At 44.2% G+C, this 72089-nt stretch overlaps 1 protein-coding gene across 1 annotated transcript; it reads right to left on the reverse strand.

Moving 5' to 3' along the window:
- Positions 1-21516: 21516 nt before the first annotated feature.
- LOC138294170 (tumor necrosis factor ligand superfamily member 6-like) lies at positions 21517-46971 on the reverse strand. Its single transcript, XM_069233347.1, has 4 exons — positions 46222-46971; positions 40406-40451; positions 29057-29113; positions 21517-22395 (listed from the first exon to the last, which is right to left on the reverse strand). Exons 1-4 carry the CDS (start codon positions 46555-46557, stop codon positions 22001-22003), a joined length of 834 nt encoding a protein of 277 aa, XP_069089448.1. The 5' UTR covers positions 46558-46971; the 3' UTR covers positions 21517-22000.
- Positions 46972-72089: the final 25118 nt, after the last annotated feature.

A 72089-nucleotide genomic window follows, 5' to 3' on the forward strand; every position in this document is an offset into this window, starting at 1 on the left:
ACCCACTGCTACCTTGTCTGGCTCCCCTGGGGAGTTTGGAGGGTGGATGTACAACAGGGTGCCTGGTGTTAGGAGCTATACTAAGGTGCGGGCTGGGTTAACAAGGCCCTTTTCTTCCAAGCTCACCTAGTTTGGTGAGCCCTTACAAATTAAGTGGCTACAGCAGTAATAGCAGAGACTTCAGAAGCCTCCATATCTTTTTTGGTGAAGGATTGTACAGAGGTCGAGGTGGCAGCAGCACAAAGGTAGAAGTAAGCCCATGAGTACTTTGTTCGGGCCATTTTTGGACTGCACTTTAATTGCCTTTTTGTATTACTTAGTGTTCTATAAAGCCGGGATGTCCTTATTATTCCATCACCATTTTGAAGTGCTCCTGACTATTCCCTGCTATCTTCCTGGTATACAGGATTAATCTTTCCCTATCTTTTACATAGTACTGCCTAGGCACCAACATTCCGGAGTGCGAAGACATGACTGCACAGAAGCTTTGCTCAGCCAGTCTGATTCAATTAAGACCCTGTGAGAAAACTAAATCAAGTCCTCTTCAGAGTAAAGCTGCACAGAAAAATCTAATGAAGAGTTTAAATACTATCTTTATCTTATTTCAAAAGGAGGTTGCACATACTGATGATGTTCGGGCAGGGGACTCTTCTGGGAACCCGGATGCAAGAGGCATTTCCATCCCCAATTCACCCACCCCCTAGTTCACCCCTCATGAGTTCTGCTCCTTTGAACTTAGCAGTAGAGGAAGCTTTAGGGGAGGCCTCTATCAGACTGGTTGAAGATCATATCCACTGCATCGAGAACTTCACGCTGCCAGATATTGAGGTTGGAGTGGTAATCTCCTCTCTCAAAGTGGAAAATTCTTCTCTCTCTGAACTGACAGCGCTCCAGATTCCAGGGTTAAGGTTATACCGTAGCACCCCTTCCAAATCTCCTTCAGTGGGCCTGGAAACCTCAAATCCACCTTACTTGGAAGCTTTTGTGAATTCTTCTTGAAATCAACCAGACCAATATGTGCAAATTTCAGAATCTCTCAAATGTTTGGAAAGAATAGTACCCTCCATCTTAGCTCTCCTTGAAAAATCACTAAACAATTCTGACCACATTCATGACACTTCAACTTTCATATTGAAAACAATGCTGGGTTATAAAAGTTATGTTGCACTTCTCCATCTAGTAAAACATTTCTTCAATCCACAGAAAAAAACAAGCCTTAAAGGATGCTTGAAACCTGAAGAAACATCATCTCCTGGCAGAGTTCAGACTACCCCACTGCCCCGGAGATGAAATCTAAATTAAAAAATTGTGGCTCCAAAGCTGGCAAACCCTAAATCCTGATCTCTCCAGGGGATCTTGGGAGACAGAAGAAGGAGGAAAGTCAGCTACTTTCTGTAAAAACTCTCTTTAAATCTGGTCCCCCTATCTTAGTAATGCCTCATTTGGAGGAAAAGGCTGTCTGCTCTGTGCTTGAGGCTTTTCCGATCTTCAGGTTTGAAGAAGCGCAAAGAAAGTCAGTAGCAGAGGCTTTTAAGTCTACACAGCTTAAAGGGAATCCTAAACAAGAAAGGGCCCACCTACGAAAAGGGGAAAAAATGAAGGATCTCAAAAAAGGAACCAAAAGAAACTCTGCTCCCAAGACATCAGTGGGAGGCCATCGGATGGAGTCCCTGTAATTAGAACTGCTGCAGTGAATTCTAGACCTTCAAGGAGCAGGGATGTTCACTCTGTATCCACAGCTGGGTCCTCTCTTGTTTCTTTCGCAATTCCCCTGGCAGAAGTTGCGAGCGAGGCGCCTACAGATGTCTCTTCCTCCATCCTTGTTCTGTGCTAACTAATCTTAATATATCCGCGGATCCCTTTCCACGTGTGCTGTAAACCCCCCAGGGGACAGAGATAATGGCGTCTCCTGATATCCCCCACCAGCAACTGCGACCATTTTAGATTTGTTTTGGCTCTCTTTGACCATGATGTGATTTTGAATCGCTCCATGTTATTAGCATATTTTACAGACATTAATAACTTAAAGATGCTTCAAAATAGCGACTTATTCCTTGTAAAGTTACTGTACTCTTTAACGGGGAACAAAACAAGGGTTATATTTGATTTTAAGTAGCTACAAGTTTGATCTTGCTGCATTGTGATTCACTCCAGTCCAGAGAGATTGATTTTATACTTGTTTTTGGTGTGGGTAAAGATCTTTTCCAAACATCTGTTAAGTTAAATTATCCTTCATCTCAGTGCCACCAGTCTTGTAATAGGCTATCTGACACTAATTTGAAGCCCTTGCAGTTCTCAGTTAAGGGTGGAGTGAAACAAAAAGTTAACCATGATCCTTGGTGGTTGAATTGTGTATCTCCATCAAAAGAAAATGATGGTTCGAATTGGAGCTGGCTGACTCCATAAACACTGCTTATGCAGGGGGTCCTTTGTTTAAAACACATAGTTAACAAATTTTAAACATTGGCTTCCTGGAATGCAATGGGTCTACTGAATATTCCTGAGAAATGTGTATTTCTAAGTAGTTTAAAGGCTGATGTAATTTGCATCCAGGAATCCTGGTGTTCCTCTCACTTTCTTTTTGAGGGCTATTATGTTTTATTTAGTATTGTGATTCTCCAAGGCAAGGGCATACAAAAGGAGGGATAACCATTTTGTTAAACAACAAACTTAAATGGAATTATAGTAGTTTCTTGGATTCTTGTAATCTTTTTCAAGTTATAAAAATCTTACCTGTTGAGGGTAGGCGGAGCTCTATATAGGTGGTAAATGCATATATCCCTCCAGACCCTTTTTATAATACCCTTTTAACTAACATTTTCTCATTCATACATGAGGCCTCATCGTTAGAGGAAGATCTTTATATTGTGTTAGTGGGAGATTTAAATTGTTAAGTTTCGAATCACTCCTATTTGCATATGTAGACAAGGAAGAAGCTCTCCATATCCCACAGAACATTTTCCCCTCTAATATAGAAGCAGATAAGAGAGACCTCCTGCTCCTCAGTCTGCTAAGAAACAACAATGGCCTCATTCTAAATGGTAGATTTGTGCTTGATTCTCCAGCCCAATATACCCATAAATCTCCCACAAGTCCTCTGCAATCGAATACTTTATTGCACCATATTCCACTTGTAATCTCATTTTGGATCTGAAAGTTATAGACACCCATTTTAGTGATCATAGAACTCTAGTATTCTCTTTGGACTGTGCTATGCCTTTAGTATGACCATGGAGTTTTGATGGCAGTAAGGCCCAGTTTAGCAAGAAAACAGGGAAATCACAATAGTCATCAGCCAGGATATGTAATGTGAAAGAGATTTGGGAAAGGACAATTGGTATAATAGGCCTTTGCAAGGAAGACATAGGTGATCACTTTAGCAAATTTTTTAAGCTTGTCTCTTCCTCCAGCTCTCGAAGCAAGGGTAAGGTCTGTTAAAAATGTCAATGACCGCCATTACTTTCACTGAATAAAGAAATAAATAAACTAGTAGGATCCCAATTTTTCTCCTTCACGAATGAAAGAGCAAAGGTAATATTTTTGCTTAAATGGAGAGGACTCTGTTTAAAGACTGGCCTAAAAAAATGAAAATGTGACCTTCTGTGGATCGCATTAAGAGAGGCCACCTTCAGAAAAAACATGTGAAAATTCTGGAAAATGATTGCAGATTGCAGTGGTACTAGAACTATTTCCCACCCTTTGACTATTAGTGAGGAGGTTTGGGCTGTTTTATCAGGTAATTATATTAGGAGAACACTATAGTTGGTTTTTGTATCGAGTGATTCAGAGATGACACTGGCAAGCTACGGTCCACCCTCTTTGAGCGAGATCGAGATCTCAATTTTGGCAATGTGGTCCTCAGGTGCAATGGGTCCGGATAGGGTCCCGATCGTAGTCTTGAACAGGGAAATAATACTTTAGGCAATGATTTTCCATTGAGTCTTTGTTTATTGTTTCCATAATGCATGTGTACCACCTTAATGGACTGAAAGCGTCATTGTTCCCCTTTTTAAGCAAGGGAAGCAAAATCTTCCCATCATTTACCGACAAATCACTCTTTTAGATGCTGTGGATAAAGTCTTTGCCAGATACATCTTGGAGCACTTAAACTCTTGGATTGAGGATAGCAAGAGTATCCAGCTAAAGCAATCTGGTTTAAAGATTGAAGGAAAATCTCTGGACAACACTGCAGTTTTGCTACTTATTACTCAAAAACATGTGTCCATCAGGAAATGCCAGGTTTACGCTGCATTCATTGATTTTTCCACAGCTTTTGATAAAGTTGATCGTCCATCTTTGTGGGAAAAATTGTCCAAGCTTGGTATGCCTAGTATTTTATTACAGTTAATGATTGTCCTCCATTCCTCTACTTGGGGCCAGAGTTTGTTAGGCGGGGATTATCTACAGTCATCCTGCAGCACACATAGAAAGAGGGAAACCATGTTTGTGATGTGTCCTGCACAAAACAATCACCCAGTGCAGGCACTATAGCACAATGATGTGAGGCTGCTGGTGTTGTCGCTAGGTAGCAATTTGTGCTCCAGCACAGGGTGAGAGAACAGAAAGGTGCTGTATCTTGTAGATATGGTGCATTTTTCCCTTTCCTGATGGCACATGGGAGTGTTTCAAGGCACTTGCTTAACCACCCTGTGCCATGGGTTCTGTAGATGAGGCCATAGGTGCAAGATGACAAACCACAGCCCATGGGCAGGTGACATGGAATTATACAAATGTATATTGTTATGTAAAACAACTCCCATTACACATGTGTGAAGAGTAATGCTACACACAGACATCAGTAACCATGCTTCTGAGGCAGCAGCCTTGGCTGGAAGCTGTCCCCGCATACACAAATTCCATCCTGGAAGCAAAGAAGAACATCTACAACCCCTGATGCAAGTGTGAATTTTTACTTGCTAGGCAACTTGTGTGTATGTTCAATTGTGTGGACCTGGAAATTGCAGGAGGCATCAAGTATTGTGTATCAGTTCCTTTTCTAAGAGATCTAGTACAGTGCATGAAGTTGTGTAGCTGGACTGCAGATGATCACTCATAAACCTGCAGGATACATGTGTTGTGTGCACAAATTGGGCAAAATGCCATCACACATGTACACAGCGTCCCCTCTTCCCCCTAGACATGAAACCATGGATTGGAAAATGGCAGTTGTCACATCATGTCACTTATTGGAGATGTGTGAGTGCATACTTTGAGGCTGGCATCATGTCAACTGGCATGGACAGTGCAGGACATTAAAATGCATGGGCAAATGGAATGTAGGCCAACACCAACTTCAAGGGATGATCATGAACCCATCCGTGTGTCAGTGTCAGCCATGTCTGGCATGTTACCAACAACCTCGGCTGCACCTCCAAAAAAGATTCACAGCCACAATCTGTACACCAAATATTGAGTGTACTAAAGCGATGGGAATCAGCCACCACCAAACTCTGCTGCAGAAATCTGACAGTCAGGAAGTTGAATTGTATGATGTATCTGCTCATGCACTGCATGCGACATCAAATACAATGAGTGATTAGGCCTCTGGAAACGGCAGTACACTGGCATGATTGGCATGTAATGTGTTCATAAATGGGAGATATGACAATACCAATACACATAACACTAATGTGCAGGATGTATGCTAATACAGTAATCCAGCACAATGACACATTTTTTTTACATTTCAACTGACCAAGGATATGGCATCGAGCAGTGGGTGATAATACTGTTTGGAAACCCACAAACTGAGGTGGAAAAGGCCTACAACCAGGTACACATTGGCACAAAAAACATCATTGAGCGGACCTTTGGCCTACTCAAGGGGCAGTTTCGCTGCGTGGATGTTTCTGGGGGAGACTCTTGTATTTCCTCCCCCTGTTCTGCAAAATCATATTGGCTTGTGCAACACTGCACAATATTTGTGTCAGGACAAATGTCCCCTAGGATGAAGAACAGGAGGCACCAAGGAAAGAGCAGGAGGATGAGCTGCTACATTAACCTTCCCCCCAGAATACTTATGCAAGTGCACACATCGTGCAGAACTTCTTTAGTTAAGAACATGTGACTGAAGGCATGACTGTCAAGCATGTCAATAAATGAGTCAATCTAACATATGCCTTGGAGTGTCTGTCACAGTCCCACTTAGAAAAACACACCTACATCTAGGAAACCATAACTAGGCCACAACAGGTGTCAATCAAGTGAGAACACTGTCATCATCCTCAAGGTACCAGACACAATGCACTGATCTCTGAAAAGTGTGGTGTGTAATGTATGCATTGCCTGTTGAACAAACATGTTGAACTGAAAACACTCATATCCAGCAATGAATTGTCTGTACAAAATGAAAATGGATACATATGAATTACTGTGTGATGCATTAGGGTTAAACTATATAGCAAGGTATGTAAATAGTAGGCATAAACTGCAACAGTGGATCAGTGTAAGAAATGTGTCAACTCAATGGGTGAAAGAGTCATGACTCTTGTGATATCTCACAACATCCACATCTTTTGCACTCACATGTATGACAAATGGTAAGTGTATCACAGACAACAGTATACCTGTATGTGTAGCACAGTGTCTGACAAATATGTGATCATTTTGTATGGATGCCAATCAATGGCATCCATACAAAATGATAGCATGTCACATATGGTTGCCAATATGTCTGAGTACATCAGGACAGAATGACTTGCAAATGTATGTGGGACCATTATCTGTAATTACCATTCCCCCAATCTACCCCAATTCACTGTGCAGAGGACAAATGATATAGACTGCAGCTGTGGGTGAGTACTCTACACAAGCACACCCATATGTAAAATCAGCAGAGACACAATCATGTCCCAAACAGGACATTCTACATTGTGGAGGGGACTTCCAGAGTACACAAGTATCACTTTGGATATGTTTGTGGGCCAATTAGCCTACTCACTTCCAAGAGCAGCTAAACCAACACCGGTGTGATGCAAAGTGCAGAACACATGTGCAGGGCGTAAACTCCCATGGCCCAATGACAATGAGGAGCATGAAGAATGGGACGATAAGTATGGTGAAAATGGGGCGCAAGCACAAGATGTAACATCAGCAGCAGCAAAATTTGTAATGTGCCATATGCTAGTCACATGTGTGGTACATGCATGAATGACTCACACATTGTCAGAAGAGTGTGATTACAAGAAAAGCTTTTACTATGTAAGATAACATATATCATCACAACCAGTTTCCTGCCCAGTGAAAGTGTGAGAAAGTCATTCTGTTTGCATACACAACCAAATTTGGCTTACTGAAAAAGGTTGGTGACTGACCATGCCTGTCCCCTCGGTCTGCTAACAAAGCCTTAGGCCACTACTCTGAGTTAAAAGGCATATGCAGAAGTGGTACAAGTACAACTGCCAATGACAGACTCCTGTAGGTCCCTAGTAGATAATAGGGCAAGGAGAATCAAACTACATACAAGTCCCTAGTAGATATTAGGGCAAGGGGAAATCAATCTAGCTTTAAGTCCCTAGTAGATAATAGGGCAAGAAGTAATCAAAATACCTATAGGACCCTAGTAGATAATAGGGCAGGGACGTTTTGACTGTCCGCTGTATGTAATATGTGATGCCAGGTGCGGAGCCAATCTCCCAAGGCAAACTGGCACTGTGTCCCCTAATGCCAGGCCCCTGGATCGGGGGAACATGAGCAACGTTCACCATTCACATATCCCTTAACCTGTGTGTACATGCTATCACAACACTTGCCTGAATTAGAGGCTTTAACCCCCTACCCATTGCCTGACAGCCTGGTATCTGCACTGTGGGACACAACACATATTGGCAGATGTCTGAGCTATCATACATGTGGGTATGCGGCCCACATATGGCAAGTCCATGGCATCCCTGGGGTAAACTAAGCAATGGATGCAAGTGACAGCACAGAGCTGGCACATGAAGCAACCCTTCAAAAGTGTAGTATCAACAAAACATAGGAAATGTGCCCTATGCGTGGTCTGATCCCTGCAATGTATATACTTTCACCCATATACACTTACAAAACATGTATTGGACACATGGAAATAGAGAATGGTGGTAAACACAACTGTTCACAGGCAACACAGCAATCCATTTGACTATAAAAATGAATTCCACATGAAGTCATACGTATATACCCATATTTCAGTCATTGCTTTAAAAAAAGACACATTGTCCCAAAGCCTGTTTGTTAAACCCATTGCATATGCCAAAAATGATGCATTCCATGCAACGCATCAGAACTTCCTCATGGTGCTTCGTCATGCGTCCTAAAAAATCTACTCATTGCCGTTTAGCGCCAATAAGATGACGCATTGTCTCAAAATATGCGGCATCAGCACAGGAAGTGTTGTAATGGATCAGCCATGCTGCAAACCAGGATCTGTAAAGCTACCTTCACTTTCTCTTACACTTACAGCCTTTATGTCTGTGCTGTCTGTGAGAGGTTGTGTGGGGATGTTGGTGGAGTTAGGAGTGCTCTTTATTGAGTCTTCTGTGCTATCTGCTGTCCCTGTTGTATCCCTGATGTCTGTTTTGCCCTTCGCATTTGTATTTTGTGTTGTAAGTTACTGTGTATTGTCAGTTGTTTGTCCTGGGGTAGATTAGTCTGTTCGGGAAGTTGAGGTAGTTTGGGTTTTTCTTTTTTTATTCGGTTAATTGTGGGTTTGAACATGGGAAAGGGTCCATGGCATGAGTGCAAATGAGTTAAGGGGCTTCATATGGCTGGTCACCCACTACCTCCCAAATATGATGGCCATGGGCAGGCGTGTGATCCTGGGTTACAGGATGGAGGCACAAAAGCTGAGGTGGGGGAATGTCTGCCTCCACATGCAGTGGATCTTTGAGGTGGAGAGAACAGCCCACCAATTAAAGCATCTACGGGCAGACATCATCTCAAGCGAACGTGACCTCCTGGAATACTTTGGGATGGAGGTCAGTTGAACCGATGGTAAGTTCACAATCTAAGTGAGTGATTCCTGTATTGCATTTGCAAGTAGATGTCTTTTACCCTTAGGCCTTCTTTACTAAAGAAGGGAAGGGCTGCAAGTCATGCTGGTGCACCAAACAACATCCCTGACGAGTGCAGCAATGTGCGGTAAATAAGACATATGGCACATTTCTGTACTTGTCCCCTGCGCTAACCCACAAATTGATGATGAGTACCAATGCAGGCACCCTTTTGTCATGTTGCAAGGGTACATGGTTGCCAGGGACAAGTGTAAATGTGCATGATGGGACACTTTCCTGCCTATACACAATCATCAATGGTGTTGGCCTTTGTCTATGTGTGCTGTAGATAGCAGCACACACAGGAAGCAGGACAACAGGGATAATTAAGGTATTTCATTCCAATAAGGCCATCTGATGCTCCCACTGATCTGACATATGACTCTGGTGCATTACTAGCCTTGTGTCCATGGCCAGGCACACTGTGCCACATTAACTCACCAGACATGTTGCTATGGTGGTGTAGGAAGAAACGTGGACTGGTAACTTTGGCTCATTGTGTCAGTGGTTGATATAAGTCAGGGCTCAAATTCCATCACACCCCAAAAAAGTCATTTCAGAGATTATGCATTTTACAAAGGCTTTCAAAAATTGGGCTGTCATGCCCTCACAATGAATAGTATCCCTAACATAGCTGTCAGACATTTTCCTGTTAGCACCACAGGGCACACCACCAGATGTGCTGTGGACAGCCTCAGGAAATGTACACAATTTCTATATTTGGCATGCTGCTAGGGTATATGTCATAATGTGCCACCAAGGGAGATGTCCCTTAGCACTGGTGATCCAAATTTGAATCAATTGAATGGATTATGTCTCACGTAGATGAGGCATGATGTATGGGATTATGAACATAGTCATAGCATGTTGAATGTCACACACCTGATAATGTGACACACAGGTTTGTACCTGAAATTAGAATGCAATGGTTTCGGGATGTAGAAAACAAGTATGTTTCTTGTCTTTGACCTTGCAGCAATGACATCTAACAATGTCTGTTAAATGAGGGAACAAGGATGTCTAACTACTGTTGTATGTTGCATAGTCATGTACATGTGATGACAAGAGTGAGGCAGGAGTACTGCTAGTCATGGTTGAGTGTGTTCTGTGAGTCATGTAGGAGCAGTGCCACTACACTCAGTTAGCCTTGAAGAAATTTGAAGTAGTTAGTCATTTGAAAGCCTTATGATACGTACCTGAGACATGTATGTACGGTACCATCACATATGTGTACATATCAGCCTGGCCTACCAATGTATGACAATGAGACATGCCCAATGGCCCATTTCAGTTGTCACCACCATAAAGCTATAATAGTAATTTACAAGTCATGTGTTATGTGCAATATTTGACCTCAGTGTTAATTGTTCAACATTCACAGTGCTATCAATGACTTATGTTATATTTTGAAGGTGGACCCGAGCCGTACACGAGGGGAGAAGTGGAAAGCTTCCATGATCTCGATGCTACCAGTAATGCCATCCATTATGTGTAATGGCTAGTGCAAAAATTGTGTGTGATACTTTATGCTATGTGCAATGCCATGTACAAAGTGTGTGTATACAAAGTGAAACTCCATAGGCTAAACTTGTGTATCGACAGTAAGGTGGAGGTTGGGTCCAGGATGTGCCTTTGCATCTTACTAATGTCCAGGTGGTTCCAATTGCTATAACTGAGGGCCCACAAATATTCTGGTATGACCAAAGAGCAATGACCACAATGCCAGGATCTGTGAACATATATGGTTGTTGCATAATAACTGAATATGGCAGTGCTCTGTATACCAAAATAAAAGCTTTGAATATGCTCAGATAGGCTGTTGTTGCTCATGGTGAAATCTATGTCTGATGTGTCTGGCTAGCCCACGCATGGTGTATGAGTAAAACCAGAGTGGTGACAGTAAGAACATGTGCCAGAAGTACAGGGTCCTACACACCTATGCATGGTAACAATATGTGGTTCACATAACATATTCCTGCTGTGTGTGCCACAGGAACATCACAGTAAATCATGTACAGGGCTGAGTGTGAATAGGGCCCTATGATTAGCAGGACAGTGGTCAACATACCACACTTCGACTTGCAGATGAATTGCCCGCTCCTGGGGTGATGCCCCATACTCTGTGTTGTGTCTGACAACATTGCTATCCTCTGTCATCTTCAAAGATCTGGAAATGTGTGTTAGACTAGAGGGATGTCCGTACAACAGTGTCATATGACATGCCAATCCCATATTCAGGTGCAGATAGCAGGCCCTGATTGTCTACAGGATGTAATGCAAACAGACACATACAATGAACAGCATTAGCCATTGCTGTTCCAAGATCTCTTTACAGATGAGATGTACAGCATGCATGCACCCACTTACACTGCATACAATATGAGTTCCATGGGTGTTGCTCTCGGTGTTCTTCTGCAACACCCATGGAATGTGACACATTCCCAGATTTAGATATCTGGCAGTGCACCAGATTCCTACACATCCTCAGGGGTGTCATTGAAGTGGTGCAACAGAGAGAATTGACACTTTAGTCCCCATTTTTTCCTATTTCAATGTTTGCTGCATTCTGCAGCACAGATAGAAAGTGGAAGATGACATTTATGATTATTCAAGTTCAAGAAAGTGTCCCTTTCAGCACATGAGCAATCATCCCTGCCTGTGTTGGCACTAGGAAGCAGTGGGCTTCATGGTGGAAAGTGCAGAAGGAAGCATAATGAAGGAAAGTACAGGTATCTGTTGCATTTTGGTAACTACCATGCACCTTTGCACTTTTAAAATGATGCAGTGCAGCTCAGCACATCAAGTTGGCTTGCAGCACCACATTGCATAATTTTCTCATAAATGGAGCCCTGAGTTGGACAGTGATGTGCAGTACACATGTTGGGCATAGGTATTGATGCACAGCTTCTCAAGATTTACATTGCAAATGGATTGTTCTCACAGGCACTGTGTGCCTGCTCTAAGGGGATGGGCTCTGTCCTGCTGTGGAGTTTAGCTCACTTACATTCCCTCCATAACTTCCTGATGTGAGTTATCTGCAGAGTGTCACACGTCATATGACACAGGCCCACGCCATTGTATGTGTTCAGACCTCTTCAGATTTCCCACTTTTGAGTCCTGGTATACAGGTAAGTGACACACAGTGATCCTAGCCAAATCATACTTTAATTTTCACATGCTTACAAATGGTCAATCATGCATGTCCCTATCCAGTAGGACTACTTGTTCTTTTGTTATAGACGGCAATTGTTGGGGCCTCATCCCACATTGTAGTGGTGTTGTGATTGGTGGCAAGTCCCTACATCTGAATACCCATGCACTTCAGCTCAAGTTCCTCCATGGGTCCCATGATTTGTGGTGGTTAGGTGGTTCTTGGTATCCCTTCGTCAAATCCCTGTTTGACCTCCAAATTGTACATGTAGCACCATGAGACATTGTTGCATCATAATCCTTCCTGGCATGGGCCACATGCTTCCCCCGGTCCACATGACATGTAGGTTGTGGTCCCCAAAGGGTTTTTCTTTGCAATCTCTTCCCAGGTGTGCCACAAGCATTGCCCAGTCAGACCCAGTGGCGCATGTGTATATGTGTAAGTATCATGAAGTAGACATGTCCATTTCTGCCTCCCCAGTACGTACAGACTCAGGCCCTCGTTACGAGTCTGGCAGTCTAATGATCACCAGACTCGAGGTGGTGTGCCACCGCCGACAGGCCTGCGGTAAAGACAGCCAGATTGCTAGTGTAGAGGTTTGGCCTGGGCCAAACCACCACTTACCCATTCCTACCACCAGGGCGGTTGGACCCACCAGGCCGGAGATTAGCCTCTCCAACCCAGTGGTCCAATGAAGACTGCCAGTGGTATTAGGAGTCGGCTTTCCACCATGGTATCCACAGCCGTAGCACTGCCATGAAAACCCTGGCTGAAAGGCTACCGGTGACAGGTAACCTCCTGTCACTGGCAGATGACCCCCTTTGCAAGCCCAATACCCCACAACCCCCCCTTGCATACCAGAAGCCCCCCTACCAGTACAGCACCCCCCCCACCAGTACAGCGCCCCTCCCGCATACACACACAGACACCCACACGCACCCCGCATACATTCATTCACCAACACTTACATACACGCATTCACTCACAAGCATCCATACACGCATTCACTTAGAAGCATCCATACAAGCATTCCAACACACACTCACTTTAACAATCATACACGCATTCATACACCCATACACACACGCATACAAACACGCATAAACACATGCATACACACTTACATTTACACACACAGACAACACCCACTCACACCCGCACACACAACACCCCCCACCCTCCCTTCCCCCCTTCCCAGTCGGTCGATCGACTTACCTTGTCATGGCGAGGAGGTCGTCCAGCAGGGAACAGGCATTTAGACCGCTGACAGCGCCCTGCCATCAGGTCACTGCCAGGCCATATTACAGGTCATAACATGACTGGTGAGTCCTTTTGGCAGGGTGGGCCAGTGGTGGAACCTCACCTGCGCCTCCGACCACCAGCACAACTATTGGTGGATTTCCTCCCAAATTGTGGCAGAAATCTCTCAATACTCGTAATATGGCAGTCGGAAGGTCTTCCAGCGCCAGCGGCTTCGGCGATCTGTGTAAAAGACCGTCGAAGTCGTAATGAGGGCCTCAGTGTTCAAACCAAATGTAATCTTGCTATGAGGAGTCAGCACCTACCATCAGAGCAGTAGCAGTGTCCCACCATACCCACACATAATCATTAGTTTGTACACACATTGTCTAGTGTTGTAGATTTTTCACATCACCCAACCTTCAATTGCTAATTTGTAATGAGTTCCTGTGGGCCCTTCCATGGCAGTTGACACCTGTGCGCACTCCCCTGCCCGCCATGTCAGCTGGGCGCAATTCATTTCATGCAGGGTCCAATAGACTGTTCTTTTGCCATGTCTCTATGTGTGTGTGCCTCCCATTGCCCACACCTGACTCCTCTCAGATGAGTTGTTTGTCCTGTGACACAACCAATTCAGAGGATTTAAATGATAGATTAGTGTGCATAGGCCTAAGTGAGACCGAGTAGCTACATGGTGCAAGGATGCCAGTATTAGAGCTAGGCAGCATTTTGAGCGCCATCGCTGACGAAAGTACAGGGATGCCTTGAATTTCAGTGCATACAACACATCCCTGCACGTTCTACATGACACAGCGCAGTACATCTAGCTGGCTGGCTGTGCTGCACTGCTTCATTTAGTCGTATATGAGGCACAAAAGGCCTCACTTATGGGGCAGTTGGCAGAGGCGGCACAGCAATTACCTTGCTAGGCCGCCCTGCACCATCGGGAAAGGGCAAAAATGCACCATGTCTAAAAGATACAGCACATTTCTTTCCTCTCGCCCTGTGCTGGTGCACAAATTGCTGCCTAGTGCCAACCCTGGCACCATTGCACCACAGTGCAGGATGCCTCGGTTGAGAGGATGATTGTTTTTGTGCAGTAAGGGACACCTTCCTGCACAAAAACAATCACAAGAGGTGTTTGCTATGTGGGCTGCATTCTGCAGCACACATAGAGAGAGGTAAAAACGGGAAGAAATGAAGATATTTCTCCCAGATGCATCATTCTCATGGCACCCCTGGGGTGATATAGGAATCTGACTCGTTCCCAGACTTGTAAATCTGGGAATGCATCAGATTCCTTCAAGTTCCATGGGTATACATGAGAACACCCCAAGCAACACCCATGTAATGCCTCTTTCACCCAGTGCTATGTGTGAAATGTGTCCATATTTAAAGGCCATGAAAAGGAATGCAAGGTGTCTTTGTGAGGCCTTGTAAATTTGGGCTGGCAGACTGTGCCAATAGAGCGTCAATAAAAATGGTGGCAAAATGTGCCACTAGGATCTCCTAAATGAGTGCCAAAATTAGGTAGAAGTGGAACGATGCAAAACTTCACACAATGAAGAAAGTGAGGTGATGGCTATGTCCTGAGAAGTGCTAATTGTGTGAGATCAGTGCTGCGCCAGCATACTACGCTATAGCCTGCAGACAGTGCATTTTGGGGCTGGGACATGGTTGCCCCCTTCCTTTTGACATTGCATAGTGACCACGTTGCCCCCACCGTGACTTACCTTGTGGTTGCTGTGGTTGCTGTAGTTCATCATAAGCTGTAGTGTTGTGTCCTTGGACTCCTGTCACCAACTCCTCAGGGATGACAGTTGCCACCATCTCCTCCTAATCACCTAGCTCCTTCTGGGGTGCTGGTCTTCCACCTCCAGTCGGGCCAGTTTCTCCTTTTTTCTGTGATTTGCAATCGTGCCAGCGCTTCTTACAGTTGTTGACTGTCCTCTTCACCTCTGCCACACTGTTGACTTTGTCCACTATGGATTGCCATAAGGCCTTTTTCTTCCCTAACAGCAGTTTGAAGGTGACGCCTAGCTGTTGTTGATTCTGCGTCACCTCACTGATAAAGATGCTGTTCTCCTCCCCACTGAACCTGCACATCCTCTTCTCCTGGGAGTCTGTCTGGACATCCTGGCTGGTACTGGAGTTGCTGGGGTCTTCAGGGCTCTCCATTTCTCCTTCTGCAGTGTCTCCTGTTTTTGTTACCAAAGCAAAGTTTTGCAGGTGTTCTTTTGACACTTTTAGGTGCAAGAATGATGCTAGGCTGCCTGGCATCAGATTGCGTGCTGCTAATCAGGCTAACGTCACTTTTACAGCACCAAGCATAATTTTGGTTTACGATACAGTGCACAAGCTAGCATAATTTTTTTATGCTGCCCCGATCGTAACTCCATGTAGCACCATTTTGTAAATATGGTGCAAGCATGGTGTTAGGATATGTCATTACACAGCATTAAAACTTTTGACGCAGCCCTGAGCTGCGGCAGAAGTGCACCATTTTTTCTAAAAAAGGCCCCTAATGTATTGTATTTTTTCTTGTGTGTGTTTTTCCTAATCATGAATAAAATAAAATTGATTGTATTACGAAAGCAATAGTGTTCTTTAGCAGTGAAATGTATCATGGTAAAGGGTGTTAAATTCCCAATTATTCTTCTCCCCTTATGGTGTCTGTTGGAGGAATGTACAACACAAAAAACATGCCCCAGTCCATTGAATTTTCAGGTTAGGGGGTAACAGTGCCTCAGTAACAAATACAAAGTGTTTACTTCCTTTTAAAATGTCAACAATGAAAGTACTTAATTTTGAATGTGTTGTTGTGTCATGTATTCTGAGATAAATATTTCCACATCATCATGATACAAAAGGTAATATGTTGGTCAGATTTATTAAGGCCCTGCACCAGCACAAAGTGGTTCAAAGCTCTGCATTGTGGTGCATGATATCTACGTTGCAGCGCAAAAAAGCATTTTACACTGGAAGGCTGCCTGTTTGTTAGCACAAAAAGCACTTTTTGTTGCCTTGCGTTGCTTTTCGTCATAGGGGTATTACTGTGGTGTTACTTGGGAAAACCAGTAAAAATTCTCAAAGGTTCTGATGCAAAATTTGATTTACAAAAACAGCTTTGCTTAAAAAACATAATGCCTCCTTGAAGCAAGCACTAACAAGGAGATTTTTTTTTAAAAAAAAACACATATAGCATGTGTGATGAAGTGCACCATTTGTCTGGACATTGGAATGTTTACTGAAAGGGTGTGCTTCCAGTGCAAATCATTTGCTTGACAGCAAAAACTGCCCAATGTTAGTAGATATTGCTCTGCGCTGTTTTCCTCCGTACGTAACGCATCACAGCAAATCTGGTTACTGTGCTGCATGAATACTGCAAAATGACTAAATCTTCCCCTTGATATTGCATTGTATCCCATCACATGTTTACATAGTGCATACTACCCCATTGTGGAGTGCTGAACCGCTTGCCTACGTGGGTAAGCATGTTACACCTTGTAGGGTGCTTGGTTGGAAGTGTGTTGCCTTTGCTTTGCTGCTGTGTGGGAAGTGTTTCCTTGTTGTGTGTGAGGTGTGGTAATCGTGTTATGGGACACAGCCCTTAAAATGGCGATGAATCATGAATTGTGAGAGAAAGGTGTGCAGTTTATGGTCTTCATGTAAACTGGCAGCTTTGAGCATCTCTTCAGGTCCCTTTATGTATATCTTATCTTCATAGCCCACTTAGCTGGCTACTGCAGAGGGTTGTCCATTGTGAGGTATTTTGTTGTTGTCCTTAAATTCTGCAGAAACCCTTAATTCATGGCATGGATTTATAGGCTACACATGATTTCTTCCATCCTATAGGACTTTTTCACGACTTGGATCATGAAAACAAAATAACATTATACATATATATATCTGTGTGATAACGTATTCAGTTACAGTTCTGGGGAGGTAGACACAGTTTTTGGTTTTCATCTTATCCTTCCCTAAGCTGTGCCTCAGGTCCTTTCTCTCTCGCCAATTACAGTTTCCCTTAGATGATGTCTTTATTAAACATATTTTCTAGCCGGAATTGTTGGTGGTATGGCAGTAGCAGGTAAAATACAATGACCTTTTCCTCAAGAACGATTTATTTCAGTAAACTGTCATGAACATGATCATCAGTCTGTTACCTGGGGTACCATTATGGTCTGAAATAAATCCTTTTTGACAGGCAAGGTAGGTTGAGAATCTGTCATAGTTAAAAATATTTTTATAAAACAATCCAGACCCATTAGCTTTGCTAAAGCGTGTTCAAACTGGATTTGCATTAAAACAATGTAAAGTTCTACACATGCCTTAGCATCTTGTGCTGCCTTTCGTGAGGATGGGTTTTGTGTGCCTCGTTTTCCATACTCATGCCCTTCATATGTCTGTTTTTGTGTCTTTTGACGTTTTCCTAATCAGGCCCTATAAAGCCAGTGCTTAATTCGAGCTGGTGGTTGACTCATTTGTGGGGTCAGGCACTTATTTGTCCTCATTAGATATGACTGCGAGCAAGAGAGGGGAAACACACAAATGGGAAAGAAGGAGGAAGAGAAAGACAGAAAAACTGTCAGAAAGGGAGAAAGCAGAGACTGGCAAAAATGAGATAAAGGGACAGTGAGCATCTGGTAGTGGATTGAAGAGGCCTGAGGTGAAAGAGACCACACCGCCTTGATATTCGGCACGCTGACATGCAATAGTGCCAGCCACAGTCTTCTGAGTAGAGCTTCTGGCGCCACCGCTCATTTTGCTTTCTATTTTGCAAATTAAGCACTCTAGGGCTTCTGAGTAGAGCTTCCGGCACCACCTCTCATTTTTTTTTCAGTTTTGCAAATTAAGCACTGTAATATAGCAAAAACACTACAGAATGAATAGAATTGGGGTAAACGGCAATTCATATAGAGTGGAAGTTCATACTGCAGACTACTGCTTAATGGCGCTGTTGGCTTATCCCAGAATAGAGACACACAAACTAGCGAAAAATCCATAACTTTATTTACAAAACTAAGGGCCAGATGTATCAAAGCTTTTTGCATTCTCAAATGGTGCAAATGCCCGTTTGCGAATGCAAAAAGCCCTTTCAGAATGTATCAAAGGCATTCTGAATGCAATTTTAAGGAATCGCTAAAATAGCGATTCCTTAAAATTGCGACCCTGTTTAGAGAGTCGCAAATTGCAACTCTCTAAATAAGAAATCGCAAATAAGGAATCCCTATTTGCGATTTCTAAAGCACATGTGTGAACCAATTCCTTAATGCGAATTGGGCATTAAGAAATCGCTATTACCACCAAGTTGAACTTGGTGGTAACCATGAGCAAATTAAAAAAATGCATTTAAAATGCATTTTTAAAATTTACCTGTAAAGCACACATGCCCTTTTGGCAGGTGTGCACCTTACATGTTGTTAAAAATTGTTTTGGGGTGCAGCAGAGGGGGCCTTAGGCCCCCAGCACCCTGGATGTTGCATTTCCCAAAATTGCGAATTTCAGTTAGGAATTTGCAATTTGGGACATGCAAAATATTCGCAAATATGGGCCGACAGGCCCATAGATGCGAATGGGGGCCGGTATAGCAATTTGCAATTCGGTAATAGCATTTGTGATTTTTAAGAAATCGCTATTACCGAATAGCAAATATGATATGTTGCATTTTGCGAATCAGAAATAGCGATTTCTTAAAAAATCGTTATTTCCGATTCGCAAAAGGCTTTTTTCATACATCTGGCCCTAAGTCTAGGGCCGCTGGATCTACGGGTGCAGGAGGTGCGGCAGCACCCACAAGATAAACTTTCAGGAGTTCAGAAGGGGAATAAGCAATAAAGAGGTATTTAAATGTTCCTGTTATCTTGCAATGTTAGCTGAGAGTTCAAAGACAGAGGTCAAAGGTCAAGTCCTGTCTTCTGGAAAACTGCTTTTTTAACGTGAAGACTGGTGTTTACTTTTCATTTCCTTGATTTCAGAGTGAGGAAATGTTATGGTCTGAGCCAAGTGACAATCCAGGTGCGTTACAGGAAGTATGAAAGGAAAGGCTACCGGATGTCAAATATTTTCTAACACTACAAAAAATGTTTGTAAAATAACTTTACAAATGTTTCAAATTATATGCACAGCAGCACAAGGTTAAATGAAGCTATTTTTTTCTGTAATTCTGAAGTTCGATGGATACATATTTTAATAGTATCAAAAGAAAGCGAGACACTATACTTGTGTAAGGCACAAATGATAAATATGCGTAGAAACCTGATTTCGGTACATTATCGTTTGTGTACTAAATAGGTTTGGAAGTAAAGCTTCGGTATCATGCAAATTTAGTGGCCATTCCAAGAGGCCATTTCAAATGAAAATCGCCTCTCTGCAAAAGGCAGAACCACAGTACACTATGCTATAGCAGTATTCGTGGGACATTGTTTTCCAAAATGTACCCATGGAAATGCACTATTCACCTACCATTTTCCAGCTGAATAGTTGTGGCTCATCTTTGTGTAACACTTGGATTTTTCACAACACATATATCTTCATTGATGTAGGTTAAAGGCAGCATCCCCACCTCGAAAATTGTTCTAGAGCCAATGAGTCCAATTATTTTCATATACAAGGGCCATTGGAATTATGGCATTATGTTGCAGCTGCGTTCCCCACATAATTATGGACTGGTCGATTTCCCACATAATTGATCGTCTGCTGCATAATTTGTAGATTTTAATCAAACTGATCAAAAGTTATTAACACTGCAGCTCCATGTATTGCTGTGCAGTGGAAGACCCTTCACAAAGGTTGGCTCGTCACCTTTCAGTTGCTTATTGCTGTAGTTGAGCGACAAACTGGTACTAATCAGGTGAAACATTTGCCCAGTGTTAACATGTGTAACAAGCAAAGATAAAGCCAATAGGCCCCACCTAGTCTAATTGGCTTTGCCAATCTTTTTAACCATGCTGTACATCATCGAGGCTGCTGTGCAGCATGGCTATTAACAAAAAAGGCTCAACTACACAGCTGCCCCATCATTATGTAGGCACACGAGTGTTCAACATGCATGAGCACACCTACAAAAATGATGTGGATTTTTTTGTTTTATTTACGTAGCTGAGATGGATTGGTACATTACAGAAACAAGGAGCGTGAAAGCGTCTAAAGAAGTTTTTTACAAAATTAAATAGAATAACTGAGTTGTGGGATGGAGAAGGAGCTAAGGGAGAAGCAACACAGCGCTGTGAGAAACAACCAACACATATGACAAGTGAAAGAGACTACCTTGAATTGAGGAAGGGGGGGGGGGCACTACAAGCACACAGACCCCAAAAAGCCAAAAAAGAGTGAGGGTGATGAAGGGAAGCACATGCATGAGAGAGAGTAACATGACAGTGAGGAGAAAAGCACAACTGGAAAACATATGTGGAGTTCAAAAAGAAAAAAGTAGTGCCCTAAAAGCAAGCAGTGGAAGCATAGAAATCAGCCAGTCAAAAAGATGGTAAAGAGGCTATGCTCCCTGGGAGGGACAAACACATGGGTGAATAGCTTGAACACAAATGAGAAGAAGGTAAATGCAAATGACAGCAAAATCAATCAATGGCAAGCAATTGAAGGACTGCAAGCCTACTTATGTTCTTGGTAAACCCACAATATGTCTTACGCAACCAAGCAGCTTATGCTATCTGCTAGGCTTGACCTAAAAATGACAAAATAATGAATTAGGGCCTGATTACGACCTTGATGGATGGAATAGTCAGTCACAAACGTGACAGATATCCTGCCTGCACTTTTGCAAGTTCCATAGGATATGGAACTTGTAATACGGCGAACGGATAACTGTCACATTTGTGGCAGAGTATACCATCCGCCAAGATCGTAATCAGGCCCTTAGTACTATCACAAAATATGGTGTGTTACAATGTATAATTTACCTTTTGTTGCCACATCATTTAGTCAACCCCGCTGCTAATATGGTCCACCTTGTTGCATAATTCTCTGTGAGCCTGCCATATGTACTTGCAGTCCCAAACCATGTATCACTAAGATACCATACAGCAATATGTAATTTGTTCCGAGATGAATGCAACCACAAGAAGCATAATTTCTCAATGACTATCTATTTATAAACACATTTCACTAGTGCAAGCTCAATGTATGCACAAGCCTTTGTCAAATGAACAAATGTTTACTAACTTTAAATCTTTTCTTGAGTCACATACAGAAGTCGCGCCTGGTGTCTATTGCTCATCCAAATACAAATGGTTCACAGAATCAAGGAGCTGCTTAGCCGAAGGTCCTTTCACTAGTGGTGTGGAAAAACTAGCACATGGTCAAGTGTAAAGTGAAAATACTTCATTTTCTTTCTGCTTTCAAGCAAACACAGCATTTTAATTGTCGAAAGAGTTCCTCTTTTAAGGAAAACATTCTAACCTAGACCAGTGTACATTACACAAATTAATTTATATGTTTCCTCACCCCAAAAAATATTGTGACTACCAACACACTTACACTACCACAGAGTAACACACAGGAATGAGAACATCCACTGTGTGGCATTTGTCATACTTTTTGAAGCTGGCATTTTAAGTAATCTCTAAAGCTTATAAAGACCAAAGAAAGTCTTTGATGCATCAACCATGACAACGGTGACATCAGAGACGTTGACGTGTACTTTGTCATCTTTCATCAGCTGGAACACAGCCCCGAGATAGCTGCTGCGGCTCCAGGTGTCGCTAATCATGCAGTTACGCGTCATCATACTATCCATAAGCACAATGTCCAGGGGATATCGTGGGGTCTTTTTGTATACCAAATGCTGAAGGTATTTGTTGTTACACCCCTCACCCTGAAAGTACACCTCTGAGTAGACAAAATAGAGTCCGTCTTGGTGGATGACAAGACCCCCGTCCTTGTACTGAACGCCAGCGGTGAAAGCTCCAAAGCTGGAGCTCTGCCACTGCAGCTGGAGAGACCGGATATCTTTCGCCCCTGAAACAAACATTGACAATTGTGTTAGTAGAACAGCAGATCTAGCACTAGCATTCAAAACAATACTGAAAAGTTAACACTCAATGGATGTCAAGTAGCCCCATTCCCAGGAGACTGAGGAGTAGAGTGGCCAATAATGTTCTTTTAGAGTATCGCTAAACTCTGCAAAAATCTAACCAAGAGTACCTCACAAAGGCTAACCAAACTTCCCATTAACAAACGTTTGTTTCACACAGCAATAGACTCAGAACTTACTCTTACTACTAACTCCTGTGAAAATGTAGCCTCTTTCTAGCATGGTTACCCCCATTTTTGGCCTGTTTTCAGTGTTTGTCAGTGTGGTTTTACGGTCTCACTGGGGTCCTGCTAGTCAGGACCCCAGTGCTCATAGTTTGTGGCCTACATGTCAGTATGTTTTACTGTTTTGTCAGTATGCTTGACTGTGTCACTGGAGTCCTGCTAACCAGAACTCCAATGCTTATGCTCTCTCTGATTCCAAATTTGTACTTACATACTGGTACCCCAGTATTCCACTCCAAACTGGCATACTGGACTCCCCCCCTTATGAGTACATAGTATATGGTGCCTAGGTACCCAGGGCATTGGGGTTCCAGGAGATCCTTATGGGCTGCAGCATTTCTTTTACCACCCATAAGGAGCTCATACAAACACTTCTTTAGGACTGCCATTGCAGTCTGAGTGAAATAGTGTAAGCACTATTTCACAGCCATTTTCACTGCACCAGGTCACTTATAAGTCACCTGGATATCCAACTTTCAGACCCTGAAGGCTAGGTGCAGAGTACCTGTGTGTGATGGCACCCCTGCACTAGCAGAGCTGCCCACATGTGCTCCAGGTCCATTTTCCCAGACTTCATGAGTGCGGGGAAACCATTATAAGTGTGCACTACATATAGGTCAACACATATATGTAGCTTCACAATGGTAACTCCAAGTATGTCCATGTGAGATTTCTAAGGGTGAGACATTGTACCCCCAATCTGATTCTGGTAATGGGGGGCCAATTCCATGCACCCTGAGGGTTCCACCATGGACCTCACTACTGCCATACCAGCATTCTGAGGTTTTCACTGCAGCCCCACCTGCTGTCCCCTCACACAGAAGCTTCTGTCCTCCTGGGGCTTGAGCAGCTCAATCCCAGGAAGGCAGAACAATGCATTTCCTTTAGGAGAGGGGTGTTACACCCTCTCACTTTGGAAATAGGTGTTACAGGCATAGGAGGAGTTTCCTCCCAGAGCCTCAGGAAGTGCTTTGAGGGGCACAAATAGTGCCCTCCTTGCAAAATACAGTCTACAGTGGTTCAGGGAACCCCAGTTCCTGCTCTGGCACAAAACTAGACAAAGGAAAGGGGAGTGACTACTCCCCTGTCCATCACCACCCCAGGGGTGGTGCCCAGAGCTCCTCCAGAGTGTCCCTGTGTTCTGTCATCCTGTTTTCAGGATAGTCAGGGAGCTCTGGGGCATCTGAGTGGCCAGTGTCAGCAGGTGACGTCAGAGACCCCTCCTGATAGGTCCATACCAAGTTAGGTGACCAATCCCCCTCCGGAGGCTATTTAGGGTCTCTCCTGTGGGTGTTTTCTCCGATTCGGTTTTGCAAGACTCCAGCAGGACTCCTCTGCAACCTCTGCTATACCTTCTACCATCAGATCAACTGCAGAACTGCTACAGGAACTCTACAACTGCAACAAAACATCCAAGAAGGCTACAACTCTGTAACTTCAGGTCCTGCCAGCAACTGCAACAGTTTCCAGGTTGTGCACACTCTGAGGACTGCCTGTCTTCATCCTGCACCGGAAGGACTGAAGGAATCTCCAGTGGAGTGACGGAGTCACTTCCCTGCTTCAGCAGGCACCTCTCTGCAGCGACAACCGGTACTCTGGGACTCCTCTCCTGTTAACAAGCATGATCCCTGGAACACAGGGGGTGGACCGAAGTGATCGTGATTGTCCAAAGGTCCAGCTGTCCAAATTTAGTTGAGGTAAGGGATTGCCTCCGCGAGCTAGACAGTAGCCCTGTGCACTGTGTGTTTTGCAGCTCCTAGGGCTTCTGTGCGCTTCTTTCAGAAATCCTTTGTGCACAGCATAGCCCAGATCACCAGCACTTTATCCTGCAACACTCAGCTCCCTGAGTTGCTCTCTGGCGGCGTAGGATCCCATTGAGTAGTGCTGCAATGACCATGTTTTGCAACTCCTTTGTGTCGGTGTCCTGGTGCTGCCTGGTCTTCTGAGAGCTCTCTGAAGGCCTGAGAGCCCCCTCTTTCTCCTCAGTCCAAGTTGAGACCCAGAGGTACCTCCTGTGCCGAGGTAGCGCCTTTTCCCACAAACTAGGATATTTGCGTGAGCCAAGGCTTGTTGGCGGAATCCAGTGACGAAAACTTGCCTGCATCCAACGACTCAAAGTGGGACATCTCTAACACCAAGCAGGAACCCGCAGCTTTCTTCTTTGCTGCATTTCTGACTTTTCTTCTAACCGGAGAACCCACTTTTACACCTTCATACAGGTTAGCAGGGGCTCCTGCTCTTACTGAACTCTTCATCTGTTCTTGGACTTGGTCTCCTCTCTCCACAGGTCTTCAGGTCGAGGAATCCATTGTTAGTCTCTTGCAATCTTGCTTGGTTTTTGCATAATCCTTTACCACAACTTGTAGTGTGTTAGGAGGAAACTTGCTGTACTTTACTCCTGTTTTCCTGGGCTCTGGGGTGGGGTACTTTACTTACCTTTGGTGTTTTCCTATACTCCCAGCAAAACCTCTACACACTATTCTTGCCTAGGTGGTGAACCAACCTTTGCATTCTACTATTTTAGTATATAGTTTGTGTTGCCCATAGGCCCATTCTAGCCTATGGTGATTTTCACTATTAGCACTATTTTGTGACTGTGTTCTTACCTGATTTTGGTTACTAGGGTATATTTTATGTTTTACTTACCTCCTAAGCTACCTCTAGATAGCCTGGCTTCTACACTGCCTACATTTCACTAATAAGGGATAACTGGACCTGGTGTAAGGTGTAAGTACCATAGGTGACCACTACATACTAGGCCAGCTTCCTGCAACTCCTAGAAAAGCAGTGTCTGTTGTGGTCATCAAGGATGCCGTCATGAGATATGCAAAGTCCTGCAGCGAGGATCTGTTCTGCAGTGACAGTTCTGATGCCAATGTAATGGCGGTGCACATCTTTGTGACGGGTCCGATCCACACAGCAGTAAAGATGTGTCGGTTCTGCTCGGGCTTGTGAAGTACAGCAGAGGGGAAGCATCAGTTCAGCTGGATCAAAAGTGACTGGCAGAACACCGTAAGCCCACTTCTAAGGGTCCAGGACTAGAGTGGCACCACTTGACAGGGTAGACTCACAGATGACAGAGTCCAGGTGGTGGTGCAAGGTTTTGGAAGCTTGTCATGTCCCTGGGGCTTTGGATCAGGAGGCCAGCCAACTGGCCCTTGCAGTCACTCGGCGTTCAAGAGATGCAGGTCGAGTCCATTTCACCCAGTCCTTCAGAGCGGCAGTCGTCCAGTAAGGTGGTTTCAGCAGCACAACAGTCTTTCTTTCTGACAGAGTAGTCACAGGTCCAGAAGTGTACTGAAGAGATGGTTCCTGAGGTTCATTATTTATACCCAGTTGTGACTTTAAGTCGGGAGAAGCCTCTAGAAGCATGCCTTTGCAGTGCACAAGTGCCCTATCATGCTGGCCCTGGCTCCAGACTAACTACAGGTGGTATAGACCCTTTTGTGTGGAGACAGAGCACAACCTATTCAATTGTGATTAGGCCTGGGTCCAGCTCCTGCCCCCATCCTACCAGTGATGGCCCATCCAGTCACCTTACCTGCCCATTGTGTGTAACTGTCTAGGAGGAATACATAAAGCCCAATTATCAACTACACCCAGACATGTGACCCAGAGACAGGCTGCAGGCACCAAATGGCTGAGGCAAGAAAATGCCAACTTTAAAAAAGTGCCATTTTCAGCTGCCCGTTGTGTGTACCTGTCTAGGAGGAATACATAAAGCCCAATTATCAACTACACCCAGAAATGTGACCCAGAGACAGGCTGCAGGCACCAAATGGCTATGGCAAGAAAATGCCAACTTTCTAATAGTGCAATTTCCAGAACTGTAATTAAGGACTCTACTTCACCATAAATTAGGATTTTTCATTACTATTCCAGAGACCCAAAACATGAACTGGCTACAAGTTCCAATTCCAATGAGGAAATTACGATTATAAAATGTAATAAGGTAGCTCCTATGTTGTCGCATGGGTGAAGTAGGCCTTGCAGTACTACCGGGACATGTAAAACTTAAGAGTACATATCCTACTATTTAACTATATTGCACCCTGCCCTCTGAGCTGTCAAGGGCCTACCATAGGGGTGACTTATTGGTATTAAAAAGGTAGGTTTGGGCCTGGCAAAGGGTTTACATAGTCCTAAGACCAACAAAAGGGAAGTCAGCAAGTCAGCAAAAACAGGAGGTCTGCAGGCAAAATGTTAGTAGTAAACTACGTCAAGTATTCTAGGTCTAACAGTAGGACTTTGGGACTCTTTCTGGCACTGAGTTCATTGCCATACCTTTTATGTGTTTGACTTTATGAGTGGAGGGTGTATGATAGGTTGGTTTGTCTCCTCTTACTCGTTTTGTGTGGTAGAGACGATACATAAATGTAACCCTTCAAGTCCGACACATTTTTGGATGTAAATAGTTCAAAAACTATAAAAACACAAAGGGCCTCATTATGACCCTGGCGGGCGGCGGAGGCCGCCCGCCAGGATCCCGCCCTCCAAATTACCGCGCCGCGGTCAAAAGACCGCAGCGGGTATTACGAGTTTTCCCCTGGGCTGGCGGGCGGTTCCAGTTAAACCGCCCGCCAGCCCAGGGGAAAACGACCTTCCCACGAGGATGCCGGCTCGTAATCGAGCCGGCGGAGTGGGAAGGTGCGACGGGTGCTACTGCACCCGTCGCGTATTTCACTGTCTGCAAGGCAGACAGTGAAATACATTTTGGGGCCCTCTTACGGGGGCCCCTGCCGTGCCCATGCCATTGGCATGGGCACGGCAGGGGCCCCCAGGGGCCCCGCGACCCCCCCTACCGCCATCCTGTTCATGGCGGCTTTCCCGCCATGAACTGGATGGCGGTAGGGGGGGTCAGAATCCTCATGGCTGCGGAGCGTGCTCCGCAGCCATGGAGGATTCCAATGAGCAGCGGAAAGTCAGCGGGAGACCGCTGACTTTCCGCTTCTGACCGCGGCTGAACCGCCGCGGTCAGAATGCTCATTGGAGCACCGCCAGCCTGTCGGCGGTGCTCCCGTGGTCGGTGGCCCTGGCGGCCACCGGCCGCCAGGGTCAGAATGACCCTCAAAGTGTCTGTATTCCGAATAAAGTGTTAGTTTTATGACAAGTTTACTGTCATTGCGTTGAACAGTTTTTGCTATAGCAGAAAGTAAATATACGTATGGGAAGTAGAGTTGAAAAAGCTCACCTTGAGGTTTTTCCACCCAGGACAGATATGTACAAAACCTGGCTTAGGGAAACATTTGCCATTACCACAATTGCTACTGCCAGCTCTGCAGTATTAATAGATGTTGAGAAATTATTGTAATATCCCTCAAATCTGCTCACCAGACCAAGACATGAGCCAGCTCATAAACAGGTCAGAAGCAACCCTGACATGCTGCCCAGAGCAGGTGGGTGTCTCAGATATGAGAATCCCAGGCTACCGGGGATATCCATGAGGAGTTGCTGAATGCATTATATTAACATAAACTAGTAGCCCTTATTTTAATTGATCACTTGCTTGCTTGTATCAATAATTAACACACTGTCCTACTTTAATGTATCTGAAATCACATGGGCATTATTCCAATGACCTCCTTCATACAGGGCCTCCAGGATAAGTTAAGGTAGGTTCTTTGAACTAGAAGTCACAATGATTCACCTTTGGTTATCCTAAAAAAAGCTTTCTTATTGCGACTGATCAGTGTGTGTTGCAGCTGCTGGCCAACCTTTTTGACATATTTGCCTACTCAGGAATATATGTGAGAAGGGATGTAGCCTGTGCCAAAAGAAATCAAAGACAATTGTTTTACTCTTTGGTGAAATGAGCTTAAACCCAGTACAGTTTCAATGACCACTATTATTAGGCAACCCCAATCCTGAAATTCAAGTTAGAAATTGGCAGTCATCTTAGCCCGATTTCTCTCTTTTACTGCCCATGTAAACATGGTAAGAAAAAGCTACTACCCCAACTGTGATTACGCCTGGGATACTGAAATGATGTGTATATGGACCTCTCGATAAAGCCCTAAAACAACCTTGACTGCAAAGCATGTAAAGGTCTAATCACTTATTATTATCAAATTTATAGCCCTTACAGTAGCTGATTGTAGACAGAGAACCCACTTTCTAGTGTTGTGTATGACCCATAAAGTGTTCTGATTGTTGGTGACACATTTTGGAAATACAAATGCAACTTGTGGATTTTGTAGGACTGTTCAAAACCTCCTACACTGAGATGAAATTCTAGCCAACTTTAAGAAACATCCCAAGCAACCATTTTTGGGGGAAGACCTGCCCCCCTTCCACTAAACTTTTACACGCTCCACAAGCTTCAGATTAAATCTCCCGCACTCACCACTGAGCTCAAACATACCTCTGAGATGGGCTGCAACCGCTTCTTTCTTCTTCATGTCTTCAGTATTTTGGTCACCTGCATAGAAATTGTACTTTTTACAACAAATCTTTTCTCAAATAAAATTACTGGTTTCCTTTAATGAGGTACTTGTCAAAAGGTGTGAGAAATTAGTTGCTTTTCTCAGCACATATGATTGTGGTGTTAACACTGAAGCTAGTTTTGAAATGGATCAGGTAGATGGAAGAAGGCTGTGGGTCAGGCTTATCACTTGACCTATCATCTGTCATTTGGCCAGCTCAAGGCATTCCTGGTCCTCACTTGGCCATGTAGGGGGGAAGGGTTTTAGATGGGCCAACAAAGTGTCTAGAACAGGAATAACACATTGTTTGGTGTATTTCCAATGCTTTCAGGGACAGCCACTGAGGATCAGACCACTGAGAAGAATGTCGTATAGAGATTGATAAAGGGTTGACATAAATGTTCTCTCTATCTCATTTTTACACAAATGATCACCAACTCCATCTCATTTTCTTATCTGGACCTCGTTATGAGTGGATATTTGGTTTTGATGAGGCTAATAACTGTAGCTATCGACCTCCTTGGAGTTATTAGATCAGCTGTACCACCACAGAGCTTTTTACAGAGATGTCAACTATTGAAAACAGCTTAAATCTCCAGGTGAAAGTCTGGCCCAAATTGAGAAATTACCAAGGGAATGGAACCCAGAATTACCATTTCAATTACCATTGCCTTTTGTCATCGGAATTACTCGTAATTAGGACATATATTCCACCTTGCCAATATCTCCAAGTATGTTTTAGCCTGTGTTGGCAGCTTGAATGCTTTCTAACACTCTCCACTTTAACATGAATAAAATCCATAACTGTTACTAGCACAAGCCTCATAGGAGGTCTTTTCTGACAACACCTGTGGAGAACACACTCTTAAACATATTGAAAGAGCTGTAACACACATGGATGCCAAGAAGGGTGACACAAACCAATAACATGCCTAGGGCACAAAATACCTCTAGAAGGTTTTACAGAAATCCTCTTATTTTCCAATATCTCAGACCTCTCTACTTCCTGCCAGTTTGATATGCATTAAAGAAATGGCAAAGTGCAACTGCACATATTTCGCTGCCCTACTGGGAAAGTATTTTTCTGTGTACAGAAACCCCTTCCCATGCCTCTGCCAATTTGTGTTATGTCCCTTCTACATTCTCAAAGTGAAAACTCATTTACCCTGCCTCTCACAGATTCATTTCTTCAATTTCAAGGTGGGAAGGTACCTGAAAAAGTAAATGTGTATCACCTTTTACAGATGTACTTATCCTAGTATGCCTACAGCCCGTACCTGTTAGCAGATTGTATCCTAGAACACTGAGTACAAGAATATCTTTGCACACTAATATCAAGGGACAAAATATCAAAAGGTAAGTGCACAGAGGTGATTATAGAGTTACTATTCTTAACTCCACATTTATGTACCTTAATGATATTGATATATATATATATATTATATATTTTATGTTGTGTATAGATATATTTTATATTGTGCAGAAATGCTCTATATCTTTGTAAATATGGAGCATTTCTGTTTCTCTCCGTTTCACACAATGCCATTCAGCAAGTTCCTTTGCTATGCTGCCTAGTGTGAAATAATAGTAAATATGCCCTTTGTTTCTAATATGGTTTTCCAACGATAGAGATAAGTCAGATGTGTTATGATCTCATTAGCTTGATCTTTTCTGAAGAGTGGAACCTTAAATGTGAGAAACTAATGCAATATATGATCTGACAATATTTGCCCAAATATGATCTTGACAATGTTTGACCTACCAAGGCTGTCACACAGAAAGGGCAGCCGGGGATATTTTCACCAGGCATTATGCATTTTCAGGACACCTTACCTGATATAGCAGTTGTTTATGACAATTATGCACACAAGTCCATTCAATGTTAACAAATATAGACAGACTTGCTGACACACACATATCATTACCAAGACAGGTGCTCTGTTTGCTGAAATTGAAATAACGCCGGACAGATTAAGCGATTGTATGCCAGACAATAGCCTGTGGCTTTGATTGGATTGCACCCCAGAGGAAGTGGGAGATAGCATGTAGGGAAACTTAGATGGAAAATTGCTTGGAAATCAACAGACCAGAAAGTAATATGAAGTGATGCTATGTGTACCCTTACTACACTTCCTCTCCACTGGCCCATGCAAAGTAATCCCACTTTCTGTGTCATGCAGAACTCCCCTTACAGACAGTAAAATGTAAATAACTAAATCAGAATCCAGATATTCACAGCTGTGATGTCACAACAGTGGTTCATCAAAGTTATTGGCCACTGCTGTGATGTCACTCAGGGGAAGCATTTGCTTCGCCTTTGTTCTGCCACCTCTCTGGGTCTCGGGACACCTGTACATGATGGGAGAATAGAGGTTGACAGTTTCACCCTCTTTCCCCTGACTCACCCACAACTCCCAGGACCTGAATGAGACAGGAGAATGCAAGTGGTTTTGTCTATGCACCAAATGCCTTCTCCCCTGTGAGCACAGTCTAGATTGACCTTGCTGAGGGGAATGGAGGGTCCTGGGGGAAGCTAGTCGTAGGGGAGCAGTCAAGCATGCTGCCATCGACAAGACTCACAAGAAAGTTAGCAGAGCAATGAGGTTTTTTTGTGCAGGACATGACATTTAGGTGATGGCCCATGGGGGTTTCGACAAGTAAAATGGGGGGCTTTTCTGAGATGACAGAGTCCACCTTCCTGAGTTGGGATACACTTATTATATGGTGGAACTAAGGGAGGTGATGGGAAGTTTGTGGAATGAGGGGCTGTGGTGTGGGAAGAGCTGGTGAGATTAAATGTGTTGTAGTAGTGAATGCATACAAGGGTGGGGCAGAAAAACACCCTTGGTGGGTTTCTGGGTGGCGATACATGGAGGGTGGAGAGTCAGATGGGGCGGATCCACCCCTTGGGAGGAGGAATAAGGAGTTCAGGTGAAAGGAGATCTAGGTGTAGGTTGACTGGAACAGGTGATTGAGGTGGTGGTTGAAGGATGTTTTTGAAAGGAAGAAATTAGGACGACAGTGATGGGAAGACGTGTCTGGGGTGAAGGGCAAAAAGAATGAGTGAGGCATTATGGGTAGAGATTGGTTATGGGGCAAAGGATATGTTAAGGAGTTCAATATGTTGAGCTGATTTGTATTGATGTTTGTTGCAATCCTGTCCTAATAAATGGCCTTTTGCACAATACTGGAGTCATGATGATTGACCCACGAATTAAGCTGTGCTGACAATTGGCTCTTACAGAGCCAATGTCAGCACAGTGCCAGCTATACAAGCTGTTCACTCCAGGGAGGACATGAGGACGTAAGGAGGGGTGGATCGTTCTGACAAACGAACTGCTGTGCAAGCTGCTGTGCGCTGAGTGGAGCAGGGCCTTTAACAGACCAGAGCTGGGCGGAGGAGGCTGGAGAAGCTCATAGGGAGCTGTGCGGCAGTATGACCAGGCGGAAGCAGTGCAGAGGGACAGTTGTGGCAGTGCCACTTGAGACCTGTGACATCTGCTCGCACAGAGCAGAGCTGGCAGAGCTGCCACGAGCCACGCACGGTAAGGTGTTGAGGCAATATAATCTGTAACCTGTGAGACGTGTGAGACTTGTGTGGGGGAGTGGCGGCTTCAGTAAACAGTAATGGTATACAGCAAATGCCATAACCAAATGCCATAACCTTGCTACAACCCCGACCCCGATCTGTGGAAGCGCCCCCACCATGATTAGGTACGGCTTGCTGCCAGTTTGTTCTTGCCCACCATGTTTATCAGTTAGCAGCCATCAGCAACCATCAACAGGTAACTCTTTCGCTATAAACCTGTGCGTTCTGCTCCACAGGCTATCCTCAGCCCCATCATCGCCCTCCTAACAGCTCTGCAATCCACTGGCAGTAACCAGCGAGTTCAGCTATAGTGCAGAGGGCGTCTGATTGCAACATCTGCAATGCCTGCGTTGACCCCAAGAAAAACCTCTGTAAATAAAAACAGTCTCCTCTAAATCATATGTATATATAAGTATTGCAATTCAACTCAGCCTTCTAGGGCCCATCAGTACAGTGTGCTTGTGCCCCTCCTCATGCCAGTTGGCAGTATCAGTAAAAATAAGAGGGGGGGTGAGACAGTACTAGAAGGGACTCTCTGCCTCTCTTCATAAGCTCTCAAGGCTCTTCAGAAGCCTGCAAGTCCCTTCAGGACAGTGTGCTTGTGCCCCATCCCCATGTCAGTTGAAGGGCAGCATTAGCAAAAGTAAGGGGGAGCTGAGGAGACACTAGCAGAGGAAACTAGAGGCTGCCCGCCCTTGTGCCCTGCACCCATGAGGAAGTTGATGAAGTCAGGCATGATGCAGAAGGAACAGCACCGGCTTCATGGTACAGGAAGATCAAGGTGGGCAGGGCAAGCCTTCACCTGACGAATGAGAGCCTTCATATCCAGAGTTCAAGTCCAGCCAACAACCTGCCATTCTAATGAAGCTCTTGCATGCCCCCGCACTCAGCATCGCCACTGGGGTCTGCAAGCACCCTGACTAGTTAGCTGTTCTCGTCCCCGTGAAGGCGGCTCGATTGGTCACAAAAAGTACCATTGAGCACAGTGGCCCCTGCGTCACAACCCTCCAGGATTTCTTCAAAAAGCCATCTGTGACACTCAGGTTGGTTTCTCCAGCTAGAAGGGGCGACCATGCCATTTCCAGTATTCCGGCAAAGAAGATGTAAAGACCGATGCAACAAAAATTTCAGGCCCTTATGCACCCCACCCTATCGACAGGATTCACCCAGGACTGCAATGTTGCTTCAAGCCTGGAGGCCATGGAGGCTGCAGTTGAGATGTCTCCACCTAGGAATCTTGATGCCAACTCGATCACAATGGCCCACAACCAGGTGATTTTCCATCAATTATTACCCAGGGCGGCAGCACCACTTCAAAGTCCTGTGCTTGCTATCGAACCAAGAACCCCTCTTTTGGAGTCCCCTAGAACAGCCTTTCCTAATGAGTCACCACACGATAAATTTACATCCTTATTTAATCATGTGGGGCACAACCATCAATCTAGTGATTGTCCACGGTTGGCAACTAATTGTCAACTTGGCCCAATCCCAGAGACAACGCATAGACTGTTTTCTCAGTCCCACAGAGGCCCAATGGACTTGTTTATCATCTGGGAGCATGACTCCACTATCGTCCACAAAACCGTTCATCTCAGAGTGCTCAGGAAACAACATGAGATCCGGTGGCATGAAACTAAACAATCAATCTCTTTTCGAACTGTCACGTTGCCCCACAGACCCAACTCATGGCTCACCAATGCAAGGTAAAACCACTTTGGAAACAAATACAGCCACCCCCACTGCTATTTTGCCTCAGTTATTGCAAACACTACAATCAACAGTCTCTGCATTAAATTACCACTCGGATAAACTAGACCTCCATGTCAACCCTTTGAATTCGCTGGCAGTCTTTACTGCAGGGATCGACAACAGGCTTTGCAACCTAAATACAAGTTTTAGAGCACAACCACTTTTACGCAGTCGATCTGTTGCTGCTCCCCCATCATAGACAGTCTGGCATTGCTCCCGACCTTCCTTAACACCATCAAGGAGCTGACGGATGGCCCTAGACAATGCCATCAAACAATTCCAGCAAATCCTCTGCAAAATCACATAGCTTGAAACACCCAAACTGCAGAGAAGCACATTGTATCTATTAGTACCAGTCTGGAACCGGAAGCACTCCAGCCGTCGACACAATCTCTGATGCAGTAAGGACAATGGGCCTCATTCTGACCCTGGCGGTAAATTCCGCCAGGGCCGCGGACCACGGAAAGCAACGCCAACAGGCTGGCGGTGCTTCCTGGGCCATTCTGACCACGGCGGTAAAGCTGCGGTCAGAAAACCGGGTCCGACGGTTTCCCGCCGGATTAACCCCGGTTGGCCCAATCCTCCATGGCGGATTCCGACCCCCTTCCCGCCAGCCTGTTTCTGGCGGTTTTCAGTGAACGGGTGTCCCACTGGCATGGGCAGTGCAGGGGCCCCCTAACAGGGCCCCATTAAGCTTTTCACTGTCTGCCTAGCAGACAGTGAAAAGCGCGACGGGTGCTACTGCACCCGTCGCACACCTGCAACACCACCGGCTCCATTCGGAGCCGGCTTCTGTGTTGCAGGCCCTTTCCCGCTGGGCTGGCGGGCGCTCCCTTGGCGGGCGCCCGCCGGCCCAGCAGGAAAGTCAGAATGGCCCCCGCGGTCTTTTGACTGCGGAGCGGCCAATTGGCGGTTTAAGTTACCCTTCCCACTCAGGGCAACTTTAGCAACCCAAAAGGATGATGGACGGAGTGCTGAACAATGCAAACACTCACCCCTAGTCACAGATCTGGGTTTAATCCATCGTCCAGACGTGGGTCCCTTGCTCGCTGCGCCACTGGATTCAAGCTAGCCTGGCTGATGAAGGGTGATACCCTGAAACTGGTCCCAGGATGCTTGTTTCCTGTCCAGGGAGGACCTGGCTTGGCAGTTCGGGCTGGACTGTTCCCATGAGGAACAGGGTCAAGGCTGATTTGTATATGGCTGGGTCTAAACTGGGGTGGCATGGCGAGCAAAATAACAATGGATTAAACCCAGATCTGTGACTGGGGGTGAGTGTTTGAAAAGTTTCAACACTCCGTCCATCATTTTATTTTGTTTTGTGATGTCTTTTTTACAACTACTTCTAAATGTATCTGAATGCTGCTGTTACCATCTCTGCACACGCACTTCATTGTTGTTAAGTGAATATGAAAGTTGATTGTTGTTGCAACAATATCATTGTCCCCTTTACTTTTGCAAGGTATAACTTAAGAAAGTAATTTGTCTTGACTTGATATTTCATACTGTTAGTATGTTACATGTGCACTTTATTGCTGTCAACCTATATGCCCTACTTTAATTTTGTTGAAATAAAACGCCTATCTTTTTATCTTTGTATAAAGATTTTTTATCACTGGAGAAAACACTGGCCCTCATTATGCGATTGGCGGAAAATGCCGCCTACAGCCTACCGCCACAGCGACGGGCGGCAACATACCATCGCCGTGGCTACCGACCGTCCATGCCATTATGGCCGTAGCTGGAATTCCGCCAGAAGGCTGGCGGAATTCCGGCAACGGTCATGGCAGTGGACGGCGGTAAGGTAACGCTGCTGCCAGCAGCAGCGCCACGCCAGCAAAACTCCGCCTACCGTATCATGTTCCATGATACTGCCTGGCGGTGTTTTGCTGGTGGACGCTGCTGCAGGCAGCAGCGCCGCATCCCGCCTCCTTCCGGAGGACCCCCTGCAAGCAGGTAAGTCAGGTTCTCCGACAGGAGAGAGGGGTGAAGGGTGCTGCGTGCATGTGTGGGGGTGTGTGTGACTGTGTTTGAATGCGGGCATGCATGTGTAATGCGTGTGTGAATTGGTGTGTGTGTGTGTGTGTGTATGTGCATGTTGTGTCATGTGCTTGCGTGTGTGCCTGGATGTATGTGTGTGAGTTTTGCAGTGAGTGTGTATGTATGTATGCATGTATGGGTGAATGTGTGTATGCATGTGTGTATGGATGTGTATGTATGTGCATGTATGTGTGGATATGTGGGAGGGAGGGTCGGGAGGAGGAGGAGGAGGAGGAGGGCGAGGGTAGGAGACGACTCTGGGGAGTGGGAGGGAGGGGACCCCTATCAGTGCCAGGGAAGGGATAGTGCCTACCCCCATGATTTCCGTGGCGGTACAGAAACCACGGAAACCATGGTTGTGGGTGGGGTCACAATGCCATTGGCGGCCTAGTGACGGCCACTGGGCTGAAGTCTCTAGTCTCCAGCCAGGCGGTCGTACCACTGTGACGGTCGGTGTGTTGACTTGGCGGTTTGGCCAAAGCCGAACCACCAATCTCATAATAGTAGAGGTAGGTACCACCAGCCTGTTGGTGGTAATACCTCCACTTTAGCACCGACCGCCGGGGTCGTAATGACCCCCATTATGTTTTATTCTGAGATTTTTTAATTGTTTGCCTGCTATCTTTCACTATTTTCCTATTGTAATGGTTTTAATTAATTGTTCCCAATAAAGTTATATACCCAATGCCAGCTATTGGCTCTCAGAGGGAGAGCAGAACATGCAGTTTTGGTCTGGGAGAAAGTGTGATTGCGCTGAGGGTGATTAAGGGTTGGCGGCAGGTTATTTTTCATTTTTAGTAGGAAAGTTGCAAAGGGTGGTGGAGATGGAAGGCAGGAGGCCAAGTATTTAATTAGGATAAAGGCCCATATTTATGGAGAAATGAGGAGCGGGATGCTGTGCCAAAATTGCCAGCGCCACACTTCACCATTTTCACATCGGAGTGATGCAGTGTATTTCATGGAATATGGAGCACACACCCGTGTGTTGTCCCCTGTGCTGGCGCTAAATTTAGCTGCCAATGTCACGCAGGCATCCTTGCACCATCATGCAAGGATGTCTTAGTTGAGGGGTTTGATTGTTTATGTGTGAGAAGGTGTCCCTTCTTTTACATAAACAATCCCTAATGGCGTTTTAGCACTTCTGTTTGTGCTGCAGAATTTAGCATACACAGAACTGCCAAAGCGTCATTTTCAAATGATTGTTTATGTGCAGGAAGGCACACCTCTCCACACATAAACAATCATTTCTGGCATTTTGCTCTTTCTATGCGTGCTGCAGAATGAAGCACGCACAGAAAAAGCAAAAAACGAGGAGGAATAAAAGTATTTCTCTTTGTTGAGCCTTGCTAATGCCACCCCTGGGGTGGCGTTAGATTATGGTGCTGCCTCAGGTTTATGAAATCTCGCAAATCAGAGGCACCGTCAAAATGCAATGGGTGTTGCTCTGGCACGCCCACAGCAACACCCACTGCACGCCCCTCTGATGCAGAAAACTGCGTCGGAGGGGCTCGTATTTACAAGGAGGCACAACGCCACATAAAGTGGCATTACACCTATTTGTAAATATGGATCACAGGTTATTGCCATTGGAGCGTCACGTGAAATGACACTAATGGCGCTAGGAGCTCTTAAATATGCCCAAAGTTTGTTGGCTGGGCTGGGGGTTATATGCAGAGGGATGTGTGTTTGGGTAGCAGGGGGACCAGGTATTGTTTATATTTGAAAAGGGGTGGGGACGTGGACGGCAGCTATTTATTTATTAATTTGGGGGAGGTGAAGAGTGCACAAGGGCGCTGGGGTTTGAAGGCAGGAGGCTTTTCTTTTTTCAAAAACACTTTTTAATTACAGATGACTCTGCCATTACTCCTTTATCCCAGAGTATAGGCTAGAAGCAGGGGCGGTTGATTTGGGAGTTTGGGCATATACAACATCCAATTGTAGATGGATAAAAAAATGTGATTTATGGGAATGTTTTCCATCACTGTTTTCTGAGTGATATCATAGATACCCTGAGGTTTACTCTTGTTGTCTATCTGATGTCACTCAAAAGCCCTTGATGAAAAACATAATTTATAGTTACCCCTCTACAATTCTATATGTTATGTGTGGCTTACACTGGAAGCTACTGGCATGAGTAACCAGATTCCAAACCTAGTTAGCCACTGGTATGATGTAGCAACGGTGGGTAACAAAAGTTGTTTCCCGCTGTTGCTCCTTTAGAAATAAACACCAGCCTGCTATGACAGCTGTGAGTGCAGTGCTGAAGTGCAGAAAGCACAGCTTCAGACGGGAAGTGGGGGGGAAAACTGAGGTTTGTAGTGGTGGTAGCAGGGGACCAGTGTTATATTTATCTTTGGGAGAGGATGCCATGTTATGTATGCATCCCCATTACTACTCTGCCCCTTCGTAGATGTTGAAAGCAGGACAGGTGGTTTAGGGAGCCATTAATAACATCAAATTGTAGATGGGTAAAAAGTGAATAAAAGGGATGCTTTTCACCCCAGGGTTCTGAGTGAAATCATAAATAATAGAGGTTACTCTTGTTGTCTATGTCACACCACTGTTGTGATGTCATAAAGGCCTTCCAGGCCAGGCTGACAGGTCTGTCAAAGCGCCTGCTAGTGCAGCAATGCTTGTCTGCTTTGACAGAAAGCACAAAGCACAGCTGCAGGGAGTTGGAGGTATAGGCAGGGAATGTGGTGGGGGCTGGTCAAGGATGGCAGGTAAGGTATTTATTTTAATCTTTGGACAAGGATACATAACATAGGCCATGCTATGTATGGCTCCCCATTACTCTACTACTGCATAGCCATTGAAAGCAGGGACAGAGGATCTTGGGGGCCATTCATGACATAAAATTATAGATGGGTAAAAAAGTGAATTACAGGGAGTTTTTTACCTCAGGGTTCTGAGTGACATCATAGACAACTCGAGTTTTACTATCATTGCCTACTTGATATCGCTCAGTAATTCACTGTTATTCATCTAGAATTCTATGTTGTATGGCTCTCACTGAGAGCAACTTCAGAGCTGGTTAATGGCTACTATGATGTAACAGCAATGGGTAATAGAAGTCGTTACCCACTGTTGTTATGTTATCAAGGAATTTGAGGCTGCATTGACCTGCCTTTCTGGAAGCCTATCAGTGCAGCGCTGGCTTTCTGCTTTGACGAAGGGCATATAGTGCGGTGTCTGTATGGGAAGGGGTGGATTAGCACAGGGGGTGGCTGTTTGGGAGGTGGGATTGACTTGAGGACAATTATTTTCTTTCTAACATTTTGGATAGAGGGGAGACACCACAATATATATGGCTCCACATAACTCCTCTGCCCCCCATAGCAGTTTAAAGCAGGACAAAATGGATTTGTGGGCCATACATAGCATAAAACAATACATGGGTAAAACATTATTAATTGGGATGTTTCTCACCCCAGTGATCTAAGTGACATCACAGACACCTCGAGCTTCGCTATTGTTGTCTATTTAACATCTCCCAGAACCCCCTGTTGAAAAAGGTCCCAGTTATTCATTGTTGCCAATCTCTAATTCTTCATGTTTTGTAATTTTTTTCACCTCACATTCTGTTGACCCCTTGAATGGGAAAGGGCAGGAAACACAAACACTTTTATGAAGTAACACTAGGTGGACAGCTTAGGTGCAGTGGAGGGAAAGAAGTGGATAGGTACGCAGAAGATGTGGTGTGAGGAGTCATGAAAAAGGTAATGAGGGGAGACAGAAAGTAAAGAAGGTGACAATGAAAGGGGCGTCACAAAATGATTCAGAAGAGAGTGACAGAAATGTGATGAGACGAGATTGAGAATTAGTGCTGTGAGAAGGACTCTTAAGAAATAGAGAAGGATAAAGCAGGGAGGCCGTCAAACTGAACTAGAAAATGAGGCGCCTGACTCACCAAGCTGCATCTCCAAGGCTGGAATGAGTTGTTCATAGCTTGTAGACTGCCAAGAGAAAGAGACACAATAACTAATATTGATAACAGGCTTTTAGATTTAAATACATTTAGAACATTGGAATGTTGTGATTCACAATTAAGACAGTGTATAAACACTGAGATATTTATTGCTGGCACCTGCTTTCTGCTTTAATATTCAAAAGTATTTTTATCTTTTTTCCCTGTTTAATTTAGAAAGACCCACCCTAGGTTAGTGGAATGTCCTAAAAGAATTGCAATACTTCAAACTATACTGGTCGTTAAAGACCCTCTTCCATGTTATAGGCCCAAGCTGCAGAGCGAGGGCATTTAAACTATACTATACACTTAGCAGCATGCTTAAATGCTATATTAAAGAAGAACCATGCTGGAACCCAACTGGAGATTTAGGTGGTTAAAGTAGAAAATATTATATCTTTGGCATTGTTTTTTTGAAGAAGAGGGATAATTAAATGCCTTTCCCTTTAAAAAATGTGGATTTTTTTTTAACCTGTCAGACCCCATTTTGGGTGCCAAGGGGCAAATACTGGCTGTTGAGCCTAAATTGCTGAGGTTGAGGTTGTTTGCCTCTAATATCCAAGGGCACATTTTACTTTGGCTAAGCAAACTTGGTCAAGAACAACCTCTTTAGCAGCTGAATCTCGGTGGTAGCAATGACAATTAGTCAGAGGCTTCTCAGGGAAGTAGCGTGGAGGGGTTTGAGCTCAGTATTCAATGAATACACATTAGTATAACAAGTGATTGTCCAACCCAGCTGCTGCTTCCAGACCTTCCGTCTTCTCACCCACGCACACAAAGCCCTCCACAACAAGGGACCGGAATACCTCAACAGACGCCTCAGCTTCTACGTCCCCACCCGCCCCCTCCGCTCCGCTGGCCTCGCACTTGCTGCCGTCCCTCGCACCCGCCGCTCCACGGCGGGTGGGAGATCTTTCTCCTTCCTGGCGGCCAAGACCTGGAACTCCCTCCCCACCAGCCTCAGGACCACCCAGGACCACTCCGCTTTCCGGAGACTCCTAAAGACTTGGCTGTTCGAGCAGCGATAACCCCCCCTTTCCCCCCTAGCGCCTTGAGACCCGCACGGGTGAGTAGCGCGCTTTACAAATGCTAATGATTTGATTTGATTTGATTTAACGCACTTTCAAGGAGATAAATACTCTAAAGTTACCTAAAACTAAATGCTTAACAGAGTATATTGAACTTGATAGAATATCGTGGCCTGGTGCTAGTGTAAATCGGTGCTTCTTCTTACTATTGACCCTAGACGTTTCCTTATCATTAGGGTGGTTCCCTCCTCAGGTCTGGTTCTAGCATGATCAGGGTTAGGTGCAGATTGCCCCTGTAATTTAGTGTCAGTGCACTGTCTATTTTTTGACTCAGTTCACCAGTTCTTACCCCATGAGTCTCTTTCAGTCCATAAATGGGCCTACACCTTTTGGGTGGCCAAGCAGCTCCTCCTGTGCTCTTATGTTCACCTGCTTCCAAGCTGAGTGCAAGCCAGCAGTTTCTCTTGCCCTCCTCGGTCGGTGTATTTAGGCAACGCAGGTGCAGTCGGAGATGGATGCTCAAGGAAGTTCTTCTTGAGAGATAGTCCAGGAAGTGATCTATGCAGCCCCAATCATGTTGCTCAGATCTGGATAGGTGAGGCATGCATGGTTGGGCTCATGCAGAAGGTGAGGCCTCCACAGGCCTCTCTGGTTGGATGGTGAACCACAGCTTCAGGTCGTGCGGCAGGTCTGGTTCACACTGCAAGTGGGTGAAGTGGTTTCGCCCACCTTTCACAATTGAGATGCAGCAGCTCAGGTGGTGCTGCAACTTCATTATTCCTATCAGGAATTGCACTTGAGTCAGTCTAGGAGCCACTTATACCAAATCACACAGATCATTTTCCAGAGTCCTCTGCTTCTGAAGAACCACCACACAGGAGCATTGCTGCACCACGCTCCTCCTGCAGCGTTGTTAGTCTCCTTCCCTCTTTCAGTAGGCAGGCTGACATTTATGTGCTTCAGGATAGATAATCAGATCTTGCAGCAAAAGGTGGACTCAGCTGATGTCCCTTCATTACCGGGAAGCTGGTTGTCAGGCAGACAAAATCTCTGGTTGCCCAGCAGACGTTTGAGTACTCTGTGAAACACTCACTTCCTTGGTCATAGGCAATTTAGAACTGGAACAACAAGTGGGTCAGTGGGTCCCGTTTTTATATAGTCAAAGCAAATGGGAATGTGGATACACTGTCTGCACTTTCAGAACTTGGTTGGGGTGGTTCTCCTTTCAAGTGCCCTTTTCAGGCTACTGTCAAGATACAGCCTTTGTGTAAAGTGATGCTCCTCACAGTAGGGGAGTCTCCGACCTGGAGGACCCACAATATAGGCACAGAGAGGTGTGAGCTTTATGCAGCTAACTGGCCTCATCTGGGGGTTTCTTTCACCTTTAACAGCAGAGAATGTAGTCCCACCCTTCACCTGTACCATCTACCGAATGGCAGTGCTTCAAGAAGACTAGTGAGCAGCTCCTCTCAGCCAAAGGCTTAATCAAATTTCCACACAAGGCTTGTCTCAACGCTACCAACTTCAAAGTGTCTAGATCTTCTCCCCCTAACTTAATGGATGTCCGAAGTATACTTCCACTTTCTGGGAGTACAACCTCACAACCATATTGTGCACAGGGCAAAACTTGGGATATCCAAAATGGATTCTACAGGCCTCCATTACTCTGGTTCATTCATACACACCACTGATGTACCATGTAGACTTCATACACAAACAGTTACTGCATACACTTAAAATGTTAGCATCAAGATGTGGGTTAATAAATAGAAGCATCGGTTTATATAAGTGGACTAAAAGGCCTCCATTCCAGTGACACAGATAAAAGGGCCTGGGCTATATCATAATGGGGATCCTGTTTAAGGTGCCTGCAGGGCAAAAAATGTAGTTTTATTTAACGTATTATTTCTCTGAGTTAGTGTTTTATTTTCAGACAATACAGCTCGGAAAAAGTGAGCAAGTTTTGCCTCTCTATATTTCGGAGCTGTGATGACTAAAAATAAAGTACTAATTTAGAGAAATATCAGGTTAGTTTACGTCCTGCAGGAGCATAAAACAGGCACTCGACTCTACACTGCGCCAGAAAAGCCCATCATGATAAATTCTACGGTTACAACTATGGATTCACAAAACACAACACCCTGCCATCATCACTCTATGTACTAAAACCATGACAGGGACAACAGCCCACTGTCTGTACAATGAGGGTATGCTTGGTACACCAATCCAGGTCACAGGATAAGTCTAGGGTCTCACTCATGTCATGGACACTCCAAGGTCTTTGCATACAATGGATCAATGGGAGGCTAGGGTCAAAATCAAAGCACAGGATACAAGGTTTATACTGTCCGGCACTCAGGGCAGGGGACCACAACTGTAGTCCATGCAGGGGCCATCCGCATCACAACAACCTCTGAAAGAAAGTATGATGAAATATTCCTCTGGCATAGCATGGTTAGCAATAGAAAATGTTTTAAACGATTAATGTTTGAGGGATTCTGAGAAAATGTAGGACCCAAACAAGATATGGTAAAAAAAACATTAATTATGACATTCATATAATCCATAAAAAATATATTTTCTGTACAGAGAAATGGCGTCACACTTAAGTACTGGGTTATTCCGAACCCAGTGGTGCCAGGGAACACACCCTAAGACTTCGAGTCCTTCCTGTTTCAGACTACAGAAACACAGAGTCTTCTTGGTGAAGTCAAAGATCTTGTTTATTGGCTGCAGCCAGTAACAGGTATCCTAGAAGTACAACACGGTGTATATTCTCAGGAGACTGCTCCCCTTGCAAAGCTAACCTTCTCTTTTATACAAAATATTATGCTTTAGGCAAACATTCCTTATTTTACAGTTGACCATTCACATATTTTCACTACAAAGAAATAGCAGGGTTATGATGACAAGCCATATTTCAGTTTGTCCAGCCCTCAATCAATTACCCGGCAAGGCTCAGTACTTTCATCAGATATCGACGGACCCCCAATATAAACAGGCACCTCCTCCTTGTAAAGCAAGTCATAAAGAAAGAAAACAGGGACAGGTGTGTGTAAGATTAGGCATGGTTTGTGTGTGATTAAAGGTTTTATGATGTGTTGTGCCTTGATACTAATCTCATTCGGCCACTGGGAAAGAAAACTGGCCGAACAGGTTTGGCTTCAGGCAGTGGAGTCAGCTGGCCCAGGTCACAGAGGAGCCAGCAAAGATGTACGTGTCCTTCGGACTCGTTTTCGGCATTAGTCATTTGCCTATGTGAGGGCAATCACAAAATGGCTGTCGTTTAAATGGAACCTCAGAGTTTCAGGACGGAAAATCTGATATTCAGGTGATTTCGTCACCTGAATATGAATACAATGCTTGTGCATACTATTCTAATCATTCTCGGTCTGCTGATACCAAAATCGTTGTGATACGACGATGTTTATAACACGGGTCCAGAATTTTTCAGTACCACAACACAGTGTTGGAGAAATGTAGCGTGAGTTGAAAGGAGGAGATTGAGTCCAAAAATAAGCACACGTGTCAATTTAAAAACTCTGTTAAGGAACCTTTTTTCCAAAGTGATTCTGTGCAAATCCCATGCTCACTACATAAAGTCAAAACATTTCCACCTTGGCCCTTCTCCTGGACATGACATGATTTCATGATTCATTCAGCATTTTTCCCATAAAATGCAATCTTCGCCAATTACAATAATCCAAGAATCTTCTTTGTTACAAGTCAGAAGATATAGCTATGTATAACGATTCAGCATCTTTACAGTATGCCATTTTTTAATTACCATCTCTATGCGTTTTATAGAGGCTAATATTTACCTACCTCTTGCAATCTCTCTTGTTTAATAAATGATCCAATGTGGGGCATATTTTAAAATTTGTCCCACATTTTGAGTCACTTGTTAGAGATAAAATAATTCAGCATCAGATTTATCAAATATTGTAGTACTAAGCTGAAATCCCAAAATATATAATTATAGATGGGTGACTGAATGAGCAGCAAAGGGATAGAAGAGCTTTGATGGAGCCATGCACAACCTGAAATATTGCCCCCCCCGCCTCCGCCACTCTCACAATTAACCTATCCTCCCCAATATATAAAAATGTGCACAGTGTTTTTCCATCAACCCCACCACCCCCTTCATTACCACACCCTCCTGCACCCAGATATAAAAAAGAAAATTACTTGGTGACTTGTCACCCAGCAACCACCGTTAGCATTACCCTTCCCCTCCTGGGCGAATATATTAAATGAATTGCCTGGTGTGCTAACCCACATGTACGATTCTCAACGCTATACACCCTCCTCCCCATCAAATGTAAATACTCCATACCTGCCATTGGCTGTCCTCCTGCTCCACCCTTTCATCATAAAGAAATACAATATCTGCTGTTCTTCCACCCTTTCATACCACCATGGGTGCATTCCCCCAGTGGTGTAATGCAACATGATGAGGCCCCCTACACCCGCAAAATGTGATGATGGCCCTCTGAGTCTCCCAGGCTGGTGGAAACCATATCTAAAAGGCTGCACAGAAGTACTTGGTGATTTTGTTACTGCACATTTCTCACTGTTTATCTGCTAAATATGGAGGTTGCACTGAGTAGAAAAATTCCTACTTCAGTCAGGTATTTCACAATGATTTAGCATAGCACTTTAAATGAGTTTATTTTTGATTTAACAATCCTAACTATGGGATTATACACAATGAACTGCACTCAGCATTACCTGTTTGAGGGCGTCTAGCTTCTGCCGCAGTTGGAGAGTCTTATGCAGCCCAAATCCAGCTCCCAAGAGTGCTAACAGGATGAGGAAAAAAACAAGGGCATAGCAGATGTAGGAGCAAGCCATCTTCTTCTCCCGCCTCCGGATGGGGAATGGAGGGGCGGTTGGAATTTGGGAGTGGGTGGGAAAGGCATTGGTACAAATCTTCTCCTCCCAGTGTCCATAACTCACTGTCAGAGTAGGAGGACTGAGGGGGAAAGCCATGCTGGGAAGTGGGTTCCTTTGCTGTGTCCGATCTATCTGTTGTGTCAAGTCAGCCCCCAATTCTCTTCTTGCCATTTCTCTCAGCTGGCCCTTCTCTGGATCTTCTCTATTTGCCACTGCAGAGCAAATGATATTCGATTTGCTGCGCTGTACCTGGCCGTCAATCCTAATTAGACTCGAAGACAAAACTTTGTGCTTGAATCTATCGATTTCACCTTGCAACAAGACACCGAGACACCCACGCTTCTTCCTACTTCACTCTGTAAAAGTCCACCTCAGAAACCGAAAGGTTTCTACCAGCCATCTCTGACATTTATTAAGTACTGGAAGCATTGCAGTTTACCGCTGCGCCTGTTCATAGGCTGGCTGAAGGTCTCTTACCATATAGGTACGGTGAAAATTCTCACCATTTTGGTAAAAAAATCGGTTTATGATGAAGGTGAAAAGAATGTTGATACGCTCAGCAACAGTGGACATAAATAATATAGAGTGGGTGGAAGCGGGTATGGGGGAGTGAGTCTTGTCTGGAGGCCAAGATGACATTTATTTTCAAGAGAAAACTAAGAAAAAAAAGTGCATCTTTGAGACCTCAGAAAACCACTTCCTGCATTTTTGAGAGATCGGAAGACCACTTCCTGCAGAGCTAAGTGACCTTGCTGCACACACGCGAGTGTGTGCTGCTTTACAGTCACATAAGAACTGGCTGGGGACATACATTTCCCACCGTATTATTGAACGCATAACAGCTTGTTGTCACATGCGCATCACTGACTCTCAGGTTATACCATTTGTTGCAGATCAACTGTGTGAAAGCTGAATTCATTTATAATGATTTTCATTTATTATTGTTTAAGAATTTGCATAAATTAGGCTAACAGAAAATAATGTGTCTGTTAGCGCGTCTGACCTTAATAGGTACACTTACAAGGGGACTCGAAAAGGCCGATGAACCTTTTGACTCGCAATTAAGATGTTCCTACCATAACTCTAGAACATGCAGATCAATAATCAATAACCAATACACAATATCAATAATCACCAATAATCAATAACATCAATAGTCAATAGAGTGAGTAATTGTCACAACCCATGACCTTTCAGTCATGAATAACCACACCTTTTAGTAAAAGTTAGAATATTTATTTCCCTATATTAACAATGCTAAGGGCATGTAGATTAATCTAAATATCAAATGAAACAAATACATAAACAATACTGGCTGTCCAAAGCGGCAGAAGAAACATAATCTAATCAAAGCTTGAACTACAACACATTCTAAGGTTATGGTGCAAATTAATAACAAAGTCAGTTGCGTCAGAGTGATTACATACATTCAAGTTCAGCAGAGAAGTTCATCCAGCATTATTCCCTATTAGCAGAATTTCATTAGTGAGGATCCTTAACTAACACCAGATTAGCATCAGCATGTTGGGCTTCATGCAAAATAATTTAGCAACACCAATTTAGAAAAACATCTAACTATGTCCCTATCAAAACAGTGCACTTGGTACCTATAAAGAAAAAGCAAATATTCATAATAATCAATATTCTAATTCATAATACCTTTCCTCAGTGTGTCTCAGCAAGCAGAGTCAGTCTTTGTCCTCAGGACAGTAGTTGATCAGCAAGGCACCAGGATTCAGCATCAAAGTTCACAAAACTGTTGTAATAGTAGATAGAATGTAGAATATAGAATGTAGAATCGTTTTGCAGGGAGATTGTAAGTGTCAGTTGGGCAAAGAGGCTGATCAGAGGTTGTCGGTGAGCCCTTAAGATTAAGGTGTTTTGAAATAAAAGAAACACAAAGTTCTTTTGCAAGCGGATTCTTTTTATTTGGAACAAAAAAACGCAAAATCTTTAAGCAATAAAGTTAAGCACGTCTCTTGTCAAGACATAAAATGGGCAAGAATGAGCTGTCCCTTCCCCATGCAGTCCTGTTAAATTAAAACTACTAAAACTATTCCCAAATCCCTATTGGTCAATTAATCGCATGTTCACACTTTGTCCAATAAAACGAAAACTCCAAATTTATGATTTTTACTATTACTCCTTTCACATGTCATTGATTGGGTGTCCTGCAATGTCCTCATCATCCGGCTTGTCAGGTATCAATATTGTTGCAGCTTCTACTCCAGTCAGTATCTCCATTGTTCTCCTCCTGAGAAAGTCAGTCTCACACATTTTACACACAAAATGTTACATTAGCAAGAACAGCATCTTCTAGGAGTCGGTTGTCATGAGAAGAGATGCAAGCTATGAGCACATTTAAACAATGCAATGGAAAATCACAGTTTAGCTCTCTAGGACAGCCGTTTATTAAACGTTAAGAAATACAGCTTGACATGAGTCCTAGCAAATAGACCAAGACGTTCGCTAAGTTAAGGCCTACTATAAATAAAGCTACTACATAATGCATAACCTTTAATATGACATATTACTACATTAGTCAAACATATATTCAACATTTCACAATAAAAGAATATTAATAAGTACACTTTGTGAACATTGACAGCCACTCATCGAAATCCCATTTTCAAATGTGTGCATTATTTTCTCTACGTTATTAAATTTTCTACACAAACCCATTAGTCAGAATACCTGAACACTCATTAATCATTTTTGTTAAAACACCTGCGCTAGCAATCCCTCCTCTGTGACTGAATGTGTCATCACACTACCACCCACAAATATTTGCATGAGCTAAAATTCTGTCAATTCAGTCCCTTCATACTTTTGTTCCTTTTCTAAGTTTTCCCTATACAAGTTTTCCCTTTTCTTTTCTTTCCTCTGCTGATTATTCTTTGACCTTTTCAATTTAATTATTTTGCATAATTTACTCAATCCCCATATTCCAATTAGGCAAACCACAATAATTAATATCCCCTGCAAGATTTTCAATAGAATCCCATCCCAAATGTTGCTGAGCCAATTTCCCACTGAAGCAAAACCTTTGCCAATCTTTTTCCAAACACCTGGCTCTTCCAGTTCTTTCAAATCAGCACTTTCATTAGTCAGATTAATAATTAAGCCTCTTATTTATTTACTATTATTAGAAATATACGAACAACTATGCCTAGAATTAATCATTCTACAGACTCCGCTAATCCTTTGCTTAAATAATGTCTAAAGCAAGATGATTCTGAAAAGTCATAGCTCTATCAGCAGCTAACTCAGTATCAATGTGAAGTATGGCTCCTGAAAAAATTGTCAACATGTTATCCACAATAGTAGACAACTTTTGAATCTTTATTGAATTCAGAATGACTCCCACTGAAGGAATCACTGCTCCAAATATATCTCCCACTATACCAGAAGAAGACTCCCTCCTCTGTGTCACATGATGGAATTCAGTCACTTTCGGAAACTTCTTCAAATCATCCATTTCATAAATCTTTGGGAAACCTATCCCCAAATAACATGTCCCATACCATCCCCTTGGAAGACGGTAATAAGCATTAAGACCACAGATATCATTAATTCCGGGAATCGCCGGGTCCTGTCCATTCAACATAAACGTCCATTTACTCTGAAACAAAAACACATGCTTACATTTACACGTTCCCACAAATAATGTGTCAGTGCATGATTTATGCCTGTGTTGCACATTTAGAGCTAATTTTCCTTGCGTTCTAATCGCACTGGAAGCATAATCATTCCTGTAAGTCCTTTTCTCTAAGCCTTTTTCTAACTTCTCCTTTAATGCCTTTCTCCTGTCATCTGTGTGATCTAAGAAGCTTTCCTCTAAAGGTGTAAGCAAGCATGTCAGATTATTCCTGTGCGCATAAGCTGTGCCAAACGTCAATGTAGGTTCAAAGAACCCTCTAACTATTACTGTCATTATCCCTAGCTAGTCTACTCCAATACCTAATTATAGGGACAAACGAAAACACCATATCATAATTTGAATAAAAGTACTGGATGTACTCCTGGTTATAAAATCTTGTTAGTATCAGACTACAATTTATTCCATGTGTTAAAGGCAAGCTATGATATGTAACTCCTTCCTCAACTGACAAAGGAATTTGTGTACACACATAACAATTCCTCGCATCCATCGTTTCAACATACTCACTCAACAAGCGATAGAAAACATTAGAAGAAAGTTCTCCGTGCGCATTATTATCCCCATGTAAATGCTTCTCATCTAACCTAAACCTCTCTATTGCCGTTAGTGCAATAGTTGTCTCAAAAACAGAAGTATGGTTGGCTTCACTCTTATCAAGAACAGACATACCCACAATCAACACCACAAACAGTATCCCACACATAATCACCAAACCAATACTCATATATTTACAGCGCCTCGTATTTCTTCCCTCCTGGCTAATGTTTCTCATGATCTGTAAAGAATCAGAAAGCAGGAGAAAATTTAGAAAACTGCGGCAAAAATAAAAAATAGACAACTCTTCTTTCAGCAGTTATTTACAGCTTTCAGTCACACTTCCAGGATCCCTTGTCAAAACAGGTAAGCAGCTTATCAAAATCAGGTTTCAAAAGTCAAATCAGGTTATCAATGTCTCTTCCGGTTACTTTCAACAGTCTCTTCTTCAAAAATGTTCTCTCAGATTATTTCAACAGTTCAGTTCATCAGCTTCCTTCAAGTGCCAAAATACTGACCCGGAATGTCTCTATCAAAACAAAGAGACAGAAATTCTTTCTGCCATTCACTTGTAGTTGCATACGCCCATTCAGGACCTGCGTATCTTTGACTTGCTATTTTCTTTCGTTTCAACTTTCGATCACCATTCAATTCTCCTTCACTTAGATCTTCTCTTCTTGTTGTATCTAGTTCTTCCTCGATTGTTGTCTCAACAACCACTTCCTTTTCTCTTTCTATTTGCGACTCCGGCCACTTATCTCCTTTCAGTGGACCTTTTGTCAGTGTTCTCTTCAGAGTCGAACTCGAACCTTCTTCTTGTTCTGCTGTGTTTTCTCTTGACGGACCTGCAATAGTTTCAGGAGGAGTCAGATCACAGTGACTTTGATCCAACTCAACTCCTTTCCCCTCTGGGTCTGGCAATTGCTCTGTTTGTCTCTCAAGAATGTCTGCTTCTGGGAAAGCCCTCCTCTGACTAGGCTCTCCTGCTGCCTCAATTGAGATAGGCTCACCATCACAGGAGTGACTGAACCGTCCTCAATGGGCTCAGATTTGGTCTCAGTTCCCCTTTGTTCTCTTTCAAGCCCTGGGACTTGTTTCACTGTTGTTGGTACCCTCAACAACTCTTCTTCTTTGTGTGGCTGACATGAATCTAATTTGGAATTCCAGCACACTTAACAGCTGTGGTCGTTGTCAGAACTACCTGGAATAGACATTTCCAACGAGGCTCCAAACACATTTTCCTCACATGTTTCCAGACCACAACCCAGTCTCCAGCTCTCAGGTTGTGCCCTTGGTCATGGATCGGTGGCAGTGTGGTGGCTTCCACCTGCTGAGAGAAAGAGCGAACCACATCCGCTAGACCCTTGCAGTAGTCCAACACCATACCATCTGTAATGTTGGCAAGTGCATTTGCAGGCACCGCTGGCAACCTCATGTCTCGGCCCATAAGGATCTCATGCGTCGACAATCCTGTCTTCCTGTCGGGTGTGTTTCTCATTGACATCAACACTAAAGGCAATGCGTCAGGCCATTTCAAATTCATAGACACACACATCTTTGCAACTCTCGACTTCAAGGTACCATTTATCTGTTCCAGTAGTCCTGATACTTCAGGGCAGTAATTACAATGAAATTTCTGGTCAATGTTTAATGCTGTGTTTTCTCTTGACGGACCTGCAATCGTTTCAGGAGGAGTCAGATCACAGTGACTTTGATCCAACTCAACTCCTTTCCCCTCTGGGTCTGGCAATTGCTCTGTTTGTCTCTCACGAATGTCTGCTTCTGGGAAAGCCCTCCTCTGACTAGGCTCTCCTGCTGCTCAATTGAGATAGGCTCACCATCACAGGAGTGACTGAACCGTCCTCAATGGGCTCAGATTTGGTCTCAGTTCCCCTTTGTTCTCTTTCAAGCCCTGGGACTTGTTTCACTGTTGTTGGTACCCTCAACAACTCTTCTTCTTTGTGTGGCTGACATGAATCTAATTTGGAATTCCAGCACACTTAACAGCTGTGGTCGTTGTCAGAACTACCTGGAATAGACATTTCCAACGAGGCTCCAAACAAATTTTCCTCACGTGTTTCCAGACCACAACCCAGTCTCCAGCTCTCAGGTTGTGCCCTTGGTCAAGGATCGGTGGCAGTGTGGTGGCTTCCACCTGCTGAGAGAAAGAGCGAACCACATCTGCTAGACCCTTGCAGTAGTCAAACACCATACCATCTGTAATGTTGGCAAGTGCATTTACAGGCACCGCTGGCAACCTCATGTCTCGGCCCATAAGGATCTCATGCGTCGACAATCCTGTCTTCATGTCGGGTGTGTTTCTCATTGACATCAACACTAAAGGCAATGCGTCAGGCCATTTCAAATTCATAGACACACACATCTTTGCAACTCTCGACTTCAAGGTACCATTTATCTGTTCCAGTAGTCCTGATACTTCAGGGCAGTAATTACAATGAAATTTCTGGTCAATGTTTAATGCTTCACACAGTAGTTTAATTACTTCATTGTTAAAGTGACTTCCCCTACCTGATTCTAAAGAGATCGGAAAAACGAAATGCTGTATCAGTTCTCCAAGCAGTAGTTTCGCTGCTGTGAGACTATCATTTCTTCGTGTAGGGTAAGCTTCAATCCAGTGACTGAAAATGCAAACAATCACCAACACATATCTCAAACCTCCACACACAGGCATCTAAAAAAAATCCATCTGCATTCTGCTGAATGGACCTCCCGCTCTTCCAATGTGGCTCAAATTAACCACTGTCCCTTTTCCTGTGTTCAATTGCTGGCAAATGACACAACAATGGCAAACTGATTCAGCAACCTGTCTAAACCTTGGGTTAAACCAGTCATGTTTGAACAACTCTATCATTGCATCCCTCCCAATATGTGCTTGACCATGATAGTACCTAGCCATTTGAGACAACAGACTATTTGGCAAAACTGATTGGCCCTCTTCTGAAACCCACAATTCATCTTGTCTTTGCATACATTTCATTTTACTCCATGAATGTTTTTCCTCACTGTCGGCATTATTCTGCAACATTTTCAATTCCTCCAAGGTATCAATTAATTTTAATGGAAAACTTGGACATGTCTCATCTTCTTCAGATAGCACTTCCCACTTATCCTTGAATGATATACAGTTCAATTCGCAAAACCTTGTGACTTGATCTGCATATCCATTTCCCAATGATACAAAGTCCTGCGACTTCAGATATGCACTGCATTTCACCATGGCAATCTTTTCAGGCATTTGAATAGCATGTAACAGTTTTTTAATTCTTTCACCATTTCTCAATGGTGAGCCAGAAGAGATCATAAAACCTCTCTGTGACCACAACTGGCCAAAATCATGGGCTATTCCAAATCCATACTGGCTATCCGTATAGATTGTAAATTTCAGCTGAGCAGAAACATCGCACACTCTAGTAAGGGCTACCAGTTCTGCTACTTGGGCAGAATACACTCCTCGATGCCAAGAAGCTTCCAAAATACCAGTAATTGTCCACACAGCATATCCTGCTCTCAGTGTCCCAGCATTGTCTCTCAGACAAGAACCATCAACAAAGATAATTTGGTAATTTTCTTCCAATCGGGTGTCTATAATGTCGGGTCTCGGTTTTGTGCACAAATCAGTTACTTCAAGACAATCATGCCCAACATCTTCCATCTTTTCAATTTCAACATTTCCATTTGGGAGTAAGGTTGCCGAGTTCAGCACTGTACATCTTATCAATGACACATTTGGTGACCCTAGAATACTCGTTTCATGCAGACAACCTGGTAAGGCTACTGCAACTGGGTCCAAAGCAGCTGAACACTATGCTGCTGTGCATTATACACCTCCATGGACCTGCGTCAAGACAGACAAAGAACATGCATCACGCTCATGACAAAACAATGTGAAAGGTTTAGTGTAGTCAGGCATACCCAAAACTGGAGCCTTGCACAGACTGTCTCTCAATTCAGTGAACGCTTTCATTCCAGCCTTGTCTGATACTATAGGATCAGTGACTTCTTTGTGAGTCAGCTTCTGCAATGGTCTCAAAATGACTGAAATTTTTTGAATTCATTGGTAACAGTAGCCTACCATCCCTAAAACCATCCTGACATCTCTCTGTGTGGTCAGGGGATTTATCTGCAATATGGCTTCAATCGTTTCTATGGATATCTTTCTTGAACCCTTCTCTATCTGGTGACCCAAGTATTTCACTACTTTTTGACAGTATTGTAATTTAAGCGGAGACACTTTGTGACCATTCTTTTCCAAATGGTTCAACAGGGCAACCGTATTATACTTGCACTCGTACCTTGTTTTGATCAGTAAATCATCAATGTACTGTATCACTGTCGATTGGAAAGTCGATTCCAATAACTCTAAATTATTTTTCAAGATCTGATTGAATATGGAAGGTGACTCTGAAATCCCTTGAGGAATTCTGCAGCTGCAATAAACTTGATTAAAAAATTTGAAACAAAAGAGAAATTAACTATCCTCATGAAGAGGCACAGAAAAGAAGGCTTGCGACAAATCAATGACAGTGAACCACCCAGCATTACATGGAATCTGAAACATTATCACAGCTGGATTTGGCACCACGGGACAACATTTGACCACAATCTCATTTATTTTCCTCAAACCCTGGACAATTCAAACTTTCCCACAGGGCTTTTGCAAACCCATTATCGGTGAATTACATGGACTACTCAATGCTTCCTTCAAAACCCCTTGCTTTACAAAGTCTGCAATTACCTGAGCAACCTTCATAAGGACATCTTGCGGCATGTGGTACTGCGGAAGTTGAGGAAAAACAGCATTCGGTTTTACAGTAACTTTAACTGGCTCAACTCCTTTTATCAGACCTACCCTGTCAAATCCTACACTTTTTCCTTAATCATTCCCTGCAAATCAGGATGACGGTCTTTCACAGTGAACATCGGGAAAAATTCAATCAGAGGCTACTCCTCATTCGTAGTTTCACCTTCCATCTCTGGGGTTTGGTCATCTTGATCATCGCTATTCATCTGAAATTCAATTCCATCATTTGAACAAGTAATCGAACATTTCGTTTTACACAGCAAGTCTCTTCCCAGTATGGATACAGGACTTGAATCGCAGACTACAAATTTGTGCAATCCGTGAAAGTTGCCATTTTTAACCTTAATCAGCTCTGTAATCGGGTTGGTCAAATACTGATTCGCCACTCCTACAATCTGAACTGTTCTACCTGAAAGGGGCAAGCTTAGAACTTCTGCACTTCTCACTGTAGAGCGTGTAGCTCCCATATCAACCAAGAATGAAACTTTGTGACCTATAACCTTTCCCTTCATATAAGGACCTCTTTGATCTACTTCTAAGGAAGTAGCAAGCACACATGGCTCCTCATCCGAACTGTCGCTCATCCAATCATCATTTATTCCATTCTCACTGTGTAACAGGAATTGGTGCACTGTGTTGTTACTTTGGTTAAGCCTCTGACCTGTGACCTGTTGAGAAAGCATCATCTGTTGCTGTTCCACTGGGGCTTGAGGTATTTGAATTTGCTGTCTAGGTACCATGGGAACCTGCTGTTGCATTGGCTGCAACTGTGTCATTGGTACACGTGGCATTTGTACCTGCTGCATGGGCTAAAAATTCTCCATTTGATTCACATTATTTTGAAAAAGTGGATTAAGACCACTCGATCCCCTCAGATTTTGAAATGAGTTCATTTCATTACTTTGCTGAATGACACCTTCCTGCACCATCATTGGACACTCCTGTTTCCAATGTCCAATGGCTCCGCAAACATGACATAGCAATAATTTCTTCATTCCCTGCACTTCATTCTGAACCCCTATATTACCTAAGTCTGGACAATGATTCACATTACCTCCACAACCTCTACCTCTCATCTGGGGCTGAAACATCATGTCTCCCTGTTGCTGCTGTGATAACTGCTGCAGAAAATTCCCTTGCATTCCTGTTTGAACTGTGTTAATCTGCATCACCAGCACCTTTTCTTTCAACTTTTTCTACTTCAACTCAGTCTCGTCAATGCAGTATTTTGCATACTGCAACACCTCACCAATCAGCTTTGCTTGCCAGCAAATCAAATGACTCTTAATCATCTGGCCAATTTCAGGTCTCAGCCCTTCCACAAATCTGAACACAAAAGGAATCATGTATTTCGCCTCAATGGTCTCTGTACCACTGTAATGCTTGAACGCCTGCAGCAATCTCTCACAATACGCATGTATTGACTCCTTTGCTTCCTGAGCTGTCCTGTCAATCCTCTGTCAATCAATATTCTTGGTCGTAATTCTCGTTTTCAAAAACTCAATCACCTTATAGTAGTATTTTATTACCTCAGGAGATGGTGCACCTGTATTCTCGTCTCTCTCTGGTTCGTTTGTTGGCCAATCTACACTCCTCTTACACTCAATCCACAGATCAGCTGGAACCACTGTCTCAAGTAATGTGCTCTAGTCCTCCCACAGGCACTTGGCGAGTTTCACAAACCTGTCTTACTGCTGATACCACTCTACTGGCTTCTCTCTCAGTCTTGGATAATCATTTGTTAGTGATAGAATGTCACTTCTGCTCCAAGGGACATGAACAAAATTCCCTCCTGGAATCTCTCTCATTGGTAAAACTTTCTCTGGATCTTTATCCTGCTGCACATTTGCAGTCAGCTTCACAGAATCCCTTTTTCTCTTGTCTCTTTTCCATACCCATCTGCCTTCCCATTTATCTAATGCTCCCCAGGTCTGAGCACTTAGAAGCAATTCCTTAAGGTGTGCCTTCATTTCGGCAGATCTCATGTGTTCAAAATCTTCAGCCTCAAAATCAAATCTGTAACTCCTTTTCAAATGCTTAGTTTTCTCTATTTCTATGCCATACTTCTCTGCCAGGTCTGCTAGTTTCTGATGCACATTCTGATTCACTTTCCTCGTAATCTTCGGGCACAAATATCTCAACTCTGCATCTGTCTAGGATTCTAACCTGTTTGCCTCCATAGTTCCCTCAATGAGTTCTCCCACTTATATGCTTAGCCTGGCATAATTCAAACACTTCTCTCCCTTAGGAGCACTCTGCAGGGTATTCAGCTTGTCTAACCATTCAGTCAACTGCTCAGCTGTCAATGCTTGCAACAAAATGTTACTTGCTTAGACTGGTGGCACCTGCTGTGCAACTACATTCGAGATCTGCGGGGTCAATAATTTAAAACTCTGGCTCACGTTTGATCCTGCCACAGTATCTGGAAGTGCTACAAATGGACTAAGGTCTAACAGTGATCTTGATCCGTCAAGAGTGTGTCCCACAAGAGAGACTACCTGAGAATTTTCGCTATGTCCTCCCCTCATCATACTCTGGGGCATTGCTCCCTGTTCACTTACAGTAGGTTTATATGGGCAAACAAGGGTATGGCTGGGCCAACAGTAATAGGTAACGATATAGCATCTGGAGTTGGTTTGGCATTTATGCTCTGTGGGAGAGTAGCTCCCATATTCTGTTTCATCCTTGGAGTCATATTCGACTGTGTCACTGTTACTGGAGTAAATCGCAGCATTACCTGTGGCTGCACTTGGGGCAGTAAAAGTGGAGTTGGTTCAGTCTGAACCAACATCGGTCTCGGGTAAACCTGTTCGGTAGGCACCATTAAGTTTGAAGTTGTTTCCATAATGGGCACATCAGGGTAAATTCTCTGAACCTGTGATGGATGCACTTGATTTTGCACTACAGTAGTAGTAGACACCTTAAGATCACTCTGCATCACATTCTGTGTCAGGCTAGCCTTAACCTGCACAGGACTCATTGACCCATTAACCTGTGTCGGAGCTGTCAGAGCAGCACTGGTACTTGCACCACTCTCATGTGATGTATATGGTGGTGGGTGATTTCTCAATAACTGCATAATAAATTCATCATCATCTGATTCCTCCTTCTCTGTTGAAAACTTTCTAGCCCCCCTACTCTCAGATGGACTTCTGTAGTCTTCCTAGTAGCTTTCCTTCCTTCCTTCTCATTGCCCTGCGTAATTGCCAGGAACAACATTATTCCGTGCAAAGTCTCATCCTCCAAACTCTCTAATCACTGCCCCACCTAGCTTCTGTTAAAGTCTTTTCTACCTTTTTCATCCTCCTCTCAAATTTCTTTTGCCGTTGCTGTCTGGCTACTAGCTCCCAAATCGCTAATGCCTCAAACTGTGCTGGTCTCAGAAGGGGCTTTGATTCATATAGCACCATCCTTACATGCTCCAAAACCCTCAAACTGAACGTCCCATTTGTAGGAAATGCTAAGTTCCCATCCTTCTCTGTTATTTTGCACCACTGCTTTAGCCAAGGACATGGCGTAACACCTTTCTCTTCCATTACAATGTAAGCTGGTGTACCTTCTGGCGGTGTAGCCTCACCTATACTCGTTGTAATATACTTATCTCCCCTTAAAGCACTCGCTAAATCTTTGAAATATTTCATCTTTTCGACCTCTTTGTTATTCAAAATCATATCAGAAAGGGACTTTTTATCCCAGAATTCCTTTCACCTACGTTCTCAACCAATTGCCTCTCACGGATGGCTGCCAATCTGTGTGCCAACCCTTCTCACTAACCGACCTATCCCAGCTCGGCTCCTATGACGTCACACTCACAAGTACTGTGGCTGACAATGTCTTGCGGCTTGTCCTCCCAAACTCTGATTCACACAAACTAATGCAAAAATTGCAAGCACACATCAAAAACCAAAAACTAAAAACCAAAAACCCAATCTGCCAGTTTACTACAGGAAAGGTAACACGATCGCTTCAGAAACCTTACAGATTTTTCACTGACAGCTCTCGCTCTAACTGCTACTCCTTCTTTCTTGGTCTCCCAGATTTGCAAGAAAAATTCAACCCGCAAATTTTACTCTCAACTGATCAGTGGGTCTGTCCTAGTGCACGTAGGACTCACCAAATCTTAGTCGAAATTTTTGTTCACTCACTTTGACTCACACTCTGACTTGTCAAATACGCCCAATCAAACTACTAAACCAGACAGATTATAACATAAAACCAAGTGTCTCATGCACTTTTCAATTTACTCCGGAGCCTTAGACCACGCAGGGTTTGTACATCAACAACCACGTGGACAATTTTTTAGCACAAAGCGCCACACACATGTGAAGTTCAATTACTTCCCTACTCTCACACTGCGGAGCACACACACTCCTTGTACAACTTACCCTAAACCCTCACAAACCTCACAATTCACCTGCTATTTGCAGAAGCTGTGCAAGCGCAACCTACTTCATTCACACTGTCACTAGAACGCCAAGAACATCCTCAAACAACCATTCGCATGATCCAGGATTCTGGGAAAGTCATTTCTGGACCTAGAGAAACATTTTCTCTCCAATTAGCAACACTGAAAAATAAAATCCAAATCTCAATAATAATGAACCTTCACCTCTGTTACTATCTCTCGACATCTATGATGGGCTCTAAAGGAGACAAACCATTGCCTCTCGTTACCAACACTGTTAATACCTGTTATCCTTTACTAAACGTCTATGATAAGCTCTTAAGGAGACTAACCATCAGTCTGCTACCATCTCTGTTAGCGCATCTGACCTTAATAAGTAAACTTACAGGGGGACGCGAAAAGGTCGATGAACCTTTTGACTCGCAATTAAGATGTTCCTAACATAACTCCAGTACATGCAGATCAATAATCAATAACCAATACACAATATCAATAATCACAAATAATCAATAACATCCATAGTCAATAGAGTCAGTAATTGTCATACCCCATTACCTTTCTTTCATGAATAACCACACCTTTTAGTAAAAGTTTGAATATTTATTTCCCCATATTAACTATGCTAAGGTCATGTAGATTAATCTCAATATCAAATGAAACACACAGAAAAAATAATGGCTGTCCAAAGCGGTGGAAGAAACATAATCTAATCAAAGCTTGAACTACAACACATTCTAAGGTTATGGTGCAAATTAATAACAAAGTCAACTGCATCAAAGTGATTACATACATTTGAGTGCAGCAGAGAAATTCATCCAGCATTATTCCCTGTTAGCATAATTTCATTAATAAGGATCCTTAACTAACACCAGATTAGCATCAGCTTGTTGGGCTTCATGCAAAATAATTTAGCAACACCAATTTGGAAAAACATCTAACTAAGTCCCTATCAAAACAGTGCAGTTGGTACCTAGAAAGAAAAAGCAAGTATGCATAATAATCAATATTCTAATTCATAATACCTATCCTCAGTGTGGATCAGCAAGGAGAGTCAGTCTTCATCCCTAGGACATCAGTCGATCAGCAAGGCATCAGGATTCAGCATCAAAGTTCAGAAAACGCAAAATCTTTACGCAATCAAGTTAAGCATGTCTCTTGTCAAGACACAAAATGGGCAAGAATGAGCTATCCCTTTCTCGTGCAGTCCCGTTAAATTAAAACTACTAAAACTATTTCCCAAATCCTAATTGGTCAATTAATCGCATGTTTACACTTTGTCCAATAAAACGACAACTCAAAATCTATGAAATTTACTATTACTCTGTTTACATGTCATTGATTGGTTGTCCTGCATGTCCTCATCATCCGGCTTGTGAGGTAACAATATTGTTGAAGCTTCTACTCCAGTCAGTATCTCCATTGTTCTCCTCCTGAGAAAGTCAGTCTCATACATTTTACACACAAAATGTTACATTAGCAAGAACAACATCTTCTAGCAGGCAGTTCTCATGAGAAAAGTTCTCAGCTTTGAGCACATTTAATGCAATGGAAAATCACAGTTTAGCTCTCTAGGACAGCCATTTATTAAACGTTAAGAAATACAGCTGGACATGAGGCCTAGCAAATAGACCAAGACCTTCGCTAAGTGAAGACCTACAATTAATAAAGCTAATACATTATGCATAACCTTTAATATGACATATTACTACATTAGTCAAACATATATTCAACATTTCATATTAATAGAATATTAATAACTACACTTCCTAAACATTGACGGCCACTCATCAAAATCACATTTTCAAATGCATGCATTATTTTCTCTACGTTATTATATTTTCTAGACAAACCCATTAGTCAGAATACATGAACACTCATTAATATTTTTTTTTAAAACACATGCGCTAGCATGTGCGACTTGGAAAATAAGTCCACTTGAGTGGCTGCCATAAAATACGGAAATGCTTTTAGTGAATGCATAATATTATTAGTTATTATATAAGTATAGAGAAAAATGCATTAGTATATCATATTGATGATTTCATGCTATGTATTTGTTTTTTCTTTAACTTTAGGCCATAAGTTAGCGAGGTTTAGGCCTACTTTGCAAAACCTCATGTCAAGCTGCAGTGTCCAATAAATGGTAGAAAAATGTATTGGAAGACTAAAGAATGAATACTTCAATTTTTCACACCGAGTTCACCAAGCGATTTGTAAAACATCTTTAACTTTCTCATGAGAATTGCTTGTAGAATTATGTTGTACTGAAGGTTGTTACAAAAGTATTCTTGATGAGTGAGAAAGCGATGTTCCCAGGATTCGACAATGGATGTACTGACTGGAGTATGGATTGCAACATAAAACGTTATCTGACAAGCCTGACGATGGAAACAGGAGAAGAGGAACCAATCATCGATGCATGGAAGACAGGTTAGTTATTTCTTAGATTTGGGGTTTAGTTTCTATTGGGTTAACAGTAACTGTACAGATTTCTGACCAATGACAGGGTGAGAAGATTTTAGGAATTTCTAACTTAGCCTGACTGCAGATAGAGCTTAAGGCCATTTTCTGCCATTCTGCCATTTTGCCATTGTTCACCATTGTTTGCCTTCATGCTGTTTACAAAGTTAATTCTCATTTTCTGCTTGCACTCTTTACTTTTATTACTTTTTTTGGTCCCATACAAGGAGCTGAGCAGTTGGTGATGTTCTTTTCCCTCAAAACCATCCTCACAGAGTAATTTGCGTTAATGCTGATTCATTAGCTTGCTAATTTTATGTGGTTCAGTTAACTTAGAGCCCACCCATGGCTGAGCCATTCCTTTCGTTGTCCTGCTACTGAAGTTGACCAGATAGATGTCCAACTGACGGAGGGATTTGCAGCTTGCCGAACCATTGAGTAGAGGTATCACAAAAAGCTAATGAGTGATGTAGAAATTTGTTCTTAGTTTTCTAGGTACCAACTGCTATTTTGATAGAGCCCTAACTAGATGTTTTCCAAATTAACTTTTGACTAAATTACTTTTGCATGAAGCCCAACATGCTATTCTAATTGGAGAGTTAGTTAGTACACCTAATGCTGACAAGTGTTATTAACCAATGAATTGATCTTGTTCTTCTGTGGTATCTAGATGTATGTCATTTCTATTGTGCATTTATTGTTGCTGTTGATTTGTACTGTATCTCTGGAATGCGTAATTATAAATGTGTTAGTGAAATTGAGATTCTTTAGAAGATTTGGTCAACTGGTGTTATTCATCTATGCGTATCATTTTGTTTTGAGACTAATATAAGTGACATTAGCATTGATGATATGGGTAAATAAACTTTTTAACCATTACATAAAGGTATGAATATTCATGGCCACATGGGTCATGGTGCGTGATAGTTACCAACTAAAGATTTCACATAAATTGCTATATTGTTTGTGATAAAATTTGATTAGAGATCGACCTGGAAAAGAATGATAGTGAGATTGCTCTAAGCGCGGTCAAAAGATCTATCGAACCTCTAACGCGTCCCCTTATATATAAATTATAAAAGACCAAATAAGGTCAGATGCGCTCACAATTGACACTACTAGAAGGATGTCTGAGCCCTTTGGGGAAATATATGCCTGACACTCTTTAGCCCAGTACTATTGGGGAATTACATTTTTGCTTTGCCATTGTCCAATTAGTCATTTTGTGCATTTAATAGTGTACTACCAAAATATTGAGTTTTAATTATGGCTGTACAAAAATATAATCTCCAGAATATTGACCACCACAATATTGTAAGAATCTAATTGACATATGTATATGTGTGTTAGGGCCACCCAGGGGCCAAAAAGAAAAAAGAATCGACAAAAAATGCTGCAATCCTGCAGCACTCCTTGGGATTGGGGGGAAAATGGCAGCTGGGCAGCATTCAGTATGTTTATGCCACAGGAAGACTATCTCCAGGGCTGTATTCATAAAGGGGATGGGGCTTGCATAGCCACCCTCACTGAGTCTCCAGAAGCCCCAGAGAGCCCATCCCTTGGGTTGAACTTTGTTTAAATAGGGAGGGAGCCATGCAGCCACCCTCCCTGTGCCTCCTGAGGCCCTTGGGAGTCCAGTCCACTGGCAGAAATTACTTATTCTGGGGTGGTGGGCTGCACAGCTCTCCACCGAGCCTCTAAACGCTATGGAGAGCCCACCCCTGGGGCTGACATTTAACAAAATGGGAAGGGGAGCCATGGGGCACCCCCACCCTTAGCCATTAAAGTCTCCGGGGAGCCCACCCTATGGGTCAATTACTTTAAAGGAGGGAGGCTCTGTGGCCCCCTTTCCTGAACCATCAATGGCCCCAGGCACCCGATCCCCTGGGACCTCCTCACAAGCTATGTACCAGGGAGCCCATCCCGGGACATAGTGGGTTCTCAGCCTGCACCAGGGCGGGCAGGGAAACCTGCGTTTGTTCTCGCTTGGCAAGAGCATTTTGGAATTTCCCTCTAAGCAGGAGCAAACACCAAGCTTTAAAAAATGTCCCACTGGTTGCTAGTGGACTTTTTAATCTGTTTTCCTGCCTGCACTGATGCATTAGTAGCTGCTCTCTGAGAGACGGGAGCAAAGCTAGCTCCTGCTGCTTGTGGGGAGCCAGCTTGGGGCCAAGGGGGGCTTTGGGGGCTCCCTTTTTGGCCCAACTATATGGTGGGCGTCCTGGGTAAGCACCAGGGCATCCACCTTCAAAAAATTTGGGCCCCAAAAGATGGGGTCCCCAGGACCATTTCTAAAAATTAAAGGGAAGGGGGCCACTTGGCTCCAATCCCCAAGCCTTAAAAAGGCTTGGGAGCCTAATGAGGCTCAGGTGGAGGGGTCGCATTGTCCCCACCCCTTGTCGTAATTTGGACTCTTGCTCTGGGCAAGACTGCTGGTTAAAGGATGACAGTACTTTTGCTTGTAGGCGACTAAGCCTTTCCTACAACAAGTCGCAACTGTTGTCCCAACCTTACCGCTCACTAGCAGCACCTCACCAGAAACACAATAGTAAAAGGTGATTTGTGGCAGCCTTTACGCATGGACTCGAGAATAAAACATCTCAGGGAGTGTCGTGGTTAAACGGAGATTACCCCTTTCTCACAAATATATCATGTCTCATACAAACACAGGCAATGACAAAGATGCAGTAAAGTTTCAATAGTTTTTATTCAACATTACTGCAATTTGCAATAAGTTGCATGGGCTGCAATGAGCAGGATAATGAATAATGTAAGAAACAGAATTGTGAAGACGAGAGTCATTATTACAAAGACCCCCACCATCTTGCAATGCATAGAAAAGACATACGAGATGTACTATGCCCTAATACCCTAATCTGAAAGGCCTAACCTCCTACCTAAAGGAGAGCTGGGTTTGTTAAACCTAATCTGCCAATGCCATGTCCATGAGAGGAGCCCCCAACCCCGGTTACCTTGGAATGAGGTCTCTATCTCAGACTCCGCAGGGAACGAAGACTGGTGCAGATGGTGCTGGTCAAGATGACGTGCAGCATCGATATCAGTGATGGTGGCGATGCCCTCTGGTCGGAATCCCTCTGATTATCTGTCTAAAGTGCGATGTATTTATACAGATCTACAATGACCCCTGACGTAGGTGTGTTCCCAAACAATAGATAACAGACATGCTTGGGACGGCAATTAATATAAACAATCCCTCGAAAGTATAAAGAGGGGAAATCCCTAAGTGTGATCACTTACTGTTTGTTTGTCTTTGTTGCTTGATCTTGACCCCTTAGCGCGGTGACACTGATAATGTAGCTCATAACAAATGGCCTAACTATAAACCAGGCAGCCATCTTACAAGAATTAAATAATTCACTGGGCTAAGACAGAGCAAGCTAATCAGGTTAAAAGTCACTAGGTGACGGGGGCACGAGTCTGCAAGCCAGAGGCTAAGCTAACTCCTGTTACCCCATTAAAAACTAACTAGGATTCACTACACCCTCACCTTTAAAATATATGGCCCTCATTATGACATTGGAGGTCTTTTGCAAAGACTACCGAGGTGACGGCCGCCAACATACCGCTGCAGAGGAGGTAATCTGCCTGCCAGATTATGACATACATTCACAAAACCGACAGAAACCAGCCACAACCACAAGACCGCCAGACCCAACGAAGTTGAAAAACTGTTGGGCCCGTCACTCTCCCCGCTACGCCAGCAATACACCGCCCTCCAAATTATGACCCATGAATCACCACAGCATACATTTAACAACGGTGACCCATTGGCAGTGCTCACCGCTGCCTCAGAATGGGCCACCCAACACCACTTGAAGCCAGTACTGGCCAGATCAAAACACCCACACCTGACACATATACACACACCCTGCACACTGACCAACAGCACTATAAAACACACCCCCACATAACCCACAATCCTTTGCAAACACAAAAAGACTGGTACATCTTGACAGGCAAACCCCTTAGAAAACTGCTCACATACACCACATCTACCTATACACCTGTCACTCACCACACATCCTACCTCAACACCGAACACCCTCTGCACAACACACACACCATAGAATAGGCATGTCCCCACAAAAGCACCCCCGTTTCACTGATGAGAAGTTGGCGGTGATGGTGGGATAAATCGTCAGGGTAGAGCCACAGCTGTTTGGTGCACAGGTCTAGCAGATCTCCATTGCCATGAAGATGAAGCTATGGCGGAGCATTGTGGACAGGGTGAACTCTGTGAGACAATATCCATGCACAAGGGATGACATTCGAAAGTGGTGGAATGACCTACGGTGGAAGGTGCGTTCCATTTCATCGAGGCACCAGGTCGCATCATGAGGATTGGCGGTGGACCCCCACATCCTCCCCCACAGTTCACAGCATGGGAGGAGCAGGTCTTGCCAATTCTGCATCCTGAGGGCCTCACTGGAGTCACTGGAGGGCTGGACACTGGTAAGTCACCATTACTAACCTACCTCCACTGATACCTGCATGGCATGTCACCCCCTCACCCTGACACCATACACCCCACTCCATCCCATACAGTGCATGACCCCAATGACCACCTTCAATTGTGTACCTCAGCAAGTCCTACCCACTGCAAGCACACCCCTCCCAGCTCTGCATGCACACACAACAGAAATTCACGGACAACGTGTAGCACTACCAATCCCACAATCCATCACCATACACTAACCAAAGGTGGGAGGACAACACCAAACCCACAGGGAAAGTCAAAAATGTGGAATATGTGAAAATAACCCTAACAAATCACTTACATCTCCAGCCAATGTCAGCTGCGAGCAGGTGCCACGGCAAACCAGTCCTCCACCAAAAGATGCCGTCAGTGATGACACCAACTCTGGATGTCCCGAGCTGGATGAACACCCTGACCCATCTGGGATGACCAATCAGTCGGCTTTCACATCCCACAGCCAGTCCACAACAGGGCGCCCCTCCAACTACAAACACATCACAGCAGCCAGCCAAAGTCTCCAAACCCCTGTCCCAGGACACGTCAATTATAGTGTGCCCACATGTACAGGGACCCGATTCGAGAACACACAGGCAAGACGGTGAAGGTCCTGGTGTAAGTGGGAGTGGGCACCCTGTTCAGGGGATCCAGGCACAGGGGGCCAGGGACCAGGGACAGTGGGAGGACAGCTGTGCCCTGGGGTAACCAGGCCCAGGGGAACCAAATGCCCAGGAGGCACTCACACATGTCCTGGGAGCATACCACAAATCCCACGACAGAATGGGGCAGGTGATCAACATCATGCAGGAGAACTAGGGGCTGCAGGGGTGCACCATCAGGAGGTCATGCAGCAGTTGCAGGGCCTAAATGCTAACATGGCCTCCATTGTAGGGGTGCTGGGTGAAATGGTCAACACCATGTGGGAGAACAGAGCACACCAGCTGCCCACTTCCACCAGCCAGTCCACTCACCAGCCATCAACATCTGCTGCAGCTAGTGGACAGGAAGACCTGCAACACCACCCACAGGATAACAGCACCCCTCCCCCTGCAGAAGGGGAACTACCCCGCAAACGTTCCCTGCGACCCAGACGGATACCAGAGACTGTTGCCAAGACCAAGACCACGCCACAAAATGAGCCCCTCCAGATTTTCCCCCTTGCATGCCACTGAGCAACTTTGTACACTTTGGACTGCCATTGCTCCTTTTTCTATGGCCTCATTGGCACTGGATCTGTGCTACAAACCAACTGGGACACTACACTCAAGTTGTTGTCCACCATCACCACACACAATTACACTATCACTTCCTTTTTGTCACTTAAATAAACACACTTGAACACAACTGGAGTATTTGTGTTTTATCATACATACATTTGCAATGTATTGGACTGTATCATCCTGTGCAAATGTCCTGTAAGGTGTGAATCCATCCACAAAATATGTGTAAGCAGTCTGTAGTCATCACAGCAGTACACAGTTGTGACCACACCAACATCTGCAAAAAGGGAAGTCATAAGTGACAGTCAATGGACATGAAAAGTAGTGATTGGCACAACACAGCTGGCACATAGCACTTAAATGGAGATATGAACAGATTTACAGTCTTACCTGAATGTCATTGGAAATACTGCTGTATGATATGTGTCCTGTTGTCCACATCCTCCTCCTCCTCCTCACTGTCTTCAGTGTCCTCTGCTGTCACAGGAGCATTGCCTCCACGCCCCTACTGCAGGTAGGACACATTGCGTCTGAGGGCCAAATTCTGCACCACAGAGCAAGCCACCACTGTCTGGCAGACCTTCTTAGGGGAGTAGCATAGGGATCCACCTGCCAAATGGAGGCACCAGAACCTGGCTTTCAGTAGCCCAAATGTGCATTCAACTACCCTCCTAATATGGTCATGTCCTTCACTGTACCGATTTTCTGCCCCTGTTCCCGGATTCCTCACAGGGGTCAAGAGCTAGGACAGGTTTGGGTATCCGGAGTCACCTAGAAGTAGTGAGGCACACACATAACTCATTTACAATGGCATAGAGTGCAACTCCAGTAGTCATACACTGGCATACACTGTGTGAAGACTCAAGCTCACCTATGAGCCACACTCTGTGCCTCTGTTGTCGTGCCATCACCCGTGGGATGCTGCTATTCCTCAATACATAGGTATCATGCAAAGATCCAGACAACTTGGCAGTGACGTGGGAGATGTATTGATCAGCAAGGCACACTATCTGGACATTCAGAGAGTGGTAACTCTTCCTATTCCTGTAGACCTGCTCATTTGCCCTAGGAGGGAGCAAGGCAATATGGGTCTTGTCAAAGGCCCCAATCACATGTGATATGTGTCCCGTTGCGTAGAATCCAGCCTTCACAGTGAGCAAATCTTCACTCTGGGGAAATGAGATGTAGCTGCTCACATGTTTGAGCAAGGCAACCAAAACCCTTCCAAGCACAATCAAACTATTGGATGTGACATTCCTGTAGCCAAGCCCACTGTCACCTGGAATGAATCACTTCCCAGGAAGTGGTGCACTGAGAGTACCTGTACTACAGGGGGAATTGCTGTAGTGCTACGGATGGCAGGTATCAGATCTGGCTCCAACTGGTAACACAGCTCACTAATTGTGGCCCTTTCCAGAGGAAAGGTGAGTATGATGTGCTGGTCCTGTAGTGTAGCCAAGTCCATTAAGGGTCTGTACACGGGTGCTTGCCTCCTCCTCCTCAGTGATTGGTATCTGAGTAAGCCAAACATGAGACGTGTGTGTGACTACAGGAAGTATGGACACACAATAGCACAGTACACAGAGCATATATGTATGTAGAAGACTGTAAGGCCCATATTTATACTTCTTTAGCACCGCATTTGCGTCATTTTTTGACGTAAAAGCAGCACAAAATTCCAAGATACAATTGCATTTTGTGAGTTTGCTCCGCTTTGGCATCAAAAAGCGGCGCAAATGCGGCGCTAAAAAAGTATACATTTTGGCCTAAGTGTCTTGGTGTGTACAATCGATACCTGTGACGCACATAAATTTGGTCAACATGAGTACCAGTATGAAGAAATGACAACTGCCTGTCCTGTATGCAGGGGCAGGTGAAAGTGACCTCACCCCGCTGGCGTTTGGCATCATGGCGCAAGGCGGTCTGCACCGCCATGCAACTCCCCATTGGATTACATAGGGCTCTATGGGGTACAGGAACCAATAATGATCAACGCCGGCGGTGACGGTGTTCACCGCCACGGACGTGACTGCCATTTTCTCTGTACCACTTTACTTGATTCCTGACTCTCTACGATTCAATATCTCTACTGCATTTGCTGCTGTGTCCTGTGTCTGGAACCTGTGATGGCCTGTACAACAGAGGAAAGGGCCCCAGACTTCACATCCAAGGAGTTGAAGAAGCTTGTGGATGGGGTCCTACCCCTGTATGAGCAGCTGTATGGGTCTCCAGACCAACAGGTTAGTACATAATGGGTACGTTGTATGCGACATGGCTGCATGAAGATGTATGCATATTCTGGCAGTGTGTAATTTAGCGGGAGAGTTTGGCTGCATGCAATGTGTATATAGAGGTATGGGTCATGTGTGTACTTAATGTGGGTTCCATGCAGTATGTACGCCATTTCTGTGACAGAATGGAGTGTTGAGTTAATGGTGTTCTTCTGTCTGTGTCTCCTCTGCAGGTCAGCACCCATCAGAAGAAAGGGTTGTGGCGTGCCATCTCCAAGGACGTGGGGATCCTGGGGGTCCATAATCGGCAGAGCACCCACTGCAGGAAACGGTAGGAGGACCTGAGACGCTGGCCTAGAAGACTGCAGAGGCCCAGCTGGGGACGGCCTCCCAATGAGGGAGGAGTGCCCGTCGGAGCCTGGTCCCCCTAATGGCCCGCATACTGGTGGTGGCCAAACCTGAGTTAGATGGGTGCTTGAGGGCAGCACAGCAGCCACAAGGGGGTAAGTACAGGCTGTGTGGTATTTTGTTTTGTTGCCTGCCCTGGGGTTTGGGGTCAAGGTTCTAGTCAGTGGATGTCCCAGTATGCCAGTTTGGCTATTCTTGTGTGGTCCTCCTTAGCAATGTAGGGAGGTATGTGTATTTGGTAAGTAGCTAGCATGCCATGGCAGACATAGCTTAGTGAGTCCCAGTAGGTGTGCAGATGGTAGTGTTTTGGTTCTTTACTGCTGTTGTCCCCAGGTAATGGTTTGTCATTGTGGTCCATACTGCACAGTGCTAGTTCCAGTGAGTGATTGTGATGTGTATGCCATATGTGCTGTTGGTGGTGTAACTGACTCTGTGCTCCCTTTCTTTCTCCCCCACCCTCTCCCCTTTTCTCATCCTGTCCTTGTTTGCATTAGCATCATCTGGTGAAGGAGCAGGGGCACGGGCGAATGAGGGAGCTGCAGTCCACGGGACCCAGGAGGCAGAGTCCACCAACACCGGGGGACCAGTGGGTTGGAGGGTGAGGGGAGCACCATGGGGGAGACAGGAGCAATTACTTCTGACTCAGATTCCTCCTCCGATGGAAGCTCCCTGGTGGTGGTGGACCCCTCTGGGATCACCCCAGCTACATCATCTTCTGCCACCCCGTACCAGCACTGCCTTACCAGTAGCCCTTCACCCAGTTGCCCGTGCCCGCTCACCCAGGAGGGTGGGCATCTCCTTCGCCCCAGGCACCTTAGGCCCTGCCCCAGTCAGCCCTGCTGCCGTCATTGAAGAGGCTATTGACCTGAGATCCATCTCTGTAGGGCAGAAAACCATAATGAATGCCGTCCAGGGGCTGGCATCCCAGATGTAGCAATACAATGCCTCGTCGCAGGGAATTCACGGTGGCTTGGCTGCCCTACAAAGATCGTTGCAAGCTCTGGCCTCCTCTCTGATGGCAGCCAGTATCCCTGGTTCTACCGACCCCCTCCAACTACCTATTCCCAGTCCCAAAGTCCTCTCCCCCAACCCATCCTACATACACAATCTGACAAGCATGCACCCAAAACAACAGACAGGACATGCACAGACAACCACAGGCACCACACTTCCCTCCACAAGCAAACACACACAGCCAACACACAGATGCACATATATGACATCAGCCACTGCCTCCACTACCTCCTCCTCCTCCTCCCTCACAGTCACATCAACACTCACACCTGCATGTACTGCTTCATCAGTCCAAGATCCTGCCACCTGTACAGCCTTGCCCAGTCACCAAAACAGCAGACACGTAGACTAGCACCCACACACTGCATGCACAGTCACCACCACCACTATCACAACCTCATGCAGCACACCCACCTCACTTGCAGACACCACCACAACATGCATACACACATC

Source organism: Pleurodeles waltl, chromosome 4_2 (assembly GCF_031143425.1).
Source record: "Pleurodeles waltl isolate 20211129_DDA chromosome 4_2, aPleWal1.hap1.20221129, whole genome shotgun sequence".
NCBI classification, from domain to species: Eukaryota; Metazoa; Chordata; class Amphibia; order Caudata; family Salamandridae; genus Pleurodeles; species Pleurodeles waltl.

What these genes read in the sequence shown, in the direction of transcription:
- LOC138294170 (XM_069233347.1), bottom strand. Translation starts at nt 46,557, where the DNA reads ATGGCAAGAAGAGAATTGGGGGCTGACTTGACACAACAGATAGATCGG. An exon ending in AGCTAGACGCCCTCAAACAG is followed by an intron (nt 40,452 to 46,221) that starts GTAATGCTGAGT and finishes TTCTCTTGGCAG; the next exon opens with TCTACAAGCTATGAACAACT. An exon ending in AGCCTTGGAGATGCAGCTTG is followed by an intron (nt 29,114 to 40,405) that starts GTGAGTCAGGCG and finishes ATTTCTATGCAG; the next exon opens with GTGACCAAAATACTGAAGAC.